General features: G+C 42.5%; 2 protein-coding genes across 3 annotated transcripts; both read right to left on the bottom strand.

The window, feature by feature from the left end:
- Positions 1-15,072: 15,072 nt before the first annotated feature.
- On the bottom strand, positions 15,073-49,005 carry LOC125466586 (claudin-16-like). The gene is made up of 5 exons (XM_048561255.2): positions 48,678-49,005; positions 40,701-40,803; positions 19,377-19,541; positions 17,575-17,766; positions 15,073-15,449 (listed from the first exon to the last, which is right to left on the bottom strand). Exons 1-5 carry the CDS (start codon positions 48,789-48,791, stop codon positions 15,361-15,363), a joined length of 663 nt encoding a protein of 220 aa, XP_048417212.1. The 5' UTR covers positions 48,792-49,005; the 3' UTR covers positions 15,073-15,360.
- Positions 49,006-59,297: 10,292 nt separating this feature from the next.
- Positions 59,298-71,923, bottom strand: LOC125466585 (claudin-19). 2 transcript variants are annotated; one of them, XM_048561253.1, is made up of 5 exons: positions 71,472-71,923; positions 68,916-69,080; positions 65,835-65,919; positions 63,321-63,467; positions 59,298-59,681 (listed from the first exon to the last, which is right to left on the bottom strand). In XM_048561253.1, the coding sequence occupies exons 1-5, from the start codon at positions 71,692-71,694 to the stop codon at positions 59,633-59,635; spliced, it is 669 nt and encodes a 222-aa protein (XP_048417210.1). In that variant the 5' UTR covers positions 71,695-71,923; the 3' UTR covers positions 59,298-59,632. The 2 variants fall into 2 exon arrangements, with proteins under 2 accessions (XP_048417210.1, XP_048417211.1); XM_048561254.1 differs by lacking the exon at positions 63,321-63,467.
- Between the last annotated feature and the right edge of the window lie 166 nt (positions 71,924-72,089).

Here is a 72,089-nt window from a genome sequence, read left to right as displayed (position 1 = left end):
TGACTTGTTCCAACCCCTGTCTGACTCCTCCTGCACTGTCTGACCACTCCCCCAACAGCCTGACCTCTTGCCAAAGTCTGACCCCACTCCACAGCCTGACCCCTCTCCAGAGACAGACCCCTCTCCATAATGTGACCCTGCTCCCACAGTCTTACCCTCTCCTGTTGGCTTAAGTTCACGTTGCTGAGGCTTGTGGGGTGACTGTATCTATGATATCACAGCAGCTTACTGGGCCTGTGTTATGCCAAACTCCTTTCTAGGGCAGCTTTCCAGTAAGTCTGCTGCTCTCTCAAACCATGTCCTTGTGCTACACTGGGGATCTTGGCCCAATATTCCTGTGTGTGGTTTCATGTAAAAAGCTCAGAGAAGGTTTGAAGGGCTGAATGGCCTTTCCTGACCCCTGTGTCCCCATGTTTGGAAATAACAGGCATGTTGCATCAACGCTTAGAGATGCATTCCCCGCACGTATGTAAATGTGGTCAGTTTGTGACTTCTTTAAATGACCTGCGCTTCTCAGTGCAGCTGTGCTGTCTGTTACTGAATTATACAGTTCACTTTAACTGTCAGGCTCTTAAACTTCAAACAACAAGATCAGTTAATGGAATAAATCCAACTCCTCACCGCAATTATTTCAGTGATCCTTCAAATAGTTGTTCTAGTAGTGGCTGTAAGGTATCAGGGAATGACAAATAACAAGGTGTAGAGCTGGATGAACACAGCAGGCCAAGCAGCATCAGAGGAGCAGGAAAGGTGATGTTTTGGGTCTAGACCCTCTTCTGAAGGGTCTACAACCAAAATGTCAGCTTTCCTTCTCCTCTGATGCTGCCTGTCCTGTTGTGTTCATCCAGCTCTACACCTTGTTTTCTCAGAATCTCCAGCATCTGCAGTTCCTACTATCTCTGGGAATGACATATTTGATCCAAATCTTGACTGACGTTACGTGGCTTAAACCCACAATCCTGAGATTATGAGATCCATTCTTTACCCACAAAGTGAGCCATGCTATAAAGAGTAAACTTTTCCAATATGATAATTTGTTCAAATCTATTTTCATCTATAAAACAACAGAGTTTGGTGTTTAAAGACCTAGTTAAACAGGTCATTTTGAAGTATTAAACTGCGTAAGTGTCACTGCTGTTGAGGATTCCCAGTCAATGGGCAAGAACACCTGATGTTTCATCTCATTGTGACTAATACTCTCTACTGTGTCATAACGTTCTATTTTCTAAGTGCAACATGAACATTGCTAGATCTCTCTATAATCTCTGGACTATACCATTCTCTAATTCTCTGACCTGATTCTTGTATTCTTTATCTTGTTTGAACCTGGCTGTGGATTTGATGAATGTGTTGACTAATACCTAACGCAACCACGATAATAATGAAAGCCTCAATTGTTCCAAATAGCTTTTATTTCTTCTGTTCTTGTGTTGTTTGATAAAGTTTGTCTCTCTCTCTCACACTCTGAGCAGCATTTTACCCGTTCCACAAGCAGTTCCAGTGTTGTGCTGGAAATGAGGCCACTAGGCCCCAGGGGTTGGTGGATGGGAGGGAGGAAGAGCTGAAATGGAGGTACAATGTTTATAGCACATGGGTTAGAGGTTTCATGCTTTGAGGAATTAGAAAGAGAGGCTCAGTAAGGGCATCTTTGAAGGCATGAGTGCAGCTAGTGGAAGGGTGGTATCTTCTGCAGCTACGAGCCTGGTTACGTGGCCCTGTCTGTTCTTGTTTTCCATGTCCTATTTTACCATCAGGCTGCTGCTCCTCTGTGTGTGTTTCCACTTGTCTCCCCCTCTCATTCTCCTCATTATTACACAATTGAAAATCTGAGCACATAAGACCTAATGTTAACTGAAACAGAGTCATAGAGTCATAGGATCTTACAACACAGAAACATACCCTTAGAATATACCAACAATTTTCCTAAACTAGCCCTTCCTGTCTGCGCTTGGCCCATATCCCTCCAAACATTTCTTATTCATGCACTTATCTAAATTTCTTTTAAACATTGTAACTGTGCCCACACCCACCACTTCCTTTGGCAGTTCACTCCACAGGCAAACCACTTTCAGTTTTCAAAAATTGCCCCTTGTGTCATGTATTTATGCAAATAGTTTTTTAAACATTGTAACTGTACCCACCTCCATTATTTCCTCTGTGTAAAAGAAATGCCCTCATGTCTTTTTCAAATCTTCCTCCTCTCTCCTTAAAAATATGCCTTCTACTCTTAAAGTCCCCCATCCTAGGGAAAAAGACACCTACCATTCACCTTACCTAGGCCCCTTGTGGTTTTATAAACCTCTATTAGGCTACCCCTCAACCTCCTGTGCTCCAGTGAAAAAAGTCCCAGCCTATCCAGCCTCTCTTTTTGACTCCAACCCTCCATTCCTGACATCCTGGTAAATCTCTTCTGAGTTCTTTCCAGCTTAATACTGTCCTCCCTGTAACATGGTGACCAGAACTGGACCCAATACTCCAGAACAGGTCCCACTAACCTCAACATAACATCCCAACTCCTATACTCAAACCCCTCGGAAGTTGATGTCGGAATTGCCTCTGAGAGGAGCCTTCCAGTATTCTGCCTGCTACGTGTTCACCCATCTCGCAGAACCTCTTAATTTTTTTGCTTCAATTTGGTCCCCTCCATGTATTGCCATGTTGCTACCCTGAGTGAATGGCACCTCCAGCCAATGTTGAGCAGCTGCTACTTACCTCCTCAAAGCTGCTAAGGTTCTAAAGCTCTGTGGATTCAGTGCACTCCTTCGTAGACGTGCAAAAAGCTCCTCAAATTTGCAGTCAATTGGCTCACTAACAAACTCAATACCCATCGCCACCAGGCCTACTCCCCACCTCATGGCCACATTGCCTCTGGGGGGACCTTCAACTATGATGGGAAAATGTTCCTCTCCAACTCCTGGCCCTACCATCCACTTCCAAACCCATTGCTCAGTAGGTGGTAAAACTCCACCCTTCCTGTTTGTCTGAGGAATGGGTGAAAAATGTTATGACGTACCAGCATTGAATTGGTATGAGATCCTGGGAGTAAGACTGGAGGATAAGGGCTAAAGGCCTCGTGAAGCTGTTCCTTGCTGAACATTGTCCACCTCAGTATTGTGATTGACAGTGAAAATGGGCAGAATAAGGAGGATAATGTAGAAGACCACAGGCGTACCTACACCCAAAACATTGCAGCTGCCCACAAACTTCTTGGGCAATTGGTAATGGGTGAAGAATGCTGGTTCAATCAGCAATAGCCAAACCCATGTGCAATTATAATAAAAAGTATTGTCATGTACTGTTGCAGACTGATGGTCTTCTGTTTGATGACTCTAGCTGAAGTGGTCATCACCCGGGCCTTGGTAATCGCTCCCAGTGTTGCTTGTATTGTAGTTGTGCTGTTTCTTGTTGGTGGGATGAAACGTACCAGGTTTGTTAGTCACAGTGGGACAGACAGAGACAAACTGAGTCTCTGCTCTGGAGCCATCCTCTCCTTTGGAGGCACAGTTACTCAATCGCCCAATGGTAAATGATGCAATAGCAAACCTGCTGGTATTAGACCCAGTGCAAAAAACTACTCAGAAAGAGCACCTCCCCAGGCTTTCAGTCGGTAAATCTGCCAACAAGGTAACAATCGCAAGGAGGGAGGCATTGTACGGTCTACAACCTTCTTAAAATAATTTCTCAGCTTCTCAGGTAATATCAAAGGTTATTTCAGAAAAGCAATAGAAAATGGGCAGAGCAGACAGGAGTTAGGACACAGAGTGGCGAGGGGGCAGGAGATGGGGTGGCGAGGGGGCAGGAGATGGGGTGGCGAGGGGGCAGGAGATGGGGAGGTGAGGGGCAGGAGATGGGGAGGTGAGGGGCAGGAGATGGGCTGGTGAGGGGGCAGGATACAGAGTGGTGAGGGGGCAGGAGATGGGGTGGCGAGGGGGCAGGAGATGGGGAGGTGAGGAGCAGGAGATGGGCTGGTGAGGGGGCAGGATACAGAGTGGTGAGGGGGCAGGAGATGCGGAGGTGAGGGGGCAGGAGACAGAGTGGTTAGCGGGCAGGAGAAGATTGATATCCAAACCCAGGAGCTGTAAATGCTTCCTGAGTTCTCTGCTGGACTGTAGATTCCATCTTTAGTGTCACATCATCCAGCAGGGGTTTGGAAAGAGGCAAGGATTGAATCCAACACAGAACCAGGATTGAACGTGAGCAGGTGGCACCAATCTGACCCACATTGGCTGTCCAACCAGGAGCTCTGCATTGTTTTGGCAACATTGATGCACATTACAGCCTGGGGCGATGGATGGAGATGGTAAAGAATCCACCTTGTCTCCATCACATGGCTGAATAGGGATCTCTCCCACTTGTACCTTCTCTCATTGGATATGACAGGAATATTTGCAACTTAATAATTGACCTGTTTGCCTGAATTATAAACACACCTTGGTCATCCAGACCTGGAATAGGGCTTCAATCCAGAGTTTTTGGCTCAGGGGCAGGGATGCAATGCAGGATTGGCTTTGCTCAATGGTGGAAAGGCCTTAGAATGAACCACAGAGGGGAATTAATTAAAGGGAAACAAGATAGAAGTCTGAAATGAGCACAGAAATATTTATATAAGGACATCCAAGAATGCTTCATAGCCAGTAAAGTACTATCAAATTATAGTCCCTACTGTAATACAGAAAGTGTTGGAACTGCAGAATCAATGTAAAAGTAGCCAAACAGGAAAGCCCCCACTCGTACACCTTTCCCCCAAAATATGTCCTAAATAATCTAACTAGTGTGCCCTTCTCCCCTGCCCTACATGCAGTTGTTGGACACTGACTGTACAGGTTGGCAGTGAATGGGTGAGATGTGGAACTCAAGTCCTGCTCATCAAGAGCTGCTGGCCAATCAGACTTGCAGAACTCCTACATGTGCCAGCACAGTCAGTGAGGGGCACCAGCCAGTTAGTTTCAACAGCACTGTTCAATTTCCAGCAGCATGTTTAGCACAAGGAAAAGACACAACCAATTCACTCGCACTGATTGCTTGCACAAAATCGGTGAATTTAACCTTTCATGTCAGGTCAACCTGGAGACAGGAGAACATTCATTGGCGCTGCCCCTAAACACACCTTGACTGCTGTGCAGGGCAGCATTCGTTCAATATCTACTATTCTTGTAGTTGCTGCAATTTCCTTGCAGTTTCTTGAAAACTGGTGCTGAATATTGGGCAGTCTTGCCCCCTAAGATCACACCCAGTGGCAACTCAATTTGCTTAGCAGTCATCTGGGGCTAGAGGGTTATTTAGCATTGCAGAGATGCAGCTTGATCGAACTCACTTTCTGCACTAGTTAAAGATGATTCACCACCATGGCAAATGAAGTGTGTTATCTTAAAATACGCCTTTAGTCCACTCTGCTTTGTTACCATTATTCTTTTAAGCCTCCCTTTGTTCATTGTAACAAAAAACGTTTGTGTTTGCTTATTTATTAACACATTTATTCCTGGTCACGGTGACATAGAGCAGGTTTTATGAATCATGTCTGTAAGTTGCAAGTATACAGATTTCAGACCAATGGGTCCACCTTTTATTAATATATAGATATGAATCGGTGTTCCTGTACCCTCATCCAATTGGACCTTAAAGAATTTAACATAGTACAGCAAAATACTGCAGATGTTGGAAACCTGAAATAAAAAGAAAACAGAATATGCTGGAAACACTCAGCTAGTCCTACAACAGAGAAAGAGAATTGATTTTTCAGCTTTGCGTCCTTTTGTCAGAATTTGATATGGTTGTTGTTTAAATAGACACACATTTTGATATTGCGGTATCTCCGGGAGTTGCTGACTTTGTGTGTGCCACTGTGATATGGCAGTCTGATTATACGTGTTTCTGTTTGCTGACCTGAACTGTGCACAACTCCTGAAAAGTCTGTCATAGATTCATTGACTCACACAGCACCGAACCAAATCCTTCAGTCCAACCATAATCCCAAACTAAACTTGTCCCACCCACTTGAGCTTGGCCCATATCCTTCTAAACATTTCTTATTCATGTAGTTATCAATATGTCTTTTAAACATTGATCTTTAGATTGTGGGAGTAAACTGGAGCACCCAGAGGGAGGACATTAATGTGCAAACTCAACACAGACCCAAGGGTGGAATTGAACCTGGGACCCTGATACTGCGAGGCAGCAGTACTAACCACTGAGCCACTGTGCCATCCGATGTGATGCAAACTTCAACAAATGATTTAGCTGATCTCCTAGGCCTCTCTGTTCGGCCACTCTACTTTTAATTGCATAAAGCCTGCCCTTGCTTGTTTTAACAAAATGCAAGACCAAATGTCAGTTTATATGGTGCTGATCAAAGAACCAAGGCTTACCTTTGATGGAGGAATTGGCACTCATTATTTCCACGATAAGCTTTTTTTTCCATCCTCTCTGTAAGTTAGTTTTGGGGTGCCTGGAATCACATATAAGTTCACCTACTCCTATTGGCTGGCCTCTACTGGAGTTAAAATTGTGTCACAGATAATAGAACTGCAGATGCTGGAGAATCTGAGATAACAAGGTGTGGAGCTGGGTGGACACAGCAGGCCAAGCGGCATCAGAGGAGCAGAAAAGCTGACGTTTCAGGCCTAGACCCTCACACCCTGTCCCAACAATAACAACCAAAACAGAATCCCCCTTGACCTCATGTACCACCCCATCAACCTCCGGATCCAACACATCATCCTCCAACACTTCCGCCATTTACAATCCAACCCCACCACCAAAGACATTTTTCACTCCCACCCTTGTCTGCTTTCTGGAGGGTCCACTCTCTCCGGGACTCCCTTGTCGGCTCCACACTCCCTTCAGACCCACCACACCCGGCACGATCCCCAGCAACCGCAGGAAATGTTACACTTGCCCCCACACCTTCCCCCCCCCCCCCACCCCCATCCCAGGCCCCAAGAAGACTTTCCACATCAAGCAGAGGTTCACCTGCACATCTGCCAATGTGGTATACTGCATCCGGTGTACCCGCTGTGGCCTCCTCTACATCGGGGAAACCAAGCAGAAGCTTGGGGACCTCTTTGCAGAACACCTATGCTCAGTTCACAATAAACAAGTGCACCCCCCAGCCGCGAACCATTTCAACTCCCCCTCCCATTCCTCAGATGACATGTCCATCCTGGGCCTCCTGCAGTGCCACAACGATGCCACCCGAAGGTTGCAGGAACAGCAACTCATATTCAGCTTGGAAACCCTGCAGCCCAATGGTATCAATGTGGACTTCACAAGCTTCAAAATCTCCCCTCCCCTACCTCATCCCAAAACCAGCCCAGCTTGTCCCTGCTACACTAACCTGTTCTTCCTCTCACCTATCCCCTCCTCCCACCTCAAGCCGCACCCCCATTTCCTACCTACTAACCTCATCCCGCCCCCTTGATCTGTCCATCCTCCCTGGACTGGCCTATCTCTTCCCTACCTCCCCACCTACAATCACCTTTACTGGCTCCATCCCCACCTCTTTGATCTGTCTGTCTTCTCTCCACCTATCCTCTCCTCTATCCATCTTCGATCTGCCTCCCCATCTCTCCCTACTTATTTCAGAACCCTCTTCCCCTCCCCCATTTCTGAAGAAGGGTCTAGGCCCGAAACTCCAGCCTTCCTGCTCCTAAGATGCTGCTTGGCCTGCTGTGTTCATCCAGCTCCACACCTTGTTATCTCTATTTGAGTGTTGTGTGTGTGCCTAGCTAGAATCCTGCTTGTGTCAGCATACTGTCTCAAAATCAACAGGGAGAAAGAGAAATCCCACATTCCAGTTTCTGGACCAGTACAAACATGCCTTGCCAGCATCCTGTCCTACTATTGGAAAAACGTATATCCAATAATAGGTTCAATAAGGCTGAACTTTACATAGTCTCATTGTCTGCAATGTAATGCTGAACCTGCTGATCTGGCCACTGACTGAGAAATAGTGTAGTGTAGCTTACTTTGCATTTAGTTATTGTCATAGTGTCATAGACATGTGCAGCACAGAAACCGACCTAGTGGTCCAACTCACCGTGCTGACCAGACATCCCAATCTGGCCTAGTCCCATTTGCCAGCATTTAGCACATACCCCTCTAAACCCTTCCTATTCATATATCCATCTGGATGCCTTTTAAATTAGATTAGGTTAGATTTCCTACAGTATGGAAACAGGCCCTTTGGCCCAACAAGTCCACATTGCCCCTTGCAGCATCCCACCCAGACCCATCCCCCTCTCACCCACACACCCCTGAATACTACGGGCCATTTAGCATGGCCGATCCACCCAGCCTGCCCATCTTTGGACTGTTGCAATCGTACCGACCTCCAACACTTCCTCTGGCAGCACATCACCCTCTGCATGAAAACGTTTTCACTTAGGTCCCTTTCATATTTTTCCCCTCTCACCTTAAACCTACACCGTCTTGTTTTGGACTCCCCTAGCCTGGGAATAAGACCCCAGCTATTCATCCTATACAACCCCTCCTGATTTTATAAACCTCTATAAGGTCACCCTTCAGCCTCTGACCCTCCAGGGAAAATAGCCCCAGCCTGTTTAGCCTCTCCTTAAAGCTCAATCCCCCGAGCCCCAATACATTATAGCTTTGATTTGCTGCTGGGGACAAACCAGCTTTAGTAAACATGCATTTCCTTATTAAACAAATTGGCTTGACTAACCAAATGTCAACACCCTGTCTGGTTACAGTGCTGTAGCTCGGAAGGAGATGTGGTTTTCAAGAAATGTTGATTATGCCACATTCATTTAGCATTTCAGTTTGTTCTTTTTGTATGAAACCAAATTTCACACACGTACTGTATTGCCTAACAGCCATGTTGAAACAGAGAGCAGCAACGTGAGAATTATTTTAACACTGACTTCATAAAGACCTCTGACATCAAGGAAATATTTGACTGAGAAACTCCTAGTAAAACTGAAGTCACTGGAAATCAGAGCAAATTCTGCATTTACTGGAGTCATGTGGGAGTGGAAAGATTGTGGTGACTAGAAATCAAGATAACAAAGTGTGGGGCTGGATGAACACAGCAGGCCAAGCAGCATCTTAGGAGCACATGGAAATCAATCTTGTCAGCCCCAGAACCCTACAGCCTTCACTCAGGCTAGTGTCCGAGGATGACCAATTTCCAGCCCTTTCATCAACAAGCTTATAAGGTCATACATGGAGTTGAACCCTGATGATTACACAGGGTTCAGTTCCATTTGCAACTCTCTGGGAATTGAAATGTTTTCTTTGTCTGAGCCAAGTCTTCCACAACACAATGGGTTGAGCTGATAAATAGCCAGTAACATTTGACACAGAGATAGCAAGGAGTGTAGATGCTGGGGTCAGAGACAATAAGTGAGGAGCTGGAGGAACACAGCAGGTCAGGCAGTGTCAGAGGAGCAGGAAAGTCGATGTTTCAAGACTGATGAAGGGCGTAAACCCAAAACGTCATCTTTCCTGCTCCTCTGATGCTGCCTGACCTGCTGTGTTCCTCCAGCTCCACACTGTGCTGACTTTGACACATCAGTGTCAGTAACCAGCATCTAATCACTTCTCCTGACATGAAATTAGCATTGTCAAATCTGCCACCACCACAGCAGATCCAGATGTTGAACTGGACCAGCTAAATAAAGTTAGAGACTACTAGAGTAGGTCAAAGGCTGCAAGTTTTCCTATGAATATTTCAATTCCTCACTTCCCAGAGTCTCTTCACCATCTAGAACATAGAACAATACAGCACAGAACAGGCCCTTCAGCCCTCGATGTTGTGCCGACCTGTGACCTAATCTAAGCCCCTCCCCCTACACTATCCCATCATCATCCATATGCTTATCCAAGGACTGTTTAAATGCCCCTAATGTGGCTGAGTTAACTGCATTGGCAGGCAGGGCGTTCCACGCCCTTACCACTCTCTGAGTAAAGAACCTGCCTCTGACATCTGTCTTAAATCTATCACCCCTCAATTTGTCGCTATGCCCCTTTGTACAAGCCGATGTCATCATCCTTGGAAAAAGACTCTCACTGTCCACCCTATCTCATCTACAAGACACAAGTAAAGGATGTGATGGAATTCCTGCCACTGGCTTGGATGTATGCAGCTCCAAGAACACTCAAAAAACTGAATCACATAATTGGTGAAATACTTCACCACAGTGGCTGCATTATCACTGACAAACTAATGTGCTAATGTTTGATTTTAACTCACAAGATAATGTATGGAATTGAAAGAATTCTTATTCAGAGGGATCGATTTTAGCTGAACAATATTCTGTTCAAATATTAATTGACGTAAGTGTGAATAACAATGGGAGTGTCAGTGGAATGGATATCACATTAAGGGAGGCCATATAAATGTAGTAGTTGTAACAAACTATCTTCCCTTCACAATGCTGAGTAACAGAGTGCCCCCTTGTGGCCTTGTGAATAAATGCACCGTTATCATTCTAAAACATCACTGCAATATCTTGGGATACCTTCCAATCAGGATATCAGTGGGGAGAGGCCTCTTTTGACCTTTTGCACAGGGCAAACCCAGGGCAACGAGACTTTTATGTGAACACACGATGAGAGACATAAAGAGTATCCTCCAAACCAAGTTGGAAATAGACCTGCCAGTCGTTCAGTCTGAGAATAGTAGCCAGCATTCTCCAACAACGCAAGGTGTACTGTGTATGATAAAAGTAGTTGTCCGGTTCCCATCTAAGTTCTCCACACAGACGCCAGGGAAACCAGCCAGTGTCTGCATTCCTGGTGTCCACCCAGTGAACCCTTGTTGGAAAGTGGGCTGGCATCACAGTTGCCAAGACAAATAGCATAGCATTGAGGTCTCTGTGAAACCAAACACAAGGATGACCGATGTCTTGAAGGTCAGATGAGGAGACAATGACTTTGAAATGAACAATGAAAGTGACCTGTAACAACACAAATTGCTTTGGCTGCCATACCTTCACAACAAACCCTGATACATGAGAAGAAGTGTAGGGGAAGAGAATTCACATAAATCCTGAATTTTAATCTTCACGTCCGGAATCTGTCTTGGCCACTACAGCCATGTGTTTAAAAAGTGTTGCAATTATCACTTTCCTAATCTATCAGTACAGGAGACATGCCGTGCCCAAAATCAAAATAATATTTCACTTTCTAATTCACAGGAAATTCACTGGGTCACAAAGACGTGGGTCATGCAGGGAAAGGAAGCCAAACAAAAACTTCCATGAATAAATTCAATGTTAAGAGGATCGGTCAACATATTGTTTCCCAGAGACTAGAGTCTGTTAGTATTTCCCAGAATTCCTTTAGGCTGTGCTTCTTTTAGACACAATTCTAATCCCGCTAGAAAGCTGTTCTCAACAAAGACTTGACACAAAGGCTGATGAGTCTGAAGTCTGAGCTTATGGTTTATTATACTTTTAAGTTTATTTATTTAGCCAAGCTGGTTCAGTGGTTAGCACTGCTGCCTCACAGTGCCAGGGGCCAAGGTTTGATTCCAGCCTCAGGCAACTGTCTGTGGGGCATTGGCACATTTTCCTTGTGTATTTATGGGTTACCTCCCCCGTCCAAAAATGTGCAGATTATGTGGATTGGTCATAGTAAATACGGCATGTACGTGGGATGCTCTGCAGAGGGTTGGAGAAGACTTGACAGGCTGAATGGCCTCCATCTGCACTGTCCAGACGGTAACTTGGGACACCAACTGTTTTTTCAGAGGCCAGAGAAAAGTATCTGCAGGGGCAATAGGTCCCATTTAAATTATTAACAAATGGTTCCTTTGTTTCTGTTGGAATGGCACAGCTTTGGAAAAACTGCCCCATCTTCTTGCCCATGGTTGCAGGGAGTGAATGAACAATGATGGTTGTGCCAGGCAGAGAGACCCTCAGGCGCAGGACCAGATTTCTCTGTGGGTCACCAATGGCAAAGCATGAGATGCGATTCCCCATTAGCTGTGCAATAAAGGAACATGTTTGTCCCAATTTTCATCAAGTAGATGCTAGCATGCCATCACCCTACATTTCTGCAATTCTTTTTAATTCATAGTCCTCAATCTTGAGGCTAACTCAGGACAACGAGAACATGTGATGAAAAATGTACAGCCATAGAGACATACAACACAGAAACAGACCCTTCGGCCCAACCAGTCCACACCGACCATAATCTCAAACTAAACTAGTCCCACCTGCCTGTGCTTGGTCCGTACCCCTCCAAACATTTCTTATTCATGTACTTATCCAAATGTCTTTTAAATATTGTAACAGTACTCACATCCACCATCTCCTCTCAACGCTTACTCCACATGCAAATCATTCTCTGTGTAACAAAAATTTGCCCCTCTAGTGTTTTCTAAATCTTTCTCCAATTGCTTAAAAATATGCCTGCTAGTCTCGAAATCGCCCTTCCCAGCTAAAAGACACCCATCATTCACCTCATTATTTTATAAACCTCTACAAATGTCATCCCTCAACATCCAACACTCCAGTGAAAAACATCCCAGCCTATCCAGCCTCTCAATATAACTCAAACCCTCCATTCCTGGAAACATCCCAGTAAATCTCTTCCGAACCCGTTCTACCTTAATAATATCCTTCCTATAACAGGGAGACCAGAACTGGACGCAGTGTTCCAGAACAGGCCTCGCTAACATCCTGCACAACCTCAACATAATGCCCCAACTCCTACTATACTCAGAGGACTGAATGATGAAGGCAAGTGTGCTAAACACCTTCTTAATCATTCTGTCTACATGTGATGCACACTTCAAAGAATTAAGTATCTGAACCCCTACGTTTCTCTGTTCTACAATTCTATCCTACTTTTAATTATATGTCGTGTCTTTGTTTTTTTAACCAAAATTAAATACCTTGCATTTATCCAAATTAAACTTTTATCTACCACTCTTCAGCCCACTGACCCAGTTGAACAAGATGTCTTTGTAATCTTAGATAATCATCTTCATTGTCCACTATCCCACCAATCTTGGTGTCATCTGCAAACTTACAACCATGCCTTCTATATTGTGATCTAAATCATTTATAGAAGCAACAACAAAAGTGCACCGAGCACTGATCCCTGTGGAACACCGCTGGCCACAGGTCTCCAGTCCAAAAAAACAACTCTTCACCATCACCCTCTGTCTTCTGCTGCTAAGCCAATTTTGTATCCAATTAGCAAGCTCACCCTGAATCCCATGTGATCCAACTTTACTAATTAGTCTACCATGTGGAACCTTGTCAAGGGCTTTACTAAAGCCCAAGTAAACAATATCTATATTTGCAAAGGAATTCTTCAGAAACACATTTCAGATTGAATCTGTCAATCTGAGACCAACAAGAGTCATGGAGTCATACAGCACAGAAACAGAGCCTTCGGCCCAAATTGTCCATGCTGACCAAGTTTCCCAAGCTAAATTAGTTCCATTTATCTTTAGTTGGCCCATATCTCTCCAAATCCTTCCTGTTCATGTAATTATCCAAGCCTGTATAACTGTACCTACATCGACCACTTCCTCTTGCAGTTCATTCCACATGTGAACCACCCTCTCTTTGAAGACATTGCCCCTCTGTTCCCTTTTAAATCTTTCTTCTCTCACCTTAAAATTATGCCGTCTAGTTTTGAACTCCCTACCCTAGAGATTCACCTTATCTATGTCCCTCATGATTTTATAAAACTGTATAAGGCCATCCCTCAACCTCCTACGCCCCAATGAAAAAAAGTCCCAGTCTATCCAGCCCACTCCTTACAACTTAAACCCTGTAATCCCAGTAACGTCCTTTTAAATCTTTTCGGCACTCTCTCTAATTTAATAATATCCTTCTTATAGCAGGATGACCGGAGCTGTACGCATAGCCAGATTCTCCAGCAAATGCAAGGCATGTCTTCCAGAATATAAATAAAAGTCATTCAGTTTGTATCTAACATATTTCTGGAAGCAATAACAGAGCTGATCAAACATCTCTGAGCAATGTTAGGCTTCCTGGGATGTTCTCTCTGTGAGCATGAATCAACACTAAAACCTCACGACAGGAAAACTCCAGCCAACTTCACAAAGCCCTCTGCTCCACTTGTCAAGAATTTGGCCTCTACTAGGGTTAAACTTGTAACATGCCAGTCAGCTTCCCAAGGTTCTTCTGAGAGGCTGATCACTGTGTGAGCCTACATACAAAGGGTTCTCGCGTATTTTACTTTGAAAGCCAGAGAAACTCCACCTTTTGGGTAATGCACTTCACAATAGAGTAGCTGGTTAGGGGTCAGAAACAGGATCTCTGGCTGATTTTGTACTCATTCGCCCAAGGACACTGAGGATCCTCACTTTGCCTGAAAAGTGCCAACTGATTGAGGATTACATTTGAAGATTGGGTGATACCTGTAGCCCAATAGAACAATGGGTGTTGTACTTACCCACTGAATCATTGCAGGGAACCAAGGCATGATGGTTGAGGAAGAGACAGGCAATCACTAACCATGAGATGACAGGGCTCTCTGTGGACATCACAACCGTTTTCTTGGATTAACAACAATGAATAGAAGCCCACGTTCAGTGCAACATGACCACAACTCATGAAGTTACCTGATCTTTTTTATCCCAATTTGAGAAAGTCAAAGAATCTAATGTCACAGAAATATATCTTCACTATGTTAAAACCAAATCTCAATATACTGTTGCCTGTATCAACTCATCTTTTCAAAAAACAATGCACTTTTTCCTACTGGCACGTTCTAAAGTCCACTGAGTTTGGCATTGCATAAATACTGCTAGCAGTTTACCCTCCTACTCGATTCAGTTTGACTATTCCTATTTTAGGAGAAAAGTTTAGAAGTTGCATTTCACAAACGGCACAGATTACTTACCAGTCAAATTTTTTGCCCTTGAGAGTGAGTGGCACCAAGGTTCAAAACACCCTTTCTACCCCATGGGCAGCAGTTTCCATGATATTTCTGCTTCATTACCTTCCTTAACATTCCATTGAACAATTAGCATGTTTCATTTATTTGCAACTTACTTCAGGCGCTACGCAGATGTGACGTATAAAACTCTGACACTTTCCAAAGGATTGTTTTATTCTTTTTGTCACATGATATCAAGCTTTTCATCACAACTGTACGTAGTGGATTTATTAAAACAATTTATTCTTCTAAATGGAAATTTGTGATTTCACTTGATGATTGCATTTGACTAAACTACATCAGGACTTCCACTTGGCGATTCAGTGTTACTCAACACAACAATTCAAAAGCTTTGACAATTAAAACCAGCTGCAATATGTAGCCTTTCACTTTGTTTTTAAGGATAATACATGTCCTTTGACACACGGGAGAAGCTGCTGTATGGAACTCTAGTACACAGCTCTAGAGCAAAGGCTTCTAGACACGTGAATCCATGGCGTACATTTTGCCAGTGGCTGTTCTCCCATATTGATAGAAGGATAGATTGTATCGGGCGGTTCTCAAATCTGTTTGACGAAACAGAAAGAAATGTCATTCCAGATGCTATTTCTAAGAGTATACAGGAGTTAATTTTCCTCTCCAGCTAGGCCAGTTCCTAAGCCGAAATAACCTCAAAAGTTGCAGGCAGGAAGTTGCACAAGGATCTGTCCCGAAATCTTTTTAAAAAAGTACCGAATTTCCCGTCAGAAGTCCTGTCTAAAGTCAATGACTCCCTCTTAATAAGGATGGGCTGTAACAATGTGAGACTGCCTTTGAGCATTCAGTCCAATAAAATTCCCATCATTTGTGCCCCAGTAACTCTGAGCACCTCTGCTCTGTAGAGTTGCTATGCCATACTGAGGGGAGGGATTTAGAATATTAGCTCATCATGATGAATGGTGGAGTAGATCATTCAATCCTTCAAACTAGATTCATCACTCAATGCAGTCAGGACTGATCTTCCATTTTAACTCCATCTTCCCATATTAGCTCCTAATTCACTTAATATTCCAGCATCTATGGATTTTGGCCTTGAATATGGTCAACAACTGAGCAACTCCATCTCCAGGGTAGAGAATTTCAAAAATACATAAGACATTCTCCTTACCTCAGTCCTAAATAGTCAAACCCTATAAGTTTCAAAATACCCCAATGAGAATTGAAACAACAGTAGGAAAGTGGAATATTTTCTTTTTCTTGACAATGTCATAAAATGTAAAGACCTTAAAATAGAAAAAAAAGGTCCCTCCGTCAGGAATACAATGAACCAGACTGCTAAGTATGGCTACGGGTTCAGTCAACATCTATATTGACTTCACTGATACCAGCTGGCTTAAGAGTTGCAACCATTTTCTGGTGAAAAAAAGGGGGAATCAGTAGGAGTCTGTATTTCTGACAGGAATCCGATGACAATGACTGTAGATATTTTTAATTGACCTGTTCAGATAAGGTACAACTCACATCTGGAGCGAAGTGAGACTTGATCCTTGACTTTCACACCGTGTGGCAGGGGCACAAACACTGCACCACAGGAGATCACCAATGGCTTCAGCTGCAAACTGTTTGTGTATGTGTGTGATTGCATGTGTTCGAATGTAAAGCATCTGATTGTCTCTGCTTAAATAGGCTGTTAACAGTCATTGTCGCTGGTTGTCCTATGAGGCATGATTGGACAGGCTGGGCTTGTTTTCACTGAGCTTTAAAGAGAAAGATGTTACTCAATTGAATTTCATATCTGGATGGCTTTGACAAGGTTGTCATGGAAAGGATGTTTATTCTCATGGGTGGGTCGAGGGCCAGGGGACATTGCAGGAAAGTTAGGAGTCACCCTTTTAGGATAGAGAAGGGGGGGGGTCTTTTTTTCTCTAACAGAGATGCGTGTCTTTGGAACTTCCGTGCAATGGAAGCAGGGTTATTGAATGTTATTAAGGTAGAGATAAATAGATTCTTGTTAGGCAGGAGAGGTGGGAGGCAATGGCCTAATGGTATTATCACTGGACTGTTAATCCAGAGACCCGGATAATATTCTGGGGACCTGGGTTCAAATCCCACCATGGAAAATAGTGGAATTTGAATTCAATAAATGTCTGGAATTAAGAATCTAATGATGACCGGGAATCCATTGTTGATTATTGGGAAAAACCCATCTGGTTCACGAATGTCCTTTTGGGGAGGAAACTGCCATCCTTACCTAGTCTGGCCTACATGTGACTTCAGACCCACAGCAATGTGGTTGACTCTTAACTTCCCTCTGGGAAATTAGGGATGGACAATAAATGCAGCCTGGCCAGCAATGCCCTCATCCCATGAATGAATAAAGGGGAAGCACAGTTTATTGTGGAAATTGATGGGAATGCGGAATCTGTAACACAACTCAGGTAAGCTATGATCCACCACCCCCTCCCCAATCCCTGGAGCCCTGCACTTCCCATGGCTAACCCACCTAAACTGCACATCCCTGGTCACTATGTGTGACATGGGGAGAATGTGCTAACTCCTCCTGGCTCTGTGAGGCAACAGGTGCTGACCACTGAGCCACTGTACAGGCCATGGCATTTGTTAACACGTCTCAAAGATAATTAGTGCCTAAGGAACAAGTGTCAGCAGGGAAAGAGGGAATCTTACCGCGGATGCAATTTTGGTTCAGCTTACCTCTAAAAAGATAAAGGCAACAGGTTAACATGATAGAAGCCAAGAAGCAGCCTGTTGACCCAGCCATTCCCAACCAGCAAGACCAACCAAATTCATACTGGATTCCTAAAAAGACATTCTGCAGTACCAATGTTGCTCTTTCCACATACACATCCACAGCATACCACACGGAACCGATCATTCCTGGAATTCCTGCAGATAGACAACAACCATGTCAGTCCAGCACATCCCATCTGATTGAGGGCTTACCAAAGACCAGAGATAGGCTTTGTGTGAAGAAAATCCTGTATTTACGTCCTACCATCTTGCACTGCCCGACCAGACAAATTTCCCATTGTCAGCCTACCTTTCTTCCCATTAATAAACATATTTCCTTCTCATAACCAATATTCTGACATTTTACTCACAATTGGGTATATCTTTTCACCTTGCTGTTTCTTCAATGAGCTCAAGTGCTGGTCTTTACCATCCTTAACACCAATGGAATCTTAGCAAGTTTATATAAAACATTATGGGGAGATGTTGTGGTGCAATGGTAGTGTCCCCAACTTTGAGTTTGGTGACCTAGGTTTAAGTTCCAGTTGCTCCAAGAAGCATTATAATATCTCTGAACGGGTTAATTAAGAAGATAGCTGGAAACTGAAAATCATAACATTTAAAACCTAAAATAAAAATTGCCTTTGAAGAAACAAACTTTCGGTAATAGAAGTACATTTTAAGGTCCAACTCCAAAGACTTATCATTAGATGAACTAGTTTCAGTCAACCAAACTGCATCTCTTTGCCTAATTTATTTTATCTTGCCTTTGATGCTTTTACAATAAAACAAATGATAAATTATGTCATCATATCATTTGTTCTGGCTGACACACAAGAATTCTCCCAATGTCTTTTTCTGGTAAAGATAATGCAAAAATATATAATTTTCCACAATTCCCTCCCTTTTTCCTGAAGGCAGTATCTTTTGTTGGATTATGAGCCTGGCAATTTGATGACAGAACCATTCTAACTCCTGTCAGGAAAACCTAAACTTATGGACTGGCATTACATTGATGCACCAATAATAAAAGCCAAGCTTCCACGTCATTACTTTATTTGACAATTGAGGTAAAGGTACCATTGTCTCATCAGGACAGCTCTCTCATTGGAGAGAGGCACCTTGTGATGGTTTAACCTGAGGGTCACCACACCACAAGCAAGGGGAGAGATCAAGAGCCCTTTATGGTAATCTCAACTAGTGCAGGAAAGCCCACACTGTTAGCATCCCTTTGCATTGCATCAAACCAGCATCCAAGCTAGTTGACCCCCATCTGTCAATTGGACATTAAATCAAATCTAGTGATGATAGGAACTGCAGATGCTGGAGAGTCCAAGATGACAAAGTGTGAAGCTGGATGAACACAGCAGGCCAAGCAGCATCTCAGGAGCACAAAAGCTGACGTTTCAGGCCTAGGCCCTTCATCAGAGGTGGTCTAGGCCCGAAACGTCAGCTTTTGTGCTCCTGACATGCTGCTTGGCCTGCTGTGTTCATCCAGCTCCACACTTTGTAATCAAATCTAGTGCTGTCTTTATCTAATGTGCACAGTCTGCAGGAGTGAGAGAAACCAAAACTGACTTCTATTACCCCTCACTATCTGGAATAGAGAAGCTAGTACTACAGGCAGCAACAATACAACTGCCTAGCTCGTATAGCACACTTCATGCTTAGACCAGCTGCATCATTGGGAGATTACTCTGCAGTTATTTGATTGAACACTTTTTTAGAAAAAACGATCTTAAAACAATCAAATGTGTCAGACTCACCTCCTATTCCAAAAATGAAGCCTGCCATGTAACAGATCCTTAATTTGATCTGAGGTTCGTCTCTTAGAATCTTCACACAGTCCAATCCAAACATTAATATAATAAGTGCAAAGCCTGCTAGAATGTCTGCTGTAATCATTAGCGCTCGAGTGAGCACTATCTTTACTGGAAAAAAATGGAAGAGATGAAGAAAGAAATGTGCTTGTATTAGCAATCACAAATGTCTCAGGGTAGGCAGGTGTAAGTGGCATACAATTAACTATGAATTTATTCCACAGCAGTGTCTTGCACTTCTTTTGACAGAGTCCTATATCCCAGCTACAGGTAACCTTCCCTTTATTTTCACTCATTCTCAGCATATGCTGGCATTGCCAACATTTATTGCCATTTTGCCTGAAAAGTAGCTGATGGCACTTCCTTCAGGTACTTGTCCTGGTTTGGCACAGCTAAGTGTTTTACTAGGTCACTTGTGGGGTGAAGTCAGAATGAGTTAGGTCAGCGAAGGTTTGGAGTCCTTTATGGCCAGGTTTCCTCTCCTAAAGAATACAAGGAAAGAGTCATGACAACAGATCAGAATCCCAAAGTGCTTATGGACACATTGAACTTCTCAAGCCAATTAGGGATTTTTAGAGGAGGGAGAATACAGCCAAAAATAGCTGCAGATGTAAACTCAGTGACCACCTGGCAGAACCATGTGTTCACAGAATGTCATGCCTGTACTTATTCAAACAAACATCAAGCGAGAACATGATGCAGGCTATCCAATCTCCCCCTCCTCTAAGTGCTGAAAGCCATCTCCTGCATTATGTTCATTGCCCTTCCAGAGATAAACTAAAAAGGGGTTAAAGGCCTTTGTCTGTGTGAGTTACTAGTCTGACATTATAGTTTGTGCATTAGTGTGCTGTGAAGGCCACACATTCAGAATAGCTAATAAACACACTTGCACTACAGGTAAAAGGGGAAAGTGCCTCTCTCGGTCCAGGCGCTGCTAATTTTGAAAGGAGCCAGACCAAAAAATGTGTAGACTAACGAAAAATAAGCCAACGATCTCAAAACTGATGTTCAACAACCAGCATTAATGCTGTTGGTGAATTCCAAGGAACTGTTGTAGTGTTCCACTGTCTATTCTTCAAAACAACCCTGAGGCTGATCCCCTATATCTTTTTTAAACTGTTAGCTTTTTTGGGCACACTTCTCATTTCTAAACTATGCTTGTTGCATTGTTATACTTTTTCTTACATTTAGTAATTAATAAACTCACTCTTTTGTTAACTCAAGATAGCCTATTTAAGTCAGTTCATTTTAAAATATACACAAGAAGCTTGACACCATCCAGGACAAAGCAGTCCGCTTGATTGGCACTACATCCACAAACATTCACTCCCTCCACCACCAACGCTCAGTAGCAGCAGTGTGTACTGTCTACAAGATGCACTACAGAAATTCACCAAAGATCCTCAGACAGCACCTTCCAAACCCACGACCACTTCCATCTAGAAGGACAAGGGCAGCCGATACATGGGAACACCACGACCTCCAAGTTCCCCACCAAGTCACTCACGATCCTGACTTGGAAATATATCGTCACTCCTTCACTGACGCTGGGTCAAAATCCTGGAATTCCCTTCCTAATAGTATTGTGAGTCAACCCACAGCAGAAGGACTGCAGCATTTCAAGAAGGCAGCTCACCACCACCTTCTCAAGGACAACTAGAGATGGGCAAGAAATGCTGGCCAGCTGGTGACACCCACATCCCACAAATGAATAAAAATAAATGAATAAATAAATTATATTGGTCCAAATTAGTGTGGTCACAACCTTTTCTAAATGAACCTTATTGCAACCATCTAAGAGAGGCGGTGAACAAAGAAGTGAAGTGAGTTTATTTCTCGTCAGCCAGGAGTATTACCACTTAGCATATCCCATTTGGAACCGTAATCATTTCAGGAGCCTTGCCCATGGCCTGGTCATAATTTGATTTGATTTGATATGTCATTGTCATATGTACCTAAGTACAGTGAAAAGTATTGTTTTGTGTGCAGTGCGGGCAGATCATAACATACAACGATCATGGTGCGATGGAACAGAGCGAGGAATACAAAGTTATGGCTTCAGAGAAGGTGCACTAATAGCAAGATCAACATTAAATGTGAAATTTGTGAGGTCCATTCAGAAATCTATAAACAGCAAGGAGGAAACTGTTCTTGAACCTGTTAGTATGTGTGTTTAAGCTTCTGCATTATCTGCCTGACGAACGAGGTTGGAAGGGATTATAAATTGGGTGGAAGGGGTATTTGATGATGTTGGCTGCCTTTCTGCAGAAACAAGAAAAGTAGATGGAGTAAATAGATGAAAGGTTGACTTGCTTGATGGTCTGGGCTGCGTTCACAACCTTCTGTAACTTCTTACAATCCTGGGCAGAGCAGTTGTTGCACCCGGGCTATTAAGCACCTAGATAGAATGCTTTCTATGGTACACCTGTAAAAGTTGGTGAAGGTCCTTATGGAAATTCCAAAAAACAAATTGGGGGCTTGAGTCCTCAATTTGAACCCACAACCAAAATGAAATCAGAGTGGGTAAATTTTCATTTAAAACCAATTTTTAAAGGGGAAACCGCAAAAGGCTTTCCTGATTTTCCATTGGTACAGTGCAAAAATTCCCACATTCAAGGCCAGTGCATTTTTAGCTGAATTAGAGAAAGTCACTTTTGATGATGAAAATGTTCTGTGCTCCAAACAGAGAAAAATAAAGTACTTGGAATTAGAATTTTACCCCAAAAACCAGGGAAACCCCAATTTTAAAAGAAGTGGCCTAAGGTATTCATGCGGAAAGTGATAAAGTAGGTAGGGTAGTGAGGAGGGATCAAAATAGGTGCAGCAGAAATCAGAATTCCAAGAAAAAGAGAAGGAATGCAAATGAAAGAGAAAAGGAAAAGGAAGAGAAGAGAGATAAATAGGAAAGACAAGAAAGGGCAAGGAGAGACAATTTCAAGAAAGATGACAGTAAAGGGAATTTGAAATAAGACAGCTCAAGCTGAGAGGTAGGAATCTTAATGAAACCCTAATTTAGTTCCTAAGTTTGAGGAGACAGTAATGGAGGCTTTCTTCTTATGAATGTACAGCAGGCTTGAGGGGCTAAATTGCTGAATCCTGTTCCTATTTCTTGTGGTCTTATCCCTTCCAATCAGCTGGCTAGTCCAACATTGCTCCTTATTACTGCAGTACAAACCTCACAAAGTTTATTCTCTCATGCTCAAGGAAACAGACACTGACTATAAGCCAACAAGAAATGGCTTTCGTAAGCGCATACCAGTTAGTGCTGGAGGAGGAGCACCATCTGAAATTCTGTCCTCTCAGGAAAAGACCTGACCAGATGAAGCTGGCAGTTGAAAGGCTAAAGAATTTGCTTTTGACTAATGGGTGCGGTCACTTACAACAGAAAGGCACTTGTGTGAAATAAATCTCCCTGGGCAGTTTAAAAACTCTATCCCCTTCAATAAAAAAATACAGGAGTGGAGAAGTGAGTGACTGGATCAAGGCAGGCAGCCAAATTGGTTGATGGCTATAATGGGATGCATAAAGTCTTGTTGCAGAAGAAATCTCCCTTCTTCACCCACAGGGAGCACATTCCTACTATCAACAATTCTTTGAGTCCAGAAGTTTTTCCTCATTTCATTCCTCACAGCTTGAGCTGTCTTATTTCAAATTCCCTCCCTTGTCTTGCTGACAATCTTGAAACTGTGACCTCTATTGTCAAACTTCTACTTCTAAATGCAGCTTTCTAATACCGTAAGGCAATTATGAATGTTCTTCGGCAAATGTCCACTATTAACCATAAATACCTTCATTGGTAAAATAGTTCTCTTTACAATAATCTGTTAGTCACTTCCCACAGGTTTCCTCCCTCACACATGCCACCAAACTAGAATTAAGAATCTCATCAATATTTTGCTTTTAAAATTGAGGCCATCTGCTCAGGTACCTTTCTGTTGTAAGGATCCATACCCATTGGTCTAAAGCAAATACTTTCACCTTTCAACTTTCAGCTTCATCTGGTCAGGCCTTTTCCTGGGAGGACACAATTTCAGACGATGCCTTCCTTTTTCTCAACACCAGTTCTTTCAGACCAAAACAAACCACGTTCTCTGCACAGATAAGCATTGATTCCTTTCTGAGATCTTTCAACTGGGAAGGATGGACTTGGGGAGAGTGAGTGGAAACTGAACACCCATGGGAGATAGAGAAATGATGAGAATCCTTCTCAGGATAATTCTCCATTGAGAGGAGAGGCTGAGAAATGGTAACCCACCAAAAGGTACGCGTATCTGGGCCAATGCTGAAAACTATTGGAGAAACCAATGGGACCTTTCTAGACAGAGAATGTGAGTCAGTGAGAGAGCATAGCAGACCAGGCTTTGGCTCTGAGAGCAGCTGTGAATCCCTGTTGTGGAATTTCTGAGAGTGCCGACGTGGTTAAACAAATCTCTGGGAGTTACAGTGAATTTGTATCCAAAGAAAAGATGGCCTCAGGTCCCCAGAGTGCAGTGAACAGATCTGTAGTGATGCTGAGACTACATAGATTCTCCTGAACTCAAATCCTGGGAAACCTTTCCCACCAGAGGATGCCAAGGTGTTGGGAAAAGGGATTGAAGGAAGGTATATGTCCATTCTCATTTACAGCGTGCACCTAGAGAGTGAACTCAAATCACAGTTAAACTGGAAGGTGTGCAAAGAAGGATTACAAGGATGTTGACAGGATTAGTAGGCCTGAGTTATAGGGAGAGGTTGGCCAGGATAGGGTTTTATTTCTTGGAATGTAAGAGAATGAGCGGTGACCTTATTAAGGTGTATATAACCTTGAGGGACATAGCTAGGCTGAATGCATATAGTCTTTTTTTCCAGGAATGGAGAATTGAAAAGTAGAGGGCATAGGTTTAGGGTGAGAGGGGAAAGATTTAAGAATAACCTAAAGGGCAACTCCTTCATCCAAAGAGTGGTGCATTTATTGAATGGGCTGCCAGAGAAAGTGGATGAGGCAGATACAATAGCAGCATTTATAAACCATTTGAATACGCACAAGGATGGGAAGGTTTTAGAGGGATACGGACCAAATGTGGGCAATTGGAACTAACTGAGTGGGCACCATGGTCAGCATGAGCCAGTTTGGGCCAAAGGGCCCATTTCCATGCTGTGTTACTCTATGGCTCTATCACCACTGACCAATACCCTATGCTGCTTATGGATGTGTCAGCCTCCATCTCAGTAATACCCTTCACCTCAGCAATACCCTCCATCTCAGCAATACCCTCCACATCAGCAATACTCTCCATCTCAGCAATACCCTCCACCTCAGCAATACCCTCCATCTCAACAACACCATCCATCTCAGCAATACCCTCCACCTCAGCAATACCCTCCATCTCAGCAATACCCTCCACCTCAGCAATACCCTCCATCTCAGCAATACCCTCCACCTCAGCAATACCCTCCATCTCAATAATACCCTCCATCTCAGCAATACTCTCCACCTCAGCAATATCCTCCACCTCAGCAATACCCTCCGCCTCAGCAATACCCTCCATCTCAACAATACCCTCCACATCAGCAATACCCTTCACCTCAACATTACCCTCCATCTCAGCAATACCCTCCACATCAGCAATACTCTCCATCTCAGCAATACCCTCCACCTCAGCAATATCCTCCATCTCAACAACACCATCCATCTCAGCAATACCCTCCACCTCAGCAATACCCTCCATCTCAGCAATACCCTCCACCTCAGCAATACCCTCCATCTCAGCAATACCCTCCACCTCAGCAATACCCTCCATCTCAATAATACCCTCCATCTCAGCAATACTCTCCACCTCAGCAATATCCTCCACCTCAGCAATACCCTCCGCCTCAGCAATACCCTCCATCTCAACAATACCCTCCACATCAGCAATACCCTTCACCTCAACATTACCCTCCATCTCAGCAATACCCTCCATCTCAGCAATACCCTCCACCTCAGCAATACCCTCCATCTCAGCAATAACGCTAAAAGCTCAAAGATCAATGGTAGTGGTCTCCAATTAGCCCACTGAGGTCAGGGAGGCCAACCTGGGGCAGGAGGTAGAGCCTAATATTTTCCCTGACGACAGGAGGTCCATGAAGAATCCCAATGTTGGCCAATGGAGCTGAGATGGCCCTGCAGAGACCTTTGAATCTATTATCTGAAACCTTTTCACTGGCCTCAAAGACCCTAAAGAGGCAGAAACTGCAGTTTCCCTTGGTAGCAGGCTAAGAAGCTAACCCACAGTTTAAATCACTAGTTCAGAGGTGGAAGCAATCCCTGAAAGCTCCTATATTTAAAAAATGAGGTGCTGATGAGCAAGTTGAGACCTCCCCACTGACCTGCATATGAAGAATGGATCCATCAGATAGTGTGGGGTCATTGAAATACAGTCGAGGAATGTTACTCATAGCCCATGAGATTTTGATGGTTGGATTTGATGGCACACAAAACTCAGGTTTACTTCAGCTAACAGTTTTACACTGGCCATAGCTTACAAGGATGGAATGAGGTTGCCCTGCATGACTGATTCCCATATCGGCTTCTGGAGAAACATGCAGCAAAATGGGGCTAAGTGTATGTCCTTACTATTGTGACTGTTTCCCAGAGACTGCTCATCTGTGAATGAAATATTTCCATACAGTGGTGAGGGGATCCATCCAATTATTAACCTGTTAGAGTCTACCCTTCAATATCCAATCAAATCAGGTCTCAAATTTCAACTCCAAAATATTCCAGGAAGTCATGGGTATCCTGAGTGGTATCCAGCAGAAGTCATCAGTATATTACCCTCAACCACATGGAGCATTAGAAGCGTACCATGACACCCGATAAACAATGGTCACAGCAAATACCTTGAATACCCATTTGACTGGGATAAAGGGCTAGATTTTCTTCAGGCACCCATCAAGGACTCATGCACTGATTTAACCAGTTTTAACTACTTTAAGGTCACTACATGCGAGGCCCCCTGAAAATAATTAAGGAAATGTTTTTGGAATGGAAGACTGGGGTCCCTCTGTGTTGCAGTAGCAGCATCCCACCTGCACTAGAGGTATGTAGTAACATGTCTGAAAAGGTTGGTTGGAAAAATAGGTTAAACAAAAAAAACTATACTGGAAGACTGGAGGGCCCTCTTGTGGAACAATGGTTATGCCTCTACCCTGGGACCAGGAGGACTATGTGCAAGTTCCACCTGTTCCAGAGGTGTGCAATAACATCTCTTTGATTAGAAAAATAGATTAAACAAAAACAGTAAATATTAGAATGGGAGACTGGATGCCTTCTTATGGCACAGAGATCATATCTGTACCACTGGACCAGGAGTCCTGGGTGCATGTCCCACCTGCTCTGAAGGCATGTAATAACGTGCTTGAACAGGTTTGTTAAAAAAAATAAGTCAAATAAAAAGTAAAAGAGAATACTGTTTGGCAGAGTACTGAAAGTAACTTTCGCAAGCCTGGTATATTGCCTGAGAACCATTGCAAATTTCCTAAAGACTGATGAGAAAAGGCAAATGTGTCAAAGGGGTGAATCTTTCAGCCAGCAGCTAACATAGTAGTGCTCATACCAATATCAGATGGACCCTTAAATGCCCAGTTCAATGACCATAACAGAGTAATGATGAAATGCAGGAATGTGAATTATGTGACTCAGACCCCAGATCAGGGGAAAAGCAAAGGCTGTGTCACATCAACACAATAAATTAATACCACTGCTAGACAAACAGCAAGTAGGCCACTGACCTAGAGGGTGAGGGTAACAGTGGGGTTGAATTGGAGGGAGACAGGGGTTAGGCATAGACTGAGCCCTGCGTTACCTAGCTAAGCTATACAGCGATACTAACAAACTTAGACTATATACTTAACAGACTATAGAAGGCTGCTCACTTGAATTGAGGGGTTTCTGCAGTAATCAACCAGGTTGCACCACCCTAGCTCTACATGATGTGGATGTGAAAGAGGCTGCTCCCATAAGGCACATCACTATAGGCTGAAAGACTGACCTAGGTTTAGGAGGAGACAATTTATTGCATTAATAGAGCTTAGCCACAGTAGCTGGAGTTCCCCAGTTCCTTATACCCAAGCTGGCTGGTTCCAAATGGCTGTGCACGGACTACTGGAAAGTTAATGTAGTGACCAGAGTTGATTCCTATCCTTTATACCAGCTGGGTGCTTGCACTGATAGAATAGGTAAAGCAGCCTAAGTAGATTTACTCAAGAGCTGCTGGTACGTTCTCTTTGCTGTCTGTCGAAAGGAAATCTCTGGTTGTGTTAACTCCATGTGGGTCATACCAGTGTCAGTCAAACCATTTGGATTTCAAACACCCCATTAGCTTTTCGAAAGCTGATGGCCTAGACAGTAACAGGCTTAGCTAATAGTTTCATGTACGTTGGATGAATTGTGTCAGTGTACAGCAATATATGAGAAACTCACTCGGAGCAACTGGAAGGCCTGAAGAGGGTGAGTCAAGGATGAGTACTTCACAAGGCTTCACTGGGTAAATCACTGCTCTCCATTCCCACAACAATATGGAGCATGTTGAGGTTGTTGGGAATGTGTGCTGATTCTGCCGAATGTTCATCCCAAACCTCAACAAAAGTAATAAGGACTGAAAAATGCCAAATAGTTTTGAATAACTGAAGGCTATTTTTAAGGAGTGAGATGGGCTTGGAGCTCCAACCTTAAATAAACATTTAAAGTAGCCATGTGCACAAGTGACATAACACTAGGGATTTTTTTCCCTTTAGGAAGACAAATCTAGAATGGAGAGATCAAAAGGCACTTCTACAAAGAAATAAACAAAAATCAGGGTGCTACACAGGAGAGGAGGAAACCTTTGATATATTACTAGCTCACAAAATCTTTGAGATTTATCTCTAAGATTGATATAGGGGACCACTGCCTACACTGATGACAACTCATAAAATTCTGTAGGCAACTTTAAGACCAAGAATTCCAGGCTATTTCATTAGTGCTTGTTCCTTCAACCGTCCCACCAAAAAAATCACCCACCTTGTCAGGAAATTAATTGTGATTGCAGACATGCTATTAAGAATTTAAAGAGCCCTCTTAGAACTGAAAGTATAAAATACTTAAGACAAAGAGAACGAATATGTGTATGTGAACATGCTTTATAGATTTAATTCCGTTTCACCCTTTGTAATGAAATGTGAACGAATCTCTTTTTATTCACCTTACCAGGGGTAATGTGATGATAATGCCCCAAAACCCCAAAGTACTTATAAACTTTTCATTCCAACATCGTTTTTTTTTTAAAAGAGGTTAGTTACAGCCAAAAGATGGCTAAATTGAATAACTGTCAGGCAGAATCCTTCCCAAACCCATTGAATGTCACACTTGTACTGATTCAGGGAAACTTCAAACAGAAAGACTAACAAGGAAGAGATACGTGAGGCTGACTACCACCTCCCCTGTCAGTAACAAGGCATCTTCTGCAAACATGTTAGCACTTTACCCTATCGCAGGGATATCCCAAAGCAAAGGGGTCACAAAGCCAGCTGCAAACCTGGTCAGTGTGTATTAGTGGACTCGTGTGCTGTGAAGGTCACAACTTCCAAACAGTCATTAGACACCCCTGCATTGCAGGTAATGAAGTTAAAACTCATTACCTCTTTGTGAATGACAGCTATGGTTGTAAGGAGACAGAACAAAAGTATTTCAGTGAACCTGTAAATAAGCCAAGGGCCTCAAAGTTGATATTCAACTATGAATATCAATGCTGTCAGTACCATTCAATGTAACAGCTGTAATGTTCTATCGTCTACCCTTCACGATGACTCAGAAACTGAGCTTACTATGCTTTTTAACTCCCTTTTTTGGACTTACTTCTTATCCCTAACCTATGTATGTATGTGTGTGTTGTGTTATGATTTCTCCTTGCATTTATTTAGTTCACTCTTTTGTTAACTCAAGAAAATCTACTTTTAAAACACAAATTCATTTGGTCTGAGAGAAAGGTAAGCGCAAGGGAAGGGGTATTTTCAATATAAACCTTGTTGTGAACAACTGAGAATGTCAGTGAGCAAAGAAAGAAAGTCAGTTCATCTCTTCTCACCTGGGAACTTAACAATTTGGAATGTCCTGACAGGGACCGTAACAAATTGGGTAAACTTACCTAGGGACTAATTATAATTATTGTCGCCATGTTAAAAATATGCAGGTTAGTAGCTTTGGCACACCTTCACCCTTAAATCTTTATTTAAACCTACTTCCAGCGGCCTGAGTGTAGACCGTGTGCTTCAGTGCTGAATTGATAGTGTGCTACATTAGAAATTAAATCTCTCAAGAAGACTCATAAAATCCCATGATATTTTTTTCAGAGGAGATCAGTGGAGGTCTCCTCATATTCTGGCAATATTTAATCTCCCATTGTTGTCGTAAAAAAGCAATTATCTGTTCATTTATCTAATGCATATCTGTGGGATGTTGCCATACACAAATTGTCTGCATGTTTTCTATGTTAGAAACAGCGACTTTACCTGAAATATTGCACTTTGGTACATCCTGGTAATGCTATGCACTTTCAAACTTGCCTACTCCTGACATCTGTCCTATAAATTCCTTTCTTAACCCAACCTTCTTAAATTGTTGTCTCGATAGATTTATGAGTATTACTTTAGGTTTTCTGGTTTTATCCCATTTGATTAAACTAAATTGATTCTGACTGGGTGTTTATTTTGTTGTATACTTATGGTGACATATTCTACATGTCTTTCTAATTGTGCACTCAGAATATGACAGCTATAAATCTTGATTTTTTCTTTCCCCATCTTGCACAGGATCTCCTTTGCAACATGAGAAAATGATAAAAATCCATGAATGTTAATTTAATACACCTTAGCTCAGACTCTCATCAACTCATTGCCTTCTCCCACATTATTCCTGACCTTCTGCCCCAGGAACCTACTTATGTCTTGTCTCAATTATTCTTCCTGACATTCCCGAACATTTTCCCTATTTTGAACCTAAACCTTTTGTCTCAGTGGAAAGTTTTATTTGGCAGCGGGATTTTGGATTTAAGTTTTCTATTTGAGTTTAATATTTTTATATATTCCTGCTTTATTATCCCAATAACGACATTCCATGAGAACCTCCCTTTCCCTCTCTCCACAACCATTTCTATCCCTATGACCTCTTCTCCCTGAACTCATGATTTGTCTGTAACATTCCCAATGATATTGTCAGCCGTGCCTTCAGCTACATAAATCCTCCACCTTCTACTCCTTGATTGTTCTCTTTAAAGTTTCTCTGTTATTTAACCTTTTGTTCATTTCTTCAAACCTTATATTTGGCTTGTGATAATGGGAACTGCAGATGCTGTAGAATCCACGATAACAAAGTGTGAAGCTGGATGAACACTGATGAAGGGTCTAGGCCCGAAATGTCAACTTTTGTGCTTCCAAGATGCTGTTTAGCCTGCTGTGTTCATCCAGCTCCACACTTTGTTATCCTATATTTGGTTTATTCTGTTTTTTTTCTCTCATTGTGGCACTTTGATGCATCCAGGAATGCCCTTTCTGTTTTAGGAGCTATTAAAATGAAAGTGATGGTTCTTACACACACAAACAAGATCCCTCTCAGACCTGTCCTCTCAAGCACAAAAATCCTAAACATCTTTCCTCAATATGAAACAATCATATATCCTCACTTTACTACCACCAGGTGTAAAACAGAATTAAAGTTTATTTTTTTCTCACAAGCCAAGTGGGGTAGCATAGTGGCTGACTGGTTAGCACTGCTAGCTTGCAGCCCCATAGACCTGGGTTCAATCCCAGCCCTGGGTGACTGTTAATGTGGAGTTTGCTCATTCTCCCTGTGTCTGCATGGGTTTCCTCCCACAGTCCAAAGATGTGCCGGTTAGGAGGATTGGTCATGCTAAATTGCCCTATAGTGTATAGGCTAGAAGGGTTAACTATGGTAAATGTGGGGTACTGGGATAGGATGGGACACCCATTGGAGGTTAGTGCAGACTCAATGGGCCAAATGGCCTCTACCTGCACCATAGGGATTCTATGATTGCTGGAAGGATCCAAAGCAAAATTTGTTGGAATTGTCCAAGATTGATTCCCAGAAAATCCACTCCATTCTTTGGTTCCAATTGTTGTTAAATCCTTCAACAAGGTAACAGGTATGAGAGAGTTCCTGACGCCAACACTGGTTTCTGGGACCCAGGGAAAGAATACATCACTCTGCGTTTTAGATCTTGCTACAAGTTCTTTGGTTAAAGAGTTAACTTAACATGTGCACCATTTTAACAAAATCAATCAGTTGATAATCACATTAATCACACCAGACTGGATTGGGTTAAGGCAAAGCAGTCCAATACCAGAAGGAATGGGAATGTATTCTTGGAATACCTCAAAAGAATCTTTGTCCTGCCTCTGTAACTGTTCGGCATCCAGGGACACAAATTCTTTGATCTACCTCCCAGAATTTATACTGCCCCACTATCTCAGGGGTATACCTCCACAAATCAGAGGGCACATTTCCTGGATGGTGCTCCAACCTCTGAGACACTGCAGGTTCTCAATGTCTTACTTTCCATCTTTGTAAACTCATACATTCAAACCAGAGGGAAAGAAGTTGTATTTATATACCTATCACACCTTTAGGGCATCTGAAAGGGTTCCTTTCAGATTTGGCTACTTTATAACACAGGAAAAATTGTAGTCAGCAAAGTCCTAACAATAGAAAACAGTATGAATCTGTTACTTGATGGTGCTGGTTGGCAGATGAATATTGGTCAGGATAATGGGAGGACCCTTGGTATCTCTTGCATGTGACTGATCAGTGACAGCACTTCACCTAAGTTACAGAATCCCTGACAAGGCAGAATTCCCTTCTGGGAACATAGAAAGATCACCCTAGATAGGGAACTCAATTCCTACAGTGGGGATTCAATACACAACCACTTGACTCAAAAGAGAGAGCTCTATTAGCAAAGCCAATCTGACAATGATTCAACACTGATGTAGTTATTTCAAATGGGATAAAACCTTTTCAGCAATAACGCACACTGAAGCACAGCACACGCACACCAAGGATTCACACGTGACCTTAGCTGGATTGGATTTTTTCCCTGACTTCATTATCCAATTTATTAAATACCCATGATTACTTTATTCTATTTCAAGAGATGCTCAAGTCACATAATGGCTGTTGAAAGTTGTTAATTGTGGAATATAAACACCATCAGTTCTGATCAGCATGCTTTAGTCCACGGATACCGCAAGAGATCTTTACTGGACAGCAAAGAATTTATATCCACAGCAATTTCATTTGTCTGTGATAGTTCATTTTCAGAAATACATTTTGGAAATAAATGTTAAAAATGTCCAAGGTACTTTGGAATCTGATCCAATGTCCATGACATTTCTTTATAGGATGAATGAGGACAAATCCTTATTTCATTACAAGGGTGCAAAAGCATTAAGTATTAAAGGTAAGAAAAATACACGCACCGACCCATACCCTGACACATACTCACACACACACATACCCATACACACATGCATTCACACACACACACACTCACACATATACACTCACATACACGAACTCACACATATACACTCACATCCACACACACACACACACACACACACACACACACACACACACACACATGCACACTCGCCACTCACATACACAAACTCACACATATAGACACACACACACACACACACACACACACACACACACACACACACACCTATATTATCTTTTCTGTTCTAGTCAGATGTCTTTGAGTTCAGAATGGGACATCTATGATTCCATCTGATTTCCAGCAAGGTGGATGGTTTTTCTGGATGTATGGTTGAAGGAGAAAACTCTAACCAAATATTCTGATAAACTGGTTCTTAAACTTGTGCTCAAAATTCATGGTTGGAATAGACTGTGGTCTCCTGCTACGAATCTTTAACATATATGTCAGAGCATTTGAGAGCTCATAATATTCTTTACTGTCTGTACTGTCTCTGCTGCTTGTTTAGTGTTTTGTAGATGTACTTAATTGGCCTCTCTGTTCTAGCTTTGTCCTCTTGAGGGGTGTCATGCCTACCCTGATGTCACTTCAGTGATGGCTACTTTAGATGCTTAGTTAAAGTTTAGAGCTTCAAGTACAAGCTCATATTGGTCTTCAGCTTTTCAAAAGCACTTTACAATTTATCAGTCCATACTACTTTTGTATTGTCGCTGTGGTAGGTCTTCTTTTCTCCCCTGATCTGGGTCTCAATTGGATAACTAGCTTCTTAAACTTCTATATGAGCCAGTGAACCAGGCTCAGAGGGTGTCCTAGTTGTCACTCCTTGGGAGGTTTTCAAATGTTCTTATAATCTCATGAGAGTCACTCTTAGAATTCTGCCATGTATTTCAGTATAGAGACCTCCTCTTCTGTTCTAAAACTCTTCCCTTGATTGTGCTGAACCTTTGTGCTAAGTAACCATAAACTAATTCAAGTGGATTAAAGTGGCTGGATGCACTGGGTGAGTCCCTGGTGGCAAACTTAGAGAAAATCGAGTCTTTTATCCAAGTCAATGAAGTACTTGAGGCATGTGGCCTGATCATTGTCTATAGGGTTTGATGGTACCTTTCTAACACCCTCTGTGAATGTGGATGATACACTGAAGATTTCCTTTGAGTCATGCTTCCTGGAATTATTTGGGTGTGAAATTTGAGACCCAATCTGACTGGATCATAGTGGGCAGCTTATAAAAGCAAAGAATTGAGTCAACCCCCTCTCTACCATCTTGACAAATATCTACCTTGGTGAAATTATTAGTGGGAAATGAGTCACCATGTCCATCACAGAATGTATATAACTCTGTTTTAAGAACAAAGAACAATATAGAACAGGAACGGGCCCTCTGGCTCACCCAAACTGTGCCAAAATATGACGCCTAGCTAAACGAAAAACCATTTTGTCTCTACACAGTCCATATCCCTATCTTCCTTGTGCATTCATATATCTATCAAGATGCCGCTTCAACATTGCTATTGTATCTGCCTGCATCAAAAGACACCTTCCTGACAGCACATTCCAGGTACTTATCACTCTCAGTGTAAAATGCCTGCCTCTCATTTTGTTTACACTTACCCCCCCCCCCCCATTATCTTAATGTCCCCCAGTAATTGGCATTTCTACCCCTGCCCTCCAAAGCCAATAGATCCCTCTGGCAGTGAGGTGACAACACAGTACACAATATTCCAAATCTGGCCCAACTAAAGTTCTCTACACGGGCAAGATCATCAGTAAAGGGATGGGAGGTGTCATTGACAAGCAGCAATAATCTGTTCAGCAACGCCCAGATTGGGTTCTGTCAGGGCCACTCAGCTCCTGAACTCGTCACAGCCTTGGTTCAAACATGGACAAAAGAGCTGAATTCCAGAGGCGAGGTAAGAGTGACAGCCCTTTGACATTTGGCTGAGTATGGCATCAACAGCCCTAGTAATTCTGGAAACAATGGGGGGAATCAGGGACATACTCTCTGTTGGTTAGTGGTTAGTGTAGCCACTTTTGCAGTACTGTGTCCAGTTCTGGTTGCCCTGCTATAGAAAGGATATTAACACATTGGAGAGGGATAAGAAAAGGTTTACCAAGATGTTGCAGGGACTGAAGGGTTTGATTTATAAAGAGAGGCTGGATAGGCTGGGACCTTTATCACTAGATCGTAGAAAGTTGAAGATGATATTAGTAGAGCTTTATAAGATCATGAGGGCATAGATAAAATGAATAGCAAAGATATTTTCCCTAGGATGCAGGATTTCAAAATTAGGGGCCTTTTTTTTAAAGTGAGTGGAGAAAGATTTAAAAAGGATTTGAGGGCAACTTTTTCACACAGAAGGTGGTGTGTGTGTGGAATGACATGCCAGAGGAAACAGTAGAGGCAGGTACAGTTACAACTTTTAAAAGGCATTTGGGACAGGTACATGAATACTAAAGATTTGGAGTGATATGGAGCAAATGCAGGCAATTGGGATTAATTTAGTTTGGGAAACTTGGTCGATGTGGATGAGTTTGACCAAAGGGTCTGTTTTCATGCTGATGACTCCATGACTCCATAACATGACCTGCCAATTTGTGTACTTTTGCCCTGACCATGCCATATGCCTTCTTGACCGCTTTATCCATTTGTGTTGCCACTTCCAAAGAACTGTGGACCTGTACGTTAATGCTAGTAAAAGGGTTCTGCCACTTATCATAAATTTTCCTCCTGCAGTAGATCTTCCAAAATGCATCACCTTGTATCTGTTTGGATTAAGGTCCATCTGCCATTTCAGTGTCCAGGTCTCCAACCTATCCATATCCTGTTGTATCCTCTTGCAATCCTACTTGCTATCCGCAGTTTTTGGGGTGCAGACGAGATTCACTAGAGTTGAGAGAGTTGGTTATGAGGAGAGTTTGAATAATCTGGGATTATATTCTTTGGAATTTAAAAGAATGAAGGGGGATGTTATAGGGCCATGTAAAATTATGAAGGGAATAGGCAAGATAGAAGCAGGGAGGTTGTTTCTACTGGTGGGTGAAACTATTAAAAGGGGGCCTAGCCTCAAAATAAGGAGGAGCAGATTTAGGACTGAATTGAGGAGGAACTTCATCACCCAAAGAGTGTGAATCTGTGGAATTCCCTGCCCAGTGAAGTAGTTGAAGCCTTCTCATTGATCATTTTTAAAGCTAAGATAGATAACCTTTAGAAGATTGAAGGGATTAAGGGCTATGGTGAGGGAGTGGGTAAGTGGAACTGAGCCCATGAAAAGATCAGCCATGATCTTATTGAATGGAAGAGCAGGCTCAAAGGGTCAGACAGTCCACTCCTGCTCCTGGTTCTTATGTTCCCAACTTTTGTGACTTCAGCAACCCAAATAATCAGGCCACTCATTTTCTCCTCCAAGTCATCTACATATTACAGACAATACAGGGAGTCCCAGTGCTGATCCTTTTGGAATACCATTGGTCACAGATCTCCAGTCTGGAAAACACCCTTGCATTACTTTCTGTCTTCTATGACTAAGCCAGTTCCGTAACCATCTTAACAGCTCACCACTTTTCCCAAGTGACTTCACTTTTTGTAGTAGCCTGGTATAAGGGACCTTGTCAAAGACCTTGCTAAAGCCCATATAGACAACAACTGCTGCCTTGCCCTCATCAACCACCTTTGACGTTTCCTCAAAAAACTCAAGCAAGTTTGTGAGACAAGAACTTCCCCACACAGAGCCATGCTGTCTATAGCAAATAGGTCCATATTTTTCCTACTATGAGTAAATGTTATCCCTAGGAATCTTCTCCAATAACTCCCCACGACTGATCGAAGGCCTTTCAACCCCTTTTATCTTGGTACTGGCTGCATTGTGGGAAGGCCATGGTAGTCTTTCCAGCAGTAAAGTTTGATTCTCTCCAGCATCACTTGCTAGCATTTGCTCACTTCAACCTTGGAAATCATGACCATCTTCATTTGGGTTCAAAATCACGTTAACTCTCAGTGACTTTTTTAACCTCATCTGCACTCTATAGAATAGCTTTACAGGGATTAATTGCTGTAGACGCAGCCGTAGCCTGGTCTGCTTTGCTTTCTGACTGACTCTTATTCTCTGCCGAGGTATATGTGTCCCAATAAATCTCACTGGCTTTCCCATAGCCTCCGACAGTTGACCCTACCTTACAGCAGTCAAAACTGACACAGCATCTTGGTCTCACCTTTCAATGTAGCACCACCCTTTTTATCCTGACAAAAGGTCCCAACTCTTTCCTCTCACTCCCATTAACGCTCAGCTTTCTCTAACACTAACCTTTCCAGTTGCTTGGGGACAACTGAGGAAGGAGTTTTGAAGCAAGTGGTTATGGATTGATTCACAACCGTTAGCCAATGTGTACTCCATCACTCGTGTTTCCTCCATGTGCCTTTCCATTGGGAATGATAGAGAGTTTTTGAACTCCTCAAGAAGAATTCATTTTGAGTGCTTTCTGTATTAAACATTCATACCCACTGGTCAAAAGCCTTTCACATACCCAGTACATCCAGCCATGCTGTTCCCTGGCAGAACAGACTTTTTGATAATGCGCCATTGTCATTAATCGATGCACATTTGAGATATTCCACTTTACTACTGCATAAGCAGTGGCTCTCTCCTCAGTACAGAGAAAGCAGGCTTTGTGCACTTTCCCCAAAAGCTTCCCTCACAGTAATAAGGATCACTGCTGAACTGGCCATATTTGCCAATGTGCTACCATTTGAAAGTAAGAAAGAAAACTTTTACTTCTGCCCCCTCATATTTAAGAATCACACGTACAAACTGAATTGCATCCATCCTTAAATCTGAGCCAGTGGCCTCTTCATTGGATACTGTAGGTTTCTTGCCTGCTAGCTCAAGCTGCCTTACCTCAAATTCCATTCTCTGCCATTTTTTTCTGAAATTCTCTTTCTCCACTTTCTTCCCTCTTCTATCTAGCTCTCTCTTTTTCACTAACCCTTACCACTTGTCTCTCTTTTTATCTGTAAACCACTTACTAACTCATTTATTTATCTTTTTTTTATATTCAGAAGTGCACTTACACACAACTGAAAGGTTTATTTTTCCCATCACTAAAATCTTTTGTGGCAGATTATTCATCGATTAACCACTGCGAGTAAATCACCCATGTTTCCAACTGACTAATTTCTGTGCAAAGGCCATTCAAAGAGATGCAAACCATCAAAGGTGAGGGAGAGGTAGAAGGAGAGAAGAGGGGTTATGCTATCTCTTTTATAATTTCAAGTTTACAGACTTTCAGGTGAGATTCTAATCCTATGTATCTCACTATCTTTTAACGGTTCAAGCACCAGAACTTTCAACTTGACTTCTCCTAATCCTATTAGGAGCACATTGCCATCGAATGCAAACTTAAGAAAGACTTTTGTCGTTTTCACTTTTCTTTTTAAAACAAAATTGTATCAAAATCACAATGTATCCACTCGAATTCTTTCGATTTGTCTGTCAAATTCAAAATGAGCCGTTCCTTCTTTACCCATCCACCCCCTTGAGATTGGAACAAGGTTCATTTGAAAAAAAATCCCTGCCTTATTAATGCTTTTCACAGAGTCATACAGCAAGGACACGGGTCTTTCGGTCCAAACAGTCCATGCCAAACATAATTCCAAACTAAATTAGTCTCACCTGCCTGCTCCTGGCCCAAATCCCTCTAAACCTTTCCTATTCATGTAGCCAAAGAAATGTCTTTTACATGTTATAATTGTACCCACATCCACCACTTCCTCAGGAAGTTCATTCCACACGTGAACCATCCTCTGCATAAAAGAAATTGCCTCAATCTTTTTCAAATCTCTGTCCTCTCACCAAAAAAAATGTGCCCCCTAATCTTGAAATTCCCCATCTTAAGGAAAAGACAACTACCATTACCTCTATCTATACCTCTCATTATTTTATAAACTTCTATCAGGTCATTTCTCAACCTCCTATGCTGCAGTGAAAAAGTCCCAGCCTTTCTTTATAACTCAAACCTTCTATACCCAGCAACGTCCGGGTAAATCTCTTCTGAATCCTCTCCAGTTTAATAACATCCTCCATATAACTGGGCAAGCAGAACAGGACACAGTATTCCAGAAGAGGCCTCACCAATGTTCTGTACAACCTTAACACGACATCCCAAGTCCAATACTCAAAGGACTGAGTAACGAAGGGAAGCGTGCCAAACGCCTTTTTAACCACCCTGCCTATATCTGATGCAAACTTTAATGAATTATATACCTGAACCCCTAGTCCCTCTGTTCTACAACACAACCCAAGGCCCTACCATTAATTATGTAAGCCCTCCCCTTGTTTGTAAATGCAATATCTCACATTTGTCCAGATTGAACTCCATCCACTGTTTTTGAACGCATTGACCCATTTGATCAAGCTCCGTTTGTAATCTCAGAAAACCTTCTTCGTTGTGTGCCATGTCACCAATTTTGGTGTCATTTCCAAGCTTACTAACCATGCCTTCTATATTCTCATCCACATCATTTATATTTTTCAACAGACCAAACGAATTTATCTTTAAAAGGAGTTCTGTCTCCGGCTTGCTGCAGTGCTCCAGTGAAGTCCAACGCAAGCTGGAGGAACAACACCTCATTTTCCGCTTGGGGACCCCGCAACCCTCCGGACTCAATGTTGTGTTCAATAATTTTAGGGCCTAAACTCTCCCATGTCCCATTGTGTCACCCCATGCACCAGGCCTTGTTAACACGTAGCCTGCCATCACAAACCCCCTGTTGTTAGTCACTAACAGTCCCCAATAACAACTATTCACCCTCCCAGCCTGATTGTTAGCATCTCCTTTGTCTGCCCACTGTCTTTCTCTCTCCTAGGGTACTATCCTATTGTTTCCTCCCTACCCCACCCACCTCCCTAATTCCTGCATATAAACTGACATTTTCCCAGCCACCATCAGTTCTGAGGAAGGGTCACTGGACCCGAAATGGTAAGTCTGTTCTCTCCTCCACAGATGCTGCCAGACCTGCTGAGCTTTTCCAGCAACTTTGTCTTTGTACTTTCAGAGTCCTTTTTTTTGGATCTGTAGCTGTCCTCTTTTAAAAACAAAAAAAATGCTTTGGAATTAAAAGTTAAAAATTAACCATGGTTTACTTTTGGGTTCTAAACTGTCATCATTACAGATGTACAAGACTAAGACAGCCTGAAGTAAAGTAGACAAAGAAATATTGTTCACAATGACCATTTCTATAAGGACTAGGGGATACGGATTTAAGGGGTTTGTGGCAAAGTTACAAGGGGGTAGGTGTGGAAGAAATTTATTTTGCAGTGTGCTAATATCCTAGAACCTGCAGAACATGATGGTGATGGAAACAGAAAGACACAATGTTTTTAAGAAATTCATGGTCACCAACAGATCAACAGGGAGAGAGACAGGGAATAGGACTGGATGATTTGCTCTATGGAGATTGCCATTGACACATGGTCCAAATGGCTTCTTTCTGAGGCTTAAAGATACTATGACAAGGAAAACATGTAGCACTTGGGATTATTTTGCAGTCTGAATGGACTCTCACAATAATGGGAAAATGTTCCCTTTTTCACAGACTGTGTAACTCTACAAAGACCAATTCTAATTGAGCCATCACCTACAATGGCTGTAGGATTACTGATTACATTTCACATTGGTGCAGCCAACTTGGAACTCTCCAGCACTCTGGCCAATGAACTGCTAGATCAGTGCAGCAGACACTTGGCCTTCTGTAGCTACTTACGTGGATGTTCTGCTAATATGGAGTCGTATTGATCACATGTTCTGATTCCATCCATGGAGTTTGTGACGCACTCCCACCACAAACCCCTGCATTTCTGACTGACCTGGGAATGGGAGCCAGAAAAAGAATTAGGATCATTTGCGTTTATCTGCATCAGTCAGTGTGGTCCTATTTATTTACCACTCACCTCTACCCCAGGTCTGTTTGAGCATGAGCCTATCTTACTTAGAGATCAGATGCTCATATCTATACCTACATCAAGTTTATAATATAGAATCTTAGAATTCATACTCTACATGAACTTCTTCCCACACTATTTACTCCATCTTATTCTATTAGCACATCTCTTTATGTCTTCGTGGGATGTATGCATAGTAAGAATTTGTTGCACATCCCTAATTGTCCCTGAAGTGTGTGTATTATGAAGCCACTTCAAGGGGCAAGAGGGGAGAGGGGTTTGGACTTAAGACCCGATCACATTGCCATGTGTCTGGAGTCATGTGGAAGCTAGACTAGGTAAGGATGTTAAACATCCTTCCCAAATGGACATGAGTGAATGAGATTTTTGTTTTTCAATCATTGGTGATGTTTTCATGATCAACGTTGGTCAGACTCGTTTTCAATTCCAGATTCACTGACATTATCAATTCATTGAAATTCCCCTGGCTGTCACAATGGAATTTGTGGCCATATCCCAAAAAATCAGGCTGACCCTCTAAGTAACTACCCTGCGAAATTATCACACACTACCATGACCACTGATGACAGTCCTCTATCTTTGTCCTCAACTTACACTTAAACTAGCTTCATTCTTAACGGTCATCTCACTGGGGATGATGAGTCTGGCTGTGCTTATAACGTATCACTCACTGCACAGAGTAGCAGATCCATGTCAATAACAATTATCCCACTGGTCAGTACCATTAGATCATGTCTACCATGGTTAGCCCATTTTATTTATTTGAACAGCTATACACTGCCAGTAAATCTTCACCAATGTGTGAAATTCTCGTAAGGTTGAAATTGCTTCAGATTTTCATTTGCTTCAGATTTTCATTTGCTTCAGAGGTTCATTTTCTGATTTTATTGTCTTTCGCCATGGATCAATATTGTTGTATTCTTAAGGAGAGCATGCAATATAAACATTTATTGTTTCTGTACTGCATAACTGGTGTCAAGAAAGGACTACAGCAACTTTTCAACAGAAGCTAGTCTTTTCAAGTTTGCAATACATTTGTGCTTCAAAGATTGGACAAGTCAGGGTCAAGCAGCAACTCTCTCAATTCCTGAGCTTTCAATTGCCGAGCATGGAGCAGAATTTGGAGACACGTAAATGAAGATGTAATTGGGTTGTTTAAGGTGATTAAAGGAATCAATGGTGTAAACAGAGAGAAACTGGTGGTGGAGTTCAAAACACAGGAATATAACTTTAAACTAGAGCCAGGTTGCCCCAGATGAAAACAGGGAAAGCTTCCTTACTCAAAAGGGAGTGGAAATACAGAAAATTCTCTTCCAGAATGGGTTGCTTAGCGTTAATGCTACTGCCTCACAGCGCCACTGACCTGGATTGGATTCCAGACTCAGGCAACTGTGCGGAGTTTGACATTCTCCAAGAGCCTGAGAGGGATTTCTGAAGAAGGGTCTAGGCCCAAAACATCAGCCTTCCTGCTCCTCTGATGCTACTTGGCCTGCTGCGTTCATTCAGCTCTACACCTTGTTATCTCCATGAGTCTGTGTGGTTTTTCTCCCACAGTCCAAAGATGCATTGGAGAGGTGGATTGGCCTTGCTAAATTGCCCATAGTGTGCAAGAATGTGAAGGCAAGATGGATTAGCCATGAGAAATGTGGGGTTATAGGGATAGAGTGGGGGTGCCCACCTATTTCCTCTATCCATCTTCGATCCACCTCCCCCTCTCTCCCTACTTATTTCATAACCCTCTTCCCCTCCCCAATTTCTGATGATGGGGCTAGGCCCGAAACATCAGCTTTCCTGCCGCTACAATGCTGCTTGGCCTGCTGTGTTCATCCAGCTCCGCACTTTGTTATCTCAGATTCTCCAGCATCTGCAGTTCCTACTATCTCTAGAACTGGGATACTATTTGGCGGGTCAATGCACACGCAATGGGCTGAATAGCTTCTTTCTAAACTGGATTCCATTCTATGAGAAAGTTTTTTGAGGCTGGGGGTCCATTGAAAATTTCAAAACCAAGGCACTTTTTTTGTTAGGCAAGGGTATTAAAGTCTGCAGAAGTGAAACATTCAAACAGAATTAAGTTGCAGATCAATCATGATCGTACTAAATGACAGAAGAAGCTTGAGGAGCGGAATGGCAAACTCCTGTCCCTATGCCCCAGTGTCTTGGAAAACATCCAATCCTAAAAAGAGATAAAGGAACTGAGAAGAACGAAAAGCAAACAGGTATGAAAAATGAGCAAAAGCTGGAGTAAGATCCAGGAAGCCGGAAACATCGAAAAATGTTAGAAATAAAGAGGATGTTGATCTGATAAATAACAACAACCTGCCCTGACATGGTGCCTTTTGAATGGAGAAAATATCCCAAAGTGCTTGTAATATTATAATATTCTGAAGAGTTTAGAACTGGAACCACATATCTAAAGAGTTTAGAAGTTGGTAATGTCACCAGGCTGAAGGGTAACCTGGGAAAGGGTAGATTCTAAATGCTCACATTTGCCAAGTTGAATAAACCGCCTCATTTGATGCAAATGGATTTCCAGAGGCAGGAGACGGCATCAGCTCCATTAGTGTTTGTTTCAGCGATGCAGAGCATGGGGTTGAAACGAATCAGCCAGGAAGACAGTCATTACCCTGGAGCTGTCAGTATGTTGAAGGATTCTTTGTGTGCATTGTAGTCAATAGGGGTTTGTTAGGCCAAATGGCTTGTTTTCTTGTTACTTTTCTTGTTACTACACAAACTGCGCATTTTTCTTATATCTGCCTGCAGAGGAGGCTCCGGGTTCATGTTCGCATTTGTGCTCAACATTACTGCACTGCCCTATTTCTTTCAGATGAAAATAAAAGAAGTTCCCCCTTCTTCATTTCCTCATTCCCTCCCCCAACGCTGAAGCCTTTAAGCTGCACTAATGTTATGTTCTACTGAAATCCACTTGCCCAAGCAGCCATTCTTAAAGCTTCAATGATCTGCCAGCAAAACTATTCAATCAAGGGAGGAATCAGACAAGAAAACCTACCATTAGGAATCTCTGCACTGCAGGAGCAGTAGCCCAGGCTAATTTGTCCTGGAGAAGTTCTGAGGCCTGACTAGGGGAGGGTAGCGTAGTGGAGTGATTATATTACTGAGCTATCAATCCCAAAGCCTGGTCAATAAATTTCGCCCCAGTAGCTAGTACTATTGAAAGGAAATTAATTAATAAATGTGGGATAAAAAGGAATGATCATCCTTAAATGATTGAATTGTTAACAAAAAAGCCTCACACTCATTAATGCAGTTCAGGGAAAGAAATCGGCCAACCTTACCCAGTCTAGCCTGTGTTAGCAAGGTGCTAAGGCCTCTGCAAAGGCCTACCATTCAGTTGGATGGCATGGCTACAGAAAGGTTAAATGAGGCATGAAACCCCTTACTCACAGCATTGTGTGTGTATGCATACACCAATGGTCTGCAAAAGTCCAATGTCATCTCTTTCTCAAAGGCTGTTAGGAATGGACAATAATTGTTGGCCTTTACAGAGATGCTTGCATCCATAATTTAATCTTTTAAATCGTCTAACTCTGCACTGACTGGGCATGGCTGATCTGTATGTCTATGTGATTCAGCAGGTCCACACCAGCCACCATTCAGATTTCCTAGATCTTTGAGGGATCTGGGTGTTTCTGAATTCTCCCTAGTCCTCTCCTCCAGTTACATGCAATCTCCAGTTGACAATGCTGATGGAACACTTTCTCCTCAGCCTCCACCAATGAGTTGGAAGTGTTTAACAGACTGATATCCATAGGCAGCAAAAAAAACTTTCAGAGATTTACCAGTAGGTCTCCTACAGACACAAACAATGGAATGTATAATAAGGAACTAAGAAATGGGTGAGCAACTGAATACATACTTTGGTTCTGTCTTCGCAAAAGAACACAAAATCAAACACCAGAAATGTTGGAAAGCACAAGGTTTAGTGAGAAGGAAGAATTGAGGGAGATCAATATTCATAGAGAAATAGTGCTGGGAAAATTGATGGGATTGAGGATGGATAAATCACCAAGACTTGATAATTTACTTCCCAGAGTACTTAAGGAAGTGGCTCTAAATGTAGTGGATGTATTGGTGGTCATCTTCCAGGACTCTATAGACTCTGGATCAGTCCCTGCAGATTGAAGGGTAGCTAATTACAGAATCATAGAATCTATACTGTGGGGAAACAGGCCATTTGGCCCAACAAGTCCACACTGCCCCTCCGAAGAGCATCCTACCTCAATTCACTCCCTTGCCCTTGCATTTTCCCATGTCTACCCACCTAACCCAAACATCCCTGGACACTATGGGCAAGTTAGCATGGCCAATCTAACTGCCCTGCACATCTTTAGACTGTGGGAGGAAACCAGAGCACCGAGAGGAAACCCATACAGACACGGGGAGAATGTGCAAACTCTACACAGACAGTCTCCTGAGGGTGGAATTGAACCCAGGTACCTGGCACTGTGAGGCAATAGTGCTAACCATTGAGCCACAGTGCTGTCTAATATCATTCCAATCTTCAAAAAGGGTGATAGAGAGAAAGCAAGGAATTATAAACCTGTAAGCCTAACTTTGGTAGTGGGGAAAATTCTACACTTCATTATCAAAGACTTTATAGTGGAGCATTTAGAAAGCAATGGCAGGGTCAGACAGAGTCAGCATGGATTTATGAAGGGGAAATCATGCTTGACAAATGCGGAATTCTATGAAGATATAACTCGTAGCTGACAAGGGGGAGCCATTCAATGTTTGAACTTTCAGAAAGTGCTTGACAAAGTCGTGCATAAGAGATTATTGTGCAGGGTTATGGCGCATGAGATTGGAGGAAGTGCATTGTGATGGATAGGAAACTGGCTGGCCAAGAAGAAACAAAGAATAGGAATTAATGGGTTTCTTTCAAATTGGCAGGCAGTAACTAGTAGGGGACCACAGGGATCAATGCTGGAACCCAGCTATTCACAATATACATTAACGATTGGATGAGGGAACAAAATGTAACATCTCCAAGTTTGCAGATAATACGAAGTAGGGTGGGAGGGTGAACCGTGACGAGGTGCAGAGACCCTACACCATGATCGCTACAGTTTGGGTGAGTGGACAAATCAATGACAGATGCAGTATAATTTGGATAAATATGATGTTATTCACTTTGGAAGCAAAAATAAGAAATAAGATTAAAGCCTGAATGGCTGTAAATTGGGAGATAGGAGTGTGCAGCAGGACCTGGGTGGCCTTGTACACCAGTCGCTGAAGGTAAGCATGAAGGTGCAGCGGGTGGTAAGGAAGGCAAATGGGATGTCGGCCTTCATTGTGAGAAGTTTCGAATACAGGAGCAGGGATATGTTGTTGCAGTTGTACAGGGCCTTAGTGAGGCCACACCTGGAATATCGTGCACAGTTTTGGTGTCCTTTTCTAAGGAAGGGTGCTCTTGCATTTGAGGGAGTGCAGCGAAGGTTGATCAGGCTGATTCTGGAGATGACGGTGGATTGACTCGGTTGGGATTGTTTTTGCTGGAGTTCAGACGAATGAGGGTGGGATCTCAGAGACTTATAAAATTCTGTCAGAGCTAGACAGGGTACATGCTCAGAGGATGTTCCCGATGGTGGGTGCATCTAGAACCGGGGTCACAGTCTGAAGATTCAGGGCGGACGTTTTAGGATGGAGGTTAGGAGACATTTCTCTAGCAAAGAGTGGTGAGCCTGTGGAATTCATTACCACAGGAAACATTTGATGCCAAAACATTGAATGTGTCCAAGAGGTGACTATATATAGCACTTGGGGGCGAATGGGATCAGAAGTTATAGGGAGAAAGCAGGATTAGGCAATTGAGTTGGATGATCAACCATGATCATGATGAATGGCAGAGAAGATTGAAGGGCTGAACGGCATCCTCCTGCTCCTTTCTTCTATGTTTCTATATTTTATGCCAAATCTATAGTTTAGCACAAACAAAAGCTTCCAATTTTCCCTTCTGGATCCATTTTCTGTGCAGAGACCAACTCCCCACAGGAGTAGGGCCCAGCTCTTTTATTTTTAAATAAATCCACTGCTAATTGAGCCAAGCATACAATCAACAAACTGCAAATATTGCCCCCTAGGTGCAATGGAACAGGGCCATATATCAATAACAGAGAGGAAAAAAGAGAAGGTCTAATTCAAAGTCGTGTTGGGGAGGGGAGATAATGCACTCCAGCACTTTGGTGCCCACTTCTCTCTGAAAACTTTGAGGCTTCTGGTGGAGACAGCATGTTCCCTCTCCAAGGACGTGTACATAGCCATGGAAAAAAGGCAGGTGATTAGAGCTACAAACCCCTCCAAATCCCACAGCCTGAATCACTGGGCTTCGGCAAGATGTGCCATCACAAGCCCCCTTAGCCAGGATGTGTTAATGGAGCTAGGACTGGCATAGTGCCAACCTACAGGCCATTAGTTGAACACTTTAGCATAGTTTTACGACAAAGGGCAAGTGTTACAACATAAGTACAACATGTGCCATCATCAGAACATATGTTAGGAACAAATAAAGGCCATTCAGTGCCTCTGGCATGTGCCAGTTTCTTAAGCAGTAAACAGGCCATGCAACAAGGGTCAATGACGTTCTTCCAGCGTTCTTAGTGCAAAAAACATTAGCATGATAACTATCGAAGTCCAATTCAGCTCTTCTCACTTACTGAGCTTAAAGTGTAAGATTGTCTTTTTGAGCCTCATCCTCCCAACCAATCCTCCAATCCCTTTAATCCGCTCTGCACTGAGTTGCGCAGAATACTTTGTAACTCCTGTCTTGGAGAGCAAGGTTCCTGATCTGCAATTTTTGTCGACAGATCAGCAGAATTCAGTCAAATCCTCAAAAACAGTGTGCAGTTCTGGAGCCCACCATTCTAACTGATGGAATTCCATGTATTTAGGCCAATGGGCCTAATGAAGGATGAAGGAATTGTAAAATACACCAAAACCCTATCAACACCAAAACCATTAAAAACAGGCCCGAACCCTGCATGACACTTTACAGAGTTATTCGTTCACCCATATATATTGTCATTGTTTCTGAAACCTCTGCAGAATTCCAGCAAAAACCCTCTTTAAACAGGGCACAGAGATTATCACGTTCTCAGTTAAGCAGAAGCCACAGGGTTGGATGTGTAAATCTGAATGAGAGAGAGCAATCACAGTTGTATTAGAGGACTGAGTTTTTCCACAGGGTTGATGCAGAAGAGGAACACCATGTTCACTCCTCGCTTATCCTTCCTTGACACAATCTGTATTGTTGTCATTGCCAATACATCACATCTAAGATGAAAAAAATCTTGCTTTCCTGGTACCCAACCTTAGAATGTCCCAAAATACTTCGGTGCAGTCATGCCAGAAGGTAGGAGGGCGGGGGTACAGATCATTTTTGCACAGTAAGATCCCACAAACAAACAATGAAATGCATGACTAGACCTTTACATCCACCTGAGAGGGCAGGGGGGGAGCTTTGGTTTTAACATCGTGCCAAAAGTCAGCACCTTTGACAACACAGCACTCACTCAGCCCTGACACTGCGGGCTCCAGCTTATCTTGTGAAGCTCTGGCGGAGGACTTGAACCTGCTAACCATGTTTCACTCTGCAGTGTGGTAGAAGACAGACCTGTTCCAAATGGAAACGATGCAGCCCACTACTTCAGAATGCCACCACTCAACAGCACAGAGCCTGGTGTGGAGAGTAAGGAGTTTGTGGAGTCTTGCTGGGAAAGGGAAAGGGGGATTTTTACCAAAGCCAGTCTTTGCTTGCTTACCTCCAAACTGTCATCAGCATTCACCATCCAACAATCTGTCCAGGTAGCCACAACCAAGAAAAAAGTTGACACAAAGGCCAAAGTGAAAGACATAATTTGCAGCACGAAAATCATCTTCACCTTAGGCTGAGGCACTTGTGAGGAAAGAACGTTTAACGTCAGAATTTAACAACAAAAGTGAAATGGACTCACAAACGAAAGAAAAAGCTGCCTGAATTCACTCAAGAAAAAAAAAATTCTTTTTTTGGAAAGTATAGCCTGAAAGGCAACGTTTGCTCAAACATTACCTCCACTCGACACACTCAGGAATCATTGTAAATAATCAGTCACTTCCACAACCACAGAATCTAATTATTCTGACCTCTCTGTGCTCAGGGACCCATAAAAATCAAATGTGCAACCGGAAATTTTGACTTGACAGCTGGTTGGAGCTGGAAAAATCCAGGCAGCCCCTCACCTAATTCCCTTTTGTTTGAATATTTATGCTTTCTTTAGTAAGGTGTTAGCTTTCACCTATTACAGCAGCTTTTTTTGGTCATAAAATGTAACATTTAACTCTTCAATTCACTCCCAAAAGTATTTCCTTACATTTGCCTGTTTATTTCCCTCCACTACCCGTTGTTATGCCCTCAGGGGTTAGGACAATCCCTGGTAGCTCACCATTTTACTGCTCATCTGGATTCATTATCAGTGGGACGTTGGGCCTTAGTCCATGGTTGTCTCATGTGCAAGCATATCATCAGCAATATTGGCACAAGCGGACACACACACAGGCTCTGTGGGCCATCAGCTGTGGCAGAGTTGTATTCAATCACAATCTATAGCTTTGCGGCCTGGTGTATCCTCCACTCTATCATTATCATCTAGTAAAGAGATCAATGGGACAGCATGGTGGCTCAGTGGTTAGCACTGCCACTTCACAGCGCTAGGGAACCAGGTTCAATTCCACCCTCGGGCGCCTGTCTGTGCGGAGTTTGCACTTTCTCCCCACGTCCTCCAGGTGCTCCAGTTTCCTCCCACAGCCCTAAGGTGTGTAAGTTAGGTGGCTTGGCCATGGTAAATTGCCCACAGTGTTCAGAGATGTGCAGGCTAGGTGGGTTAGCCATGGGAAATGCAAGGTTAGGGTAGGGGGAGGCATGGGTCTGGGTGGTATGCTGTTGGGAGGGTTTGTACAGGCTCAATGGGCTGAATGCCCTGCCTCCACACTGTAGGGATTCTATGAAACATGCAAGAGGTTATGCTAGCAGCAGCAGCAGCAGGCATACCTAAACGTGGGGTGTTAACCTGGTAAAGCTATTAAACTGGACTACATGCAGCAATTACAGTAAGCAAAAGACATTCCATGGTCAAGAGGGCAGCTCTAAGCTCTGCTGTCCTGTCACACCCACTCATGAATTGTGGTAGACGATTAAACACCTCACTGGAGGTGCAAGCTCCAAAAATATTCCCATCCTCAGTGATGTGGGAGCCTTGCACATCAGTGCAAAAGACAAGGCTGAAGTATTCACATCCATCTTCAATCAGAAGTATCACGTGGATCATCCATACTGTCCTCCTCCTGAGATCTCCAGTATCACAGACGTCAGGTAACTATTCCATCCACATGATATCAAGAAGTGGCTGGAGGCGCTGGATACCCCAAAGGTAATGGGCCCTGACAATATTCAGAAATAGTACTGAAGGCTTATGCTCTAGAACTAGCTGTGCCCTGGCCAATCACTTCCAGTGCAGCAGCATTCTATTCAATGGGATGAAAAACTTTCTAGGTATGTTCTGTGCGCACAACGCAGGACAAATCCAATCTGACCATTAACTACTCTTGATCATCAGCAAAATGTTGGAAAGGATCATTAATTGTGTTATTCAGCTTACAAAGGATTGAAAAAGCAAAAACTGAAATTACTGAAGAAACTCAGCAGGTCTGGCTGAGCAATGTGATTTCAAATGCAGTTGCCCTCACCTCCAGAATTCAAATCTTCTGCCCACATTTGGACTAAGTCTGAAATGAAGAATTGCTGGAGAAACTGTCTCTGTGGAGAGAGAAACAGATTTAACGTTTTGAATCCAGTGGCCCTTCCTCTGTTTCTCTCTCCACAGAGAGCATTCTCCGGCAATTTCTGTTCATTGTTTCTTTATGTTCTCCAGCATCAAGGTCCATTGTTTTATTGAAAAGGAATGGCTTGCTCAGTGCTGCTCAACTTGGGTTTTACCTGAGCCACTGAATTCCTGACCTCATTACAGACTTGGCCCAAACTTGGAAAGATACGCTGAATTCCAGAGGTGAGAGCAACTGCATTTGATATCAATACAGCATCTGACCAAGGTCCTTGGCAAAACTGGGAATGAGGGCAAAACTTTCTGCTGGTTGATAAGTAAAAGGGATGATGATTGTGGTCATTAGAGGTTAGTCATCTTAGCTCCAGGACATCACTGGTCTGTCCTGAGCCCAATCATGTTTAGCTGCTTCATCAATGACAGTCTTTCCATCATTAGGTCAGAAGTGGGGATGTTCATTGATGATTGCACAATGTTCTGTTCACGTACTGAAGCTGCCCACATCCTTATGCAGCAATACCTGGAAAGCATCCAGGCCTGGCATGATAAGTGGCAAGTAACATTTGCACCCCTTAAGCAATGAAGAGCTCCACTGAGAGAAACTGCTGTAAAAGCACCTTCCAAACCCACAGTCTTTGTCACCTGCAAGCACAGGGGCAGCAAAAACACGGGAACACTACCAACTGCAAATGCCCCTCCAAGCCATTCACCATCCTGACTTGGAAATATATCACTGCTCCTTCACAGCCACTGGGTCAAGATGCTAGAACACCCTTCCCTGTTGCCGTCCCTGCACCTGAAGGAATGCAACAGTTTAAGGCAGCAACAAAAACAGAAGTTGCTGGAAAAACTCAGCAGGTCTGGCAGCATCTGTGAAGGAAAAAACAGAGTTAACGTTTTGGGTCCATTGAGCCTTCCTCAGTTCTGAGGGTCATCGGACCCGAAACATGAACTCTGATTTTTCCTTCACAGGTGCTGCCAGACCTGCTGCGTTTTTCCAGCAACTTCAGTTTTTGTTCCTGATTTACAGCATCTGCAGTTCTTTGAGTTTTTACGCAGTTTAAGCCAGCAACTCGCTATCAGTTTCTTTAGGTCATTTCGAGATTGGCAATAAATGTTGATCTATCCAATGATGCCCTTACCCATGACTGAATTTTTTAAAAAAAGTAGAAGTACCAATAGCCACATCACACAGACACTCACGCACACGAACATCCACACAAACACCCATATATTTTCATTAAGTGTAACTATCATGATCAGAGGCTTGGTCTCACATCGCAATCTTTGTATTGGCACCTTTTCTGAGATTACTCTGCTCAGCACAAACCATATTAAAACCCAAACCTTACCTGCTCTGTAGAGTGCAGTCCAAATTGGTTCATCTTCTCAAGCAGAGAATTTTCCTAAAATATTTATGCACTGGATTAAACCAGAATCAATGAATGAGAATTTTCTGAAAATTTCTGTGAAACTTTAATAACGTGTTCAGCTGTGTTCCTAAACAACCTTACCTCTGAAATTTCTTTTTTGCTGCATAGACTACAAGCTCCTTTGAAGACTATTTTGCTGTCATGAGCAGCTCATGCTTTAAAAGTTACAGAACTTTCAAAAAATTGTGAGCAACTGGTTTACTTCAATGCACAGTTCATTCCAAATGCCTGTAAGGCCACCTACTTGGAAGGGAATAAAATACTGCTCCCATTTATCTTCACCTTACTCATCAAAGATCACTTTCACCTCCATCTCTCACTGGTTCCATTACACCTCTCCTCTAATTTTACACTATATTTCTACACTCCATTTCACTGTCTACCTATCTTCTAACCAGTATTTTTTTTTCTCCAGGCTTTTATACATTCCATTCTCTCTGCTCTCACTAGCCTCATTCTGCTTGTTCCATCATATGTCCTTTTTCTTCTTTCTCTACTCACAGGTCACATTCTCTCTGTCCTCACTGGTCTCATTGTCCCCTTTATCTTGCATGTCTCATTCTCTCTTTCCCACTTAAACAGTAAGTTATTTTTTCCCAATACAAGACCCTGTATTTACTTAATGGACCAGAAGTTGCCATCACCTTCATCCATTCCCTCTCATCAAGATTCCCAGCTCCTCTACTCAGAGTTCCTCCTATCAACCATGTACTTTTACCAGAGAGCAGTGGAAGTAGAGGTGGAGTCCAAAGACACTGTTGTAGAGAGCCAAAGAACATGGGAATTAATGGTTATTGATGGTGGGCAGCATCGTGGAATTGAAGTAACAATCAGATCAGTTGTAACCTTATTGAACTATATCCAGGTGGAATCAAGGTGCAAACAGTCTTCTCTTACTCCTAATTTAAATGTTTGTACTTTCCCATACAGATTCTCTCTTTCTCCTCAGCATACTGCAATCAAGGCATGATATTCCCTGCGATCTGTCTTGAGCAATTCACTTTTAGCTGTGAAATTTGTTGCTCAGCTCGCAATGAATTCCCCCCCAATCCCCTTCCCTGTGGCCACCTGTCACCCACCTCTATTCCGAATCATGCCTGAGTTGTCTGTTTATTTCAGTGTGCAATATATTCCAGCTTGCCACATGACACATGCACCCTATGGGGCATTTTTATCCCAAATCTCTTTGGACCCTCGATTGTTTCTGGCTTCACACTATTTTGAAAGTGCTGTGGTCTTCCATTTTAGGCCCAAAGTGAATTTCCTCATTCTTTCTGGCTGTGAAATTCATTTTCATAATTTACTCATGTCCCTTTGTAATTTAATCTGTACACCTACACAGTTGATAACAGTAGGTGCCTTCGTGTCATTGGCAAACTTGAATATGTGACATTCCATCCCATCAGCTAATTAGTTAATAAGTATGGTGAATAGTTGGGGCTCCAACTCACCATCCATTGGGACTCCACCACTCACATCCTGCTAATTAGAATACCTGTCCATTATTCCAACTGGCTGTCTGCTGGGACTCAGCCAATTTCTCCAGGTCAACAACTTCCCTTTAATGCTGTAAGATCTGACCTTACCTTACAGTGTCTGATCAGGGATTTTAATTGAATGCTTTCTGTCCACCCATATAAATAGCTTCCAGAGATGTCATTCCCCAATCCACTCATTAGCTGCCCCTTCAAAAAACTGCTTACAAGGGAAGAGTATGCACAAGAGTGATTTGTGGCTCCATCTAAAGTGGGATTGTCTTTGGGATGGACAGCCTTCTGGATTTTTCGTTTTTGTGTTTCTTGCAGATTAGTTTCTTTCTGGACCATGATATATGGACATCACTGGCAACAACAAGCTTGATGCCTATCCCATACTGAGAAAGTGGTGAGCTTGAGGTGGTCTGCTGTAGTTAAATGGAGGTATGTACACTTTATATTACTTTATTCTTCTTCTTTTGAAAATGGGCAGTATTGCAATTATGCTCCATTTGCCTGTTTCTTTCCCAGTCACTTAAACTTTATATATAGTTTTGTAGCTTCCATTTGCGCTCTTTAAATGTTTATTTCTTTCCTCTCTTTGTGTTATCACCAAAATTGGCATCCATCCCCTCCATTTCTTCATTAGGTCATTTGTATCAATTGTTTATGGTTGAGGTCCCAGCACCAACCACTCTGGCATATTAGTCATTCAGTTTGCCAAACTGGAAAAGCCCACTCTCTGCATCTTGTTAACCAGTCAATGTTCAATCCAGACCAATGTTCTACCTGCTATATCATAAGGGCTCTTTTCTCAATAATATTTGATGTGGTACTTTCTCAAATGCCTTGTGGAAACCTAAATACAGTATATTCATCAGTTCCCCTTTATCTACATTACTTGTTGCTTTCTCAAAGGCTTCTAATAGATAGGTTAAACATGATTTCTGTTTCACAAAACCATGCTGATTCTGCTTGTACTTATTGGAATGTCCTGCTGTAATTCCTCCAATGTTTACCTTTGATTGATGTCTCACTAACTAGCCTGTGGTTTCCTGCTTTCTGTCTCCATCCCTTTTTAAGTAATGGGGTGACTTCTGTAACCTTTTAATCAAATAGATCTTTCCTGGCTCTAAGGACTTTTGGAAGATTAAAATGAATAAATCCACTATTTCATGAACAACTTCTTTTTAGATGCCAGGATGAAGTTCATCAGGACTTGGGCACTCGTCAGCCTGCAGCCCCAACAATTTATTCTGTTACACTTCTCTGTTGATGGCAAATTTCTAGAGTTGCTCCTTCCTTTCTACTTCCTGATTGTTTGCTGTTCTGAGATATTACTAGTATCCTCTATTGGGAAGAACATTGCAAAGTATCTGCTGACTTCATCTGCCATTTCTTTATTTTCCTTTACCAATTCTCCAGACATGCTTTTGGTAGGACCAACATCCCTTCATTAACTCCTCTTTTTAAAATATTTGTAGAAACTCTTGCTATCAGCATTCATGATTCTGGTTAATTTTCTCTCATGCTTGAATTTTTCGCTCATGTTGAAAATATTTATTTGCCTTTTTTTAAAATATTCTGTCTAATCTTCTGACATAACACCATAACCATATTTCCATAATTCTACCTTTCCTCTTTGAATGTGATACTGCCTTTCATCTTTCTCATTGAACATGGGTAATGGCTCCATTGCTTGGAATTTTTCATATTCATTTGTAATGCATCTATCTTGTCTGTTCTTGCATATTCCCTTAAACAGCTGTCATTGCATCTTTATTGACCTATTCTTCAACCTAAAGAACTGTGGATATTAGAGATTTGAAATAAAGGTAGAAATTGCTGGAGAAACTCAGCAGGTCTTGCTGCAACAGTGGGAAGAAAATAATGTATGCTTTATAAAAGGCACGGAACTTGAAAAGTTAACACTGTTTTCATCCCACAGATGCAGCCAGATCTGCTGAGTTTCTACAGCAATTTCTGTTTTTATTCATTAACCTGTTTTGCCAATTCCCTTTAGCCAACTTTGTGCTTTCATGGCCTCATAATTGTCCTTATGTGAGTGTAAGTGAGTATTAAAATATTGCCTTGGAGCCACTCCTCTCTGCTTTAAACTGAATGTAAGATTCAACTATATTATGGTCACTGCTGTCTAGAGATATCTCTAGGATACCGTGAATTAATCCTAACTCATTGCATAGTACCAGGTCTTCTATACTTTGCTGTCAAGTTGGTTCAAAAACATGCCATTCTAAAAAGAGTCCTTAAAACAAACAGTGAACTTTATGTTGAAGGAAATGAAGCAGTTTAGGTCTGGAAAAGTCCTCTAAGCAAATCACCTTGTGCTTTGTGCTAGGTATGACTTTAATCAGTGGGGAGATTTCCCCTCAATTCTCAATGATTTCTGTTTTACTAGGGCTCCTGGAGGTCACATAGTTTCCTGAAATATGCAGACTGGGTGCATTACCGAGGGGAATGTCGGGTTACAGGGTTATAGTAGGGGGCAGGTGGGGGTGGTGGTGGATCTGGGTGGGATGCTCTTCAAAGGCCACTGTGGAATCAATGGGCTGAATGGCCTGCTTCCACACTGCAGGGATTCTATGATTCTATTTGGTGAAAAGTCGCTTTGATGCCAAAGGCAGTCAGTCTTACTTCATCTCTGGAAGCCAGCTCTTTTTTATTTGTTTGGATGATGTTTGAAGCCGAGTGGCCTTGGCAGATCATCAGTAAGCAGGCTATTGCTGAATAAGTCTGCTTCATCATCACTTTGCTAATGATTGAGAGTGCTCTGATGGAGCAACGATTGGTAAAATTTGATTTGAACTGCTTTTTGTGGATTGGCACTTAAATGCGGTAATTGCCTCCAAACTGGAGATAGAGAAGCTTTTAGAAAGGATTGGCTTTTCTGATTGAGATGCCAATGATTTCAGACAATTTTTAGTCGATTAAATGTGAAGACTGAGCTATTTATTCATTTCGCAGTAAACCTGCCTCCTGCTGGCTGAGTTGGCTACCGCAAGCTCAATTGTTAAGGCATGTTTTCCTGATTGCCGGATGAGAATTTGTTAATTCATTGGCAAATAGTTAGTTGACTTAACAGGGTTTCTTTACTGTCTAAATTTCACAAATAGGTATTGAAAATGGACAACAAGCTGCAAAAAGAGAAATTGATATATGTGAATTGAAAGATTTGGCTGAGGATGTGTATTGTGGGACATAGTTGGTGCATGATGTCATTGCTTTCCAACCCATCGTATTCCATTATATCCCATAGGCTTTTACTTCTTTGACTGGTCTTCCATGTGAGACTTGCTAAAGACATGGAAACAATATCCACTGCACTACCCTCATCAATCAACCTTGTTACTTTCTCAAAATGCTCAATTTAATAAAACATGACCTTCCCTTAACAAAACTGCATTAACTACCTCTTGTTAATCAAGGCCTTTTTAAGTAACAGTATCCAGTCTCTCAGCATTGATTCTAATAAATTGCCTATTGCCGAAGTCAGGCTGTCTGGAATATAATTATTTTGGCTTGTTCCCCATCAACAATGATATAATGTTTACAGACTTCCAAATGATATAATGGGGGGATGGGAGGGAGGGATCGAGGAGCAGGGAAGCCCAGCAGAGATTGAAAACAGTGGGATAAGGTAATTGCATATTCTACCACCTGGAAGGATGGTGGAAGCTAATATTCCAAAAGGAATTGGATATTTTCCTTCAGGCAAACATCTGCAGGATGTAGGGAATGGGCAGGGGAATGGGACAAAGTAGACAGCTGGCAGAAATATAATGGGCTCAATGGCCTCTTAGAGTCATGGTGATGTACAACATGGAAACAGACACTTCGGTCCAACTTGTCCATGTCAACCAGACACCCTCAATTAATCTAGTCCAGCAATTGGCCATATCCCTCTAAACCTCTTCTATTCATCTACCCATACAGTTGCCCTTTAATTGTTGTAATCGTACCAGTCCCACCAGCTCAGACATGCACTACCTTCTTCATGAAAAGTTGTCATTTAGGTCCTTTTTTAAATCTTTCCCCTCTCACCTTAAACCTATGCCCTCTAGTTTTGGACTTCCCTACCCTGTGAAAAAGACCTTGACTATTTACCCTTCATGATTTTATCAATATCTATATCCCTTAGCCTCCAATGCTCCAGGGAAAATAGCCCCAATCTATTCAGCCTCTCCAGTTGGCTCAAACCCTCCAACCTTGGCAACGTCCTTGTAAATCTTTTCAGCACCCTTTCAAGTTCATCTTTCCTATAAAAGGGAGACCAGAATTGAACGTAGTATTCCAGAAGTGGCCTAACCAATGTCCTGTACAGCCATAACATGACCTCCAACCCCTGTACTCAAGGCACTAACCAATAAAGGCAAGCGCGCCAAATGCCTTCTTCACTAACCTATCTACCTGTGACTCCATTTTCTGGGTGGAGCAGCCTGTTAGACTGAAATCAGAGGAACAAATGAGACGGGTCTTACAGTTGAAATTATTGTGTAGATGAAGATATGGCAAAGTCATAGAGGGCTTTAAACGCAGGAGTGTGAGTTTTAAATGTAACATGCAGGGAAGAGAACCCATGTTGCATTCATTTTTCTCATCCCTGCTGATGGAGATCTGAGTTTAAGGCTGGAGTTAATGGGGATAGTTCACAATTTTACATCTACGCTTACAAAAAGAACAAATTTTTCCTCCTGTTTCACTTCACCTTTTGGGAGTATTTTATATCAATTCCATCCTCAGGAAATCTGCTCTGCATTTTCTGACTGAATTTTAACTTCTAATTGCAAGTCATATTGAAATTAGCTTCCTGTTTGCTCATTCTGGATCATGTTGGGTTTGATGTGAGTGATGTCCACTAATTCAGTGTGGGTGAATTCAGCCCCTCCCTTGTTCTACATTTATTCATTTGATTTGACTTATTATTGTTACATGTACCTAGGTAGAGTGAAAAGTTTTTGTTTTGCATGTAGTACAGGCAGGTCATACCATACAAAGAGAATTGAGGCTTAAAAGGGCAGAACAATTGTAGGAAATGTGGGAGTGAGATCTGCTGTAGAGATCTCACAAACAGTTCCCTGTGTTGGCACCATCTTGAATACAAACTTCACCTTCACTTTCAGTTTGACGGAAAAGATAGCATCCAGACATAATTTTTGGGTGCAATTGCAGACGAAAATAGCCATTCAGAAATTTGTGTATCAGGGCTGGGGCATGGTCAGTTTTGCGATTATCTATCCACAGTGTTTGAAAGACAATGGTCATGTGCACTCGATTTCCATTAACCTTTGGACAATGTAATTGACTTGTGCCAATATCTTCTGGAGACGAATTCAGAGAAAGTTCTTGGCTATAAATCTAAGGGAGTGCTTGATTGACAAAGTTACTAGCTCTCGGATAAGATATTAAACGGTTACCCTCTTTAGGTGCCCATACAAAATCCCACAACATAATTTGAAGAAGAATTGCTGTCTAAGGGCAGACAGATTAATTTGACATGCATCTTGTCCTCTGTGGAGTCTTGCTGTGTACAAGTTACATTAAAATAATGCAGAACTGATTTGCTGATTGTGAAATAATTTGCGATGAATAACTATTGTCTTTCCTTCTCTCTCACTCCACCTTGAATTAAATAGAGAGACAATTAATTCACCTTTATTAAAAGAAAACATTTTTCAGCATCCAGTACAACAGCTGAATTAACAATATCCAATGTACATGAAAATACAATCTTCTTATAGAATCAAGAGAATATATGTACAATTCAGTTCTAATACTAAGCCCATATACAAACAACAATAAAGTTGGGATGAGGTCTGGGCTACACAGTGTCCTGCACATTGCCCTAGAGTCTAACTAAGTTTTGGTAATAACACAGAGCTTTAAAATTACTTTCTTTTTCAAAAAAAAGGATTGCTCATGTGAGGGAACTGAACACATTTGTGACGTTACAAAACTGTTGTGTACTGCCTCGCTATAAATAATGCTCTCCTTTGACAGAAGCTGTTTTCTTAAAATTTGACCTGGAATTTAAAAAAAAGAAACACAATGTCAGCAACATAGAAAGGTTCACTCACACAGCTTCAACCCCGCAAACGCATACTGAAAGTTTACTGCCAAAGTACACACTGAATCAATGGGAATTCCTGAATGATCTATCTTTGTACCTTTTGTAAGTGAATGGTTTCAGTCTGCATCTACTTGATTGATACACTTTATCGGTTTAATCGCAGAATTACATTGCCATAGTAGTTTCAATAGCTACTAAAGGAAAACAGAATTTTGCATGAATAGAGAATGAAGAGGGCAGTGGGATTAGATTAGATGGATCATATAAAGTAAGACACTAGCATAGGCTTGATGGGCCAAATGGCCTATTTTCTATCCTGTACAGTAACTACATCTGACATAGAGTTTGGAACTCTGGAATATGATACTAGGATGACAGTTGAGCTTATATTGGGACTATATTTGTTGAATATTTTCTGAATCTCTTGGTATCATTTGTGATGGATCTGTGTATGCCTGCAGTACTTCCGGATTTTATTCATATACTTTGCAAATCTGTGTCACTTTTCTAAAAACATAGGAGGTGGTCATCACTGCAAAAGGAATCAGTTACTGCACATCCCTAATTATTATATGTCTTGTTCGATCATTCTAGAAGGCAATTAAGAATCAACTTTATTGATATAAGATTGAGGTTGCATATGGGCCAGACAGGGTAAGGAAACTGGATTTCCATCTTCAGAGAACAGTGGTGAAATCAGCTGGAGTTATTACATCATATCTTTTAAAATAGGAACTCGACCAGGCCATTCATCCCCTTGAATCTGTTTTGTCATTCACTGAGCTTACGGCTGATCTGTGACCTAGTTCCACATTTCCATATCTGCTGATGTCTCTGATTAACAAAAAAAACTCTCAATCTCGGATTTAACAATACCGATTGATCCAGCATCAATTGTCATTTAAGGAAGAGTGTAAATAGGAGTTTCCAACTCTAGCTCTAAATTTTAAATTCTAACACTTAGTCTTAAATCCCCCAGCAAGAGGCTATTATGGGTTAATCCCCCAAACTGCCAATTCTCTTCCACTCAATAACAACTTTAAAAAAGAAATTCTACATTGCTTAACAAAGTTCAGTTTTACATGTTGTTCTGAGAATCATAGAATCCCTACCGTGTAGAAGCAAGCCATTCAGTCCACACTTACCCTCCAAAGAGCATCAACCAAGCCACAGGCCCTGTAACCTTGCACATTCCTGGGCACTATGGGAAATTTAGCATGGCTAATCCACCTAAAGTGCACAGCTTTGGACTCTGGGAGGAAACCAGAGCACCCAGAGGAAACCAGGGTCTAGGCCCGAAATGTCAGCCTTCCTGCTCCTCTGATGCTGCTTGGCCTGCTGTGTTCATCCAGCTCCACACCTTGTATATCTCAGGTTCTCCAGCATCTGCAATTCCTACTATCTCTGATAAACGGAGAATGTGCAAACTCCGCAGACAGGCACCTGAGGTGGATGTGCATCCAGGTCTGTAATACTCTGAGGTAGTATTACTAGCCACTGAGCCACAATGCCACCCAACTTGATGGGATTTGAACTCGCATACTTTAGGTTATGACTCTACTGATACTACAATTGCAGAAAGCTCAAGTGTTCACTGCGTGTTATTTGTGCAGGCTGGAAAAGCGCACTAGACTTCATTGAGTAGAAAGATCTAACAGCATTCCTTCTCCTAGCAAGTCCTGTTGAAATGTATAGGTGCAATGGCATTGGTAAGGACAGGATCAGTGTCAGTTACCCAAAATGGTTGAATAACATGCTAATAGGCATTGTCCAAACCACTATGACCACTTTAATGAGTTAGCAAAGCAATTCTAAAACTTTTAGTCCTCAAGCATGAGGCAGAACCTAGGAGAGAACTAAGAAATAATCAGTGGAAAAGAAGAAAATTTTGTGCTGGGACATGCTATCTTCCTTTTACTTGTACGTGGGCTGGGGGCATCAGTGATAAGGCCAGCATTTGCTGCCCACCCATATTAGCCTTTGAGATGGTGGTGGGCAACTGCTTTCTTGAATCTCTGCAGTCCTTGTGGCGCAGGGGCACTTCCAGTGCTGTTATGCAGGGACGTCTAGCAACATTGAAAAAAAGCTGATACATTTCTAAGTCAGGATGGTGTGTGGCTTAGAAGAGAACTAGCAAGTGGTGCTACTCCAGTGTAACTGCTGCCAGTGTCCTTCTTGATAGTAGTGGTCATAAGTTTGAAAGGGGTTGTCAGTTCTTTTTTTATATTCACTCATGGCACTTGGGCAAGCATTTATTGCCTGTCCCCAGTTGCCCTTTAACTGAGGTTTGCTAAGGCATTTCAAAGGGCAGTTAAGAGTCAACCACGTTGCTGTGGGTCTGGAGTCACAGGCTAGTAAGCTAGACCAGGTGTGAATGGCAGATTTCTTTCCCTGAAGGACATTAGTGAGCCACCAGTTATCAATGGTTTATGGTCATCAGTAGATTCTTAATTCCAGATTTTAAAAGAATTGAATTCAAATTCTACCATCTACTTCAGCATGACTTGAGCCAAAGTTGCAGAACATTAGAGATAACAAGGTGTAGAGCTGGATGAACACAGCAGGCCAAGCAACATCAGAGGAGCAGGAAGGCTGACATTTCGGGCCTAGGCCTTTCTTCAGAAATGGCAATCCCGTTTCTGAAGAAGGGTCTAGGCCCGAAACATCCGCCTTCCTGTTCCTCTAATGCTGCTTGCCCTACTGTGTTCATCCAGCTCTACGCCTTGTTATCTCAGATTCTCCAGCATCAGCAGTTCCTACTGTTTCTTCCCAGAACATTAGCTGAGTTTCTGAATTCAGAGTCAAGTGATAAGACAACTGGGCCATTACCTCCCAGTGAAAACAGCAGGCAAATGGGCCTTGGAAAGTTGTCGCTGTGCATCATGTATTATTTGCTCATTAAAAATAATAATAGTTGCATTTTTATTCTTTTCTTAAAGAAAATCTACTGAAATTATAAAGTTACTCAGCCAATTCCTTCATGTGATGAAATCATTATCAAGTTTTAAAAATTTACCAACTCAAATTGGATGAATTATTCATATTCATCCCCAATGACCCCATTGCCTACTGTCGCCCAATGACCCCCACGCCCACTCTCACCAAATGCCCCCCCATACCCACTCTCACCCAATGCCGCCCCATACTCACTCTCACCCAATGCCCCCCATACCCACTCTCACCCAATGCCCCCCATACCCACTCTCACCCAATGCCCCCCCCACACCCACTCTCACCCAATGCCAACTATTGCTACCACTGGCTTTCCAATGTGACCATTGTCACAGTTTAACACTTCTGCATCAATCAGAAAATGAACAGACTCTATCCTACCCAATTACATGCATCTTGTTAGTCATTTTTGACAATATTCTAACTCTGAACAGAGGCGTTTAAAAAAAAGTTTTTAAAAAATACACAATTTTTTTTAATGACCCGATGACATTTCTCTTGATTAGCTGGTGGCAATATCCTAGACAGTAATCTTTAATTTCTGCAGATCGCAGGACCCTGCTGGGGGCTTTGATAACCTTCCATTTTAAGCTGACTTCTGCTTGAGGATTAATTTCCATGCGCTGTGTTTCAGACGTACTCTTTGACTGTAGACGGCTGAGAGGGCCTGTAGTATGATTGGCCCCTTCTTTCTTCATTTGGACAGGAACAGCAGAGGAACGATCCTCCCAGAATGGTCAGGCTCGCAGCTGCCCATCCGACAAACAATGCCGAGCCAAACTCATATCTGCAAGAGCCAATGAGCAAGAGATCAAAGGCTACAGCTCCAAACTTATTAACCCTGCAATAAAGCAAGGCAACTGCACATTGAGAACTCAGACATCATTTGATTTTCTTTTTAAAAAATTGCTAAAATGACAACCCTCATGTTAATAATTAGATGGTTAGGTCCTCCTATAATATTAATGTTGAAACAATTGTTTTTAAGATTTACAGTATTTTTTCCACCCTGCTTTCCGAGCCCTTATGTTGATATTCTCATTGGGTTCTGTTTTCGACTCTGATACACTCTATCAAAGGGCTACACTCCACACATGAGACATTGAGGTTAGTTTTCCATATTGTAAGGAAGGGGTCACCAACACGTCTATTGCCAGCGACTGGCAGCTCACCATCTGCCAAGTACCTCATTGTTCATTCTTTGGTTTAACATCCCTCTCCACTTAGAGTGGGGCAGATGATGGAGGTTGGTTACCACCTCAGCTGGCCAGAGAAAGCCTGCCAAGGGAATTAGGGTCCAGAGTTGGCTGTGCAGGTCCAGGCACTGGGAAAGTGGCCAACGAACCAATGTGAAGCACCACCCAGTGGGCAACAAGTCCAGCAACAGCCAGGAAATGAGAACAGCCCCAAACACCTTGGGCAAGTGGCTGGGAAATGGTGAGGATGATAAACTGAGCAAAGGAAATGAATTGACCTGAAAAAAAAACTTGTTTGCCAGTTTCACATTGAAATAAAAATAATGGTAAATTTACTTTAATCTTAAAACATATACTTTTGTATTTCAGCTATAATAACTAAATAGGCACCCTTATTGATTCATATGTTTTCCATACATATTTTGAGTAGCTTGTGGTATTGTTGGTTACCCAGGATTAGTCCTCATTAAGAAAACTGTTGGTGATTCCATTGTAAGATATTGTCCTTGGGGTTTACCTCAGCTCAAAACCATTGGGAGAAGGAGTAACATTGTCCCTCAGCCAAAGGTGCTGAGGTTTCTTGTGAGGCCTGGCTCAGCTGAGATTAGCCAACTTGTCCTAGTTACATGGGCTACCAGCTTGACATGGCTATCTTGAAATTTCCAGGTAAGAAAGAAATATTTCCTTTAAGTAATCAGGGAGAAACATCATTGAGGACAAGTATTTATTCCATTTAGTTGTTTGGTAGGACAGCACTTCAGAGCTGTTGAAAAAAGATGTAATTTGTCAAAGATTTATTCCCCGCCCTCATCAGGACAATTTGCAAGAATAGCAATTTGAGTGGAAAACTAACATTTATAACAGTTTGAAAGGAGAGTGTGGCTTGGTTGGCAAGGAGACCAATGAAAGTCCTAGTTTCAACTAACAGCACTCTCCTCTCATACAGTATAAATGTTGCTGTTTCCCCTAAACTGGTATTTTTACAAAGTGTCTTGATGAAGGCAAGGTGAGATGGTCTGACAAATGTGTCTACTTTCAGCTGATGTTTTTTTCATTTCCTTTGAAGAGTTTTGTTTAACATTTATAAATGTGTTGATAATGGGAAGTGGTCTGCTTCTTTTTAATATTCATTCATGGGATGAGGATGTCACTGTCTGGGCCAGCATTTATTGTTCATTTTAGAGGGCAGTTAAGAGTCAACTGCAGTACTGTGGGTCTGCAGTCACATGTAGGCCAGACCAGGTAAGGATGGCAGTTTCTCCCTAAAGGACATTAGTGAACCAGATGGGTTTTTCCAACAATCAACAATGGATTCACAGTCGTCATCAGACTCTTAGTTCCGGACTTTTATTGAAATCAAATTCCACCTTCAGTGAGGTGGCAGGATGAACAAAATCATGAGGCAATATCTCCAGGAATAATTTCAATCAAAGTTGGAAACATGAACCTTACTTGAAAGTGATTTTGCTTGCACTGAGACCACATTTGAGCTACGTTGTGATACCACGCCATTTGAAATAGCTTGCTGACACTTGCTGTCTGGGATTTCACCCAAAAGGTGGCTACTTTATTCTACTATAAGAGAAGGGAAACCATTCTGTGCCTGAGATGTGCGCTCAACATCTTAACATCACATTGCCTTCCTGTTTAGTACCCCCTCACATTTCTGTCGCTCGGGTGAAATCAACTCCAGCGGCAGAAGTGAAAACAAAAATAGCAGCAAACTGAAAGAACTGTGAATGCTGGAAATCAGAAACAAATGAAAAAAGAAATTGCTGGGAAAACTCAGCAGGTCTGGCAGCATCTGCGGAGAGAAATCATTTTGGGTCCAGAGGCCATTCTTTAGAACTTGATGCTTCTAAGCCTGCAGAGTTTTTCCAGTCATTTCTGCTTTTGTTTTGGTATAAAATTAACATAGCTGGTCTGATGTACTTAAGCCCTGTCTTCATGTTTCATACCTGGCATTGACTGGTGTTAAAGGGTCAAAGAACTCATTTGAAACTTTTGTTGCATACCAGGATACCGCCACTAGGGTGCAGAGTCCTGTGGAACAAACAAGAGGCATGAGTCAGGGGTCAGTTTTCAGTCAGGCCTCAAGGCAATGGGCAAACACTTCAGCAATTAGCACATGAGATAATGGAAACTGTAGATGCTGGAGAATCCAAGATAATAAAGTGTGAAGCTGGATGAACACAGCAGGCCAAGGTCTAGGTCCGAAACATCAGCTTTTGTGCTCCTGAGATGCTGCTTGGCCTGCTGTGTTCATCCAGCTTCACACTTTATTATCAGCAATTAGCACATGACAGCCCACACAGGAGGAAAAGGTGTCCATATCTCAGCACTGAACAGCTGACTTCATACATTTCATTGCTCTTACCTTGCAGTCAGCAATACAGAGCTTAGTTGTTCAGATAAACCACACAGCTTACAAACATCTCACATTCAGCCTGTGCTGTGTTTACCAACCCCAGCTCAACGGTTAGAGTCACTACAGTTGACGTCCATGTCCACTGGTTTAGAAGATGGACGGTCCAACTTGCCAAGCCCTATAGAGAGACCTGGGTGCACCTCAAGTAGGATCAAACTCAGCCCTAGCTCCTTGTGGATGAATGCTCTGCTAATGCTGATTGGTGTGAGGCTTCTTCATAGAGAATAGTCACCTGGAGGTCAGTTAACTGCCCTCAACCCAGTCTCCCAATTGGAATGAGACGCCTTTAAGATGTCATGCCTTCAGAAGCGGTGAGGGCAATGTTGAAGCTGCTTAGGAACAACTTGGTGAAAGATATGTCGGTACATATGTGAATGAATTATTAATTCAATGATTATTAGTTCACTCTTCACTCAAACTAAAGCAGCTGCAAATCTTATTGAAAGATACATTTATACAGCACTTTCACCGCCCACAAGACATCCCTGGTGCTTTGTAGCTAATGAAGAGTTTGCTTCAGTGCAGTCACTATTTTAATGCTGGAAATGTGGTAGCCAGAATGTTGATCGCAAGCTCCCACAATTAGGAAGGTGATAATGACTGGGCGATCTTTTCTGTCATTGTGATTGAGATATAAACATTGGTCTGGGAAAACTCCCCTGTTTTTCTTTGAAACAGAGCACTATGGATCTTTTTCCATCCAGCTGAGAGGGCAGGAGGGCTTTGTTACAGTGTCTCATTCAAAAGCGCACCCTGACAACACAGCTCACTTTGTGCATAACTTTGTGCATTGCATTGAAGTGTTCACCTCAATTGCCATGCTGAAGGCCCAGGTTAGGACTTGAACTCACAATGCAGAGGCAAGAATGTTATTGAGATAAATGTGAGGTGCTGCATTTTGGAAAGGCAAATCCAGCCGAGTCTTCTACCCTTAATGGTGAGGTCCTGGTGTTGTTGCTGAACAAAGAGTTTGGGGTGCAGGTTCATAAATGAAAGTGGAGTCACAGGTAGACAGGATAGTGAAGAATAGATATACTTGTCTTAATTGGTCAATGCACTGAGTTTAGGAGTTGGGATGTCATGTTGTGGCTGTAAGGACATTGGTTGGGCCACTTTTGGAATAATATGCTCACTTGCGGTCTCTGCACTGTAGGAAAGATGTTGGTAAATTTCGTAGAGTTCAGAAAAGATTTACAAGGACGTTGCCAGGGTTGGAGGGTTTGTGCTATAGGGAGAGGCTGAATAGGTTGGGGCTATTTTGCCTGGAGCGTTGGAGGTCAAGGGGTAACCATGTAGAGATTTATAAAATCATGAAGGGCATGGATAGGGTGAATTGCCAAAGTCTTTTCCCCAGGGTAGTGGGGGGTCCAAAACTAAAGGGCATGAGTTTAAGGTGAGAGCAGAAAGATGCAAAAGGGACCTAACGGGCAACTTTTTCATGCAGAGTGTGGTATGTGTATGGAGGGAGCTGCCAGAGGAAGTGGTGGAGGCTGGTACAATTATCTTAAAAGGCATCGGGATGGGTTTTTGAATTGGAGGGGTTAAGAGGGATATGGGGTAAATGCTGGTAAATGGGACTGGATTAATTTAGGATATCTGGTTGCTGTGGACAAGGTCTGTTTCCATGCTATACAGGTCCATGACTCTATAAAAAGCATATCTGATAATGCAGTAATCTGTGCCTATTGCTTTGAAGTGTCAGCCTTCATTATATATTATTAGATTAGATTCCCTACAGTGTGGAAACAGGCCCTTTGTCCCAACAAGTCCACAATGCTCCTTGAAACACCCCACCCTGTCGCATCCCCCTATAACCCACACACTGGGCAATTTGGCATAGCCAATCCACCAAGCCTGCACATCTTTGGACTGTGGGAGGAAACCAGAGCACGCAGAGGAAACCTACACAGACACAGGGAGAATGTGCAAACTCCACACAGACAGTTGCCGAGGCTGGAATTGAACCTGGGTCCCTGGTGCTGTGAGGCTGCAGTGCTAACCACTGAGCCACCGTGCCACTGAAGGCCTGGTTTCAGACTTCAACTCACAACTCAGAGGCACCAGTGCTAGCGACCGAGCCACAGTGACTCCAAGGAATGATTTAAATACTAAGAATTCGTATCAATAATGTCGATAGTGTGAAGAAATGATCGAAATGGTAAATGATAACATCCCATGGTGCAGAGCATCATGAAGTTCTGAAAGGTTCAAAAAAACTATTGGAAGAGAGAAAGTTGCTTTTTGACAACACTGCTTTTAAAAGGTTTCCAGATCAGTGGGGACATGAAAGATTGTGCAACAAGCCTTTATTTTAATCACAGCGAGAAAGCAGGGAAGGGTGAGAAGTAAGGTAACCAGACAGGTGCACTGAGCCCTGTGCTATCAAATGAAAACAAACAATTGCTGCGATCAACTTAATCCAACTTTAGCAAGTCACCGTTCTACAGCTCATGCTCCTGAGTCCAGCAATTTGTTACAAGGGCTAGAAACATAAAAGGAGGGATCAAAAGACTTAACTGAAAATGGCAATATGGTCAATGCTTCGGATACAATGGCATCTGGAACATCTCCCTTCCAACAATTCAACAGAGAAAGTAAAGTCTAAACTCACCAGCCATGAGAAAAAGCACCCCTCCTGAGACTGCGACCCTGCTTTTGGTGAGTGGGTTATTGTCTCCTACTTTTGTACACTTCATTCCCACGACACTAACGATGATGCCAATAAAGCCAAGAACAACTGAAACAATCATCAGCGCCCGGGAAGCCTGGATGTGGGCTGAGGATGGGAAAAGGCACAGGGGGGAAATGAATAACAATACAGCAGTCAGTCCTTATCCAGACAGATCAGGCTTTCATTTCAATTCATTTCACACAATGCAACATTGCCATTTAAAATCAGGAAACTAGGCGGTGGGGGGAAACAAAGTCATAAAGTCCTATATGTATACATTCATCGCACCAAAGTGTAGCTTTTCCACTTTTAATTTTTAATTTGACCGTCAGCGATGTTGTCAGATTTCTCCTTCAAAACTAAGAATGGAACCAGTGAAATAAGGTTTTACAATGTACTGCATGGAATATTCCATTATCCACATTAAAAGACTGAGTTCAACATTCTGGTGGTCAATGTTTTCATTTTCTGCAGCTCAGTTTGTAAATCCACCCTAAGTATGTATCAGTTTTGATTTTCAAATGGCAAAGTCTATGAGCGTGCATGTTCAGTACAGGTAACTCTACATGTGGTGACAGGATCTGTTGAAATTACTCAGCAGGTTGGGTCAGGTCAGGTCAGATCAGAGAGCTTCCGCCAAGAGAGTTAATATTTCAGGCCAGTGGCCTTTCAAAAGATGATTGACCTGGAACATTAGTTCTGTTTCCCTCTCCACAGTTGCTGCCAGGCCTGCTGAGCTTTTACCAATATCTTCCGCATTTACTCCAGATGTTTAACATTCACAGCGTTTGATTTTGGTAACTCTTAAACCTTCGTCTACCCACTAACAAAAATATCCTTTTCGTCCTTCCAGACTGTCTCTTCAGTAGGGGGTGGATGGGGGAGAGAACTGAGTACAATTTGCACTTTTACTTGGATTGTGAAGACCAGAGCTTGGAAGATCAGCCAGCTGCCATCGTGCCAAATTGCCAGCTGAGGCTGCACATATTCCTGGAGGCATGTGACCTTTGCCATTCAACTGAACTGCTCCATCACCAATTTATTGATTGTGGGTCACACCACTGAACAGGTTGGAATGCTCCTGACTTTCAGTCTTTTTGGCTACAAAGTATTCAGAAAAAGTGAGGGGATAAACCCTGCATTTGTTCATCCTCCTGTGATCTATCTCCTTCTCACTCACCACAAGAAATTAAACTTCAATCTGGAAACTCCCAGGCAATACTGTAGAACTGGAAACGTTGTGAAGGGGTTGAGAGGTTTGACACATTTTGATCTGGTTATAGTCAGTAATCCCTGAGTACATAACAAATGTTGCACTGACCCTAGTGCAGGCCGATTATCTTGTCATTTTATTAAAGCAGAGAATGTGAAAATTTGCTTGGAAATTGCAGCTAGCCATAGTTGGGATGGTATTTCATGGTTTTGTAGTTGAAAATGGTATTTTAGTAAATGGTTCAGTTTCACAGAAGGTTCTGTTCATTTCAAACCAGTGTCAATTTCCATATTCAGTTTTAAAATCCACTCGTCACTTTTACTGATCAACCTGGGCATCCAAATGGCACAGAACACAAGCCAACCATCAACAATGAACACAAACACGCATACGCACAGACACACATTCACGCAGAAACTGGCTCACACTCACACGCTTACATCACATACACACTCACTCACAAAATGTTACATTCATATACACACTTTTCACACACAAGACACACAGCCACTTTTACATTCACACACAAACTATTGACCATACTCCTCACATACAAGTACACATGCACTGGCTCATACTATTACATTCACACAGACTGTTACACTCACACAGGCTCACACACAAATTCACACACTCTCATTCACATTCACACACAAAGATACACACATTCACTCTCTCATTCACACACAGACCACACACATTTACACACATATTCACTCACAGATACACAAATACACACATATTCACTCCCACATTCACAGACAGACACACACACGCTGTTAAACACACAGATACACACATTCACACATTCATATGCAGACACACACATATTCACTCACACACACAGATAGACACACATTTACTCTCACATTCACATACACACTCATTCACACATACACACTCTCTCATTCACACAGAGATAGACACACACATTCACACACAGACACGCTATTACACACACAAAGATACACACATTAACGTACATACACACACGCTCTTTACGTTCACTAGGACACACACACAGATGCATACATAGGGACAAACTCACATACAGGCAGGCCCCCTACAAATCCTCTCACATACGCGCTGGCAGATACACACAGTTAGACACAGTTTTACAGACACACAGCCAAACACACAGCTACACAGGCACACAGAATCACATACACAGTGACAGACACAAGGTCCCTCACACAGTCAGTGCCAACCCCTCTCTCACAAAGACACTCTCTCTCTCCTCTACAGAGACAACCGCTCACATTCTTTTCGGTCTGATTACTCACCGTCCAACAGCAACAGGGAATCATACACTTTGCACTGAACTTGCCCGGTACTTTGGGAAGCGCAGGACATCCAGAGACCCTCGTATAGCCCCACCGCGGTAATGATCGCATCTCCGGCGTAGGAGGACTGTTTCCACTGGGGGAGCGCGGTGGTGGATATGATGCCGACCCATCCACCCAGGGCCAAAAAGTAGCCAAGCAGCTGGAACCCGGAATTTGCCATCTCCAGCTCCTCTTGATCTCGGCGCCCACCCCCCGCCCCCCCCAGTTTATATTTCAAACTCCAAAAACCAAGGGCTCGCTCTCCAGTTCCTGAAGGGTCACCTCTGGAGTGGATTAAACGATTCAGAATGTCCCAGAGATTAATAAAGGTTGATTTTGTGCATGTATGTGTGTGTGGTATTGTGAGAAACAGGAGGCAGTTTGAAAGGACCAGAGACAAGTCATAAATTTCTCACCAACAAAGCCTTTAGACGTGCTGAAGGCAGATGGAGCCGGTCAAAGGCGATTGGCTGCCTCTGCATTTCAGTAACTCCCTCTTGGATTTGTGTGAAATGGACTGAACTTGGTTTGTCAACAAGGAAACTAGCCCCTTCCCTAAACCCCGCCTCCCCTCTC

This window comes from Stegostoma tigrinum, chromosome 28, assembly GCF_030684315.1.
Source record: "Stegostoma tigrinum isolate sSteTig4 chromosome 28, sSteTig4.hap1, whole genome shotgun sequence".
Lineage (NCBI taxonomy): Eukaryota > Metazoa > Chordata > Chondrichthyes > Orectolobiformes > Stegostomatidae > Stegostoma > Stegostoma tigrinum.
This window is presented reverse-complemented; position numbering and strand designations above follow the sequence as displayed.

Bases quoted from the DNA above. Each gene is read 5' to 3' on its own strand.
- LOC125466585 (XM_048561253.1), bottom strand. From the start codon at position 71,694: ATGGCAAATTCCGGGTTCCAGCTGCTTGGCTACTTTTTGGCCCTGGGT. The intron at 65,920-68,915 runs GTGAGTTTAGAC...TTTGTTCCACAG, and splicing joins GGTGCTTTTTCTCATGGCTG to GACTCTGCACCCTAGTGGCG. The intron at 59,682-63,320 runs GTACGTCTGAAA...TTTAAATTCCAG, and splicing joins CAGCCGTCTACAGTCAAAGA to GTCAAATTTTAAGAAAACAG.
- LOC125466586 (XM_048561255.2), bottom strand. From the start codon at position 48,791: ATGATTTTCGTGCTGCAAATTATGTCTTTCACTTTGGCCTTTGTGTCA. The intron at 40,804-48,677 runs GTAAGCAAGCAA...TCCCATTCCCAG, and splicing joins ATGCTGATGACAGTTTGGAG to GTCAGTCAGAAATGCAGGGG. The intron at 15,450-17,574 runs GTAAGCTGAACC...TTCGTCAAACAG, and splicing joins TTGCCTTTATCTTTTTAGAG to ATTTGAGAACCGCCCGATAC.